The sequence below is a fragment of the Podarcis raffonei genome, chromosome 5 (assembly GCF_027172205.1).
Source record: "Podarcis raffonei isolate rPodRaf1 chromosome 5, rPodRaf1.pri, whole genome shotgun sequence".
Taxonomy (NCBI): domain Eukaryota; kingdom Metazoa; phylum Chordata; class Lepidosauria; order Squamata; family Lacertidae; genus Podarcis; species Podarcis raffonei.
Genome location: NC_070606.1, coordinates 67,912,516 through 67,965,548, shown reverse-complemented (window position 1 = coordinate 67,965,548; position 53,033 = coordinate 67,912,516). Strand labels below are relative to the sequence as shown.

The window sequence follows — 53,033 nt, the reverse complement described above, 5'->3', positions numbered from 1 at the left end:
TGTCTTACTAGTGAGCAGGATTTTCTGCTCAACACAGTAGTTGCTTCTACTAAATACTAGGGACACTGCCTTCTGAATAGTTTATAGCCTTTAATTAAAACTCATTAGATACTAAATCTATTTCAGCTGTTTGTGTTCATGTGGATACTTTCAAGATATTCTCGATAGCTCTTCTACATACTCAGTCATCTCCTGGTTTTCAGTTGCATTATTAGCCATATTTCAACAATCCTTAGCTGCAGGTAATCTCAGAAAACCACTTTCATCATTTGATTAAAATGAGCTTTCACAGAGCAAATACGGGGTAGAATTTTCGTTTGCAGAGGCAGCTCATTCATAATCAGAATGATCAAGAAATGAGAAAGCAATGGCCATGCACAGGTTAACTTGGCTCTAGTGTTGGAATTGCTTCTCTCTTTTGTAGACCTACTATTTTCTTAACAATTAAGTTCAATTGGCCTTTCCCATAATTATGCTGAAACCAATTCCCGTTATGCTGGTTCTTCTACTTTATTCATTTTCCTCTTCTAACATACTGATTTTAACTTTTCAACTGCTGTCTCTTTTGGAACAATGAGTACACGGATCCCGTTCGCATCCCGAGATACCACTGTATATCCTTTTTATTAGCATTTTTCCTCCACTCCACATTTCCAATTTATTTGCTTTGTGGCTAAAAGGAGGCAAGTTAATACTTTGAAATTAGACCACTCCCATTTGACAACACCTTTGAAAACTCAAACTGAGCTCTTCACAATACCTTTGCCACATAGTACTCATAGAAATGTTAAGCTCTTGCAGTTGTTCTGATGCTGTCCTCTTATTGATACAATGAATCAAGTCATTATTGTTATCTAATTAAGCTTATGTGGGCTGAATAGTCCCAAATCTGGAAGTTTGTCTGCAAAATAGTATGACCTTAACAACTCCACTGCTTAGTATTCCCCCCCCCGGGTGGCGCTGTGGGTTAAACCACAGAGCCTAGGATTTGCTGATCAGAAGGCTGGCAGTTCGAATCCCCGTGGCAGGGTGAGCTCCCATTGCTCGGTCCCTGCTCCTGCCCACCTAGCAGTTTGAAAGCACGTCAAAGTCAAGTAGATAAATAGGTACCGTTCCGGCAGGAAGGTAAATGGCGTTTCTGTGCGCTGCTCTGGTTCGCCAGAAGCAGCTTAGTCATGCTGGCAACATGACCCAGAAGCTGTACGCCGGCTCCCTTGGCCAATAAAGCGAGATGAGCGCCACAACCCGTTGGTCACAACTGGACCTAATGATCAGGGGTCGCTTTACCTTTTTACCCGCCCCCCCAGGGTCATTCCAGGGCCCAAGTGATCAAAATCTCTAGAATTCAGCTGCTGAAATAGAAGGGCCCTCCTTCAATGTCTTCCAAGATCCCAGATGGCTGCTGAGACTTTCCTAGCCCTGAGAATGGAAGAGGCTATTTCTCAATCCAACAGAAAATTACCCTCTCATAGGTCAACCCTGACACTATCTCAGCAACAATAGCTAATGTATACAGAAATAAGGTGCTGGCATATGCATTCCATAAACCTTTGGCCATCCCTTATCATATACCCACACCTCATACGGCATTGCATCCAACCCTAAATCTGTTTTATGGTTCAAGGCTGTGAAGTATTCCGTGGCCGCAGGCTCATTCACTCCTACCCATTGTTCAAATAATTGCAAATGTTAAAGCTCATTTTTACAGGACAAGGGATAAATACAAGCAAGCTCTATTCATACTAACCGGAGGCTAGAAAAGTATTCAAATGTTGTAAAAAATGCAACTCAAGTTTAACTGTAAACTTAACATTGAGAACATTGCAATTTTGAATGAACGTGCAAATATAAAATAGCACCCATTCTTCAAATTTAACAGCATTTTCTATTATAATGAATCTTAATAAAAGTCTTTGGATTCCCAACAATAAAGACAAACACACAGGCTGCCATTGTTACTTATCACAATTACCCCTGCAACCAGTCAAAATGTTGCAGGTTTTGCATAGCAGGGACACGAGATCTAGAATCAGGAGCTTTAATAGGCATCCATGTTTAATGACTGAGTAACAAAAAAGTTAATGCCTGTATGCTATTGCTGCTTAAAATTGTAGTATGTACTTACCTCAGAGTAAAACACAGTGAATTTTGCTTCTAATACAGAATGGCATTGCACATGAACTGGAAGCTACTTCACGCTATGATCCGGTTTCTTAAGACACAAATACTATTCTTTGGTACGACTCCAAACCTTTGTAAAGGACTCTTGACTGCCTGAAAAGATGGGTTTATATTCCCTTTCTCAATGTATTGCTTGCAATTTGTCTTTATTTTAAAATTTACATGGACAGATTACATCATTTTTCTACCTAATCTTTAAGGATACTTTCATGAGGTATTCTTTCCAGTTGGTTCTGGAAATGTCCTATATAAGGGTGAACATGACACCATTATCAGGTTCTATTAAACCATAGAATAGGAAACAGAAACTTTTTAAAAAAGAAATAATGGAAGATATACATACATTCATTCATGTTTCTTTATTTAACACAAAGCTCAATGTGTACAATGATATCCCCATGTGATTTTCATTATAAAGACATGTCTGCTAAGATTTAGGATCCTGTAATGTATTAGTATGATTCTTTTCAATATAAATTTTTCAGGTTTTCAAGATTGTTGCAAAAGGAATGCAAGGGCGAAGGGAGAATAGATCTTCAAATCTAGGAGGCAGTACATAGCATTTCTGACAGAAACTTTATTTTATACTTTTCTCAGAATATATTTATAACTATTCTAAGAAAGATTTTAAAGCTATTTTAAATGATTAAACCAAACTGCTAGAACGCTTAAATGTTTATTTGAAACAGAACAAGTGAACTGAAGTATGAAAATATTTTCAAATAATCATCTGACATTACTTTTTTTCTCTAATACTCTTCCCCTTCTTCAGCCTCAGCTTCCACAGAATCAACACCCACTTCTTCATAATCTTTCTCAAGAGCAGCTAGATCTTCACGAGCTTCAGAAAATTCTCCTTCCTCCATACCTTCTCCAACATACCAATGCACAAAGGCTCGCTTAGCATACATCAGGTCAAATTTATGGTCAAGACGAGCCCAAGCTTCTGCAATGGCAGTTGTATTACTTAACATACACACAGCACGTTGCACCTTGGCCAGATCCCCTCCTGGCACAACAGTAGGAGGCTGGTAGTTAATGCCCACCTAGAAGAAAAATGAAAGTTTAATTATGTTTCCCTACAGCACAATGCTCCACCACCCACATTCAAGGGAATCATTGCAGGGCCTATGAGTTTTGCTTCTTCCTTACTTCCCATTACAGCAGGCAAGGACATTACAGAAAGAAAATTAGAGATGAACTGAATATTAAGCAACTTGAACAAGACAATCAGGTAGGTGAGAATATAAAAATTGTATGTATCTATTCTCCACTATGTCCTGAGGTTCTGCTTCTACACCATAGGAAGGGAAGGATAAGTGGGTTTGGGGGCAATCATGAGGATCCCACTGTGAGCAGACTGTACTTCTGACCTGGGGGTTGTGTGTATCAATAAAACGATAAAACTACACAGGATTAACATTCAGAATGCAGTCATCATTAAGTTATATTTCAGCCAAGAAAGCCCTCCGGGTATAGGGCAGTATATAAATTCAAATAATAATAGTCATAATATTGTTAAATATATGGTTAACTTATTAATATCTTAGGATCACATTTTTTGGCATACACAAAGATCACAAAATCTACCAGGAAAGGGCAAACTATTTAAAAGTCTCTCTATCTAGTTAAGTCGTCCCCCCCCCCAATGCTAAACAAATACTTTAAAAATGATAGGCAAACCCTACTTCTTAAAACCTACATTATTCAAATTCTGAAAATCAGTAAAAGCAATGACGGGCGCTGTTCCATCTGGTCCCCTATTTGAGGGAATAGAGAAAACTGGACCTCCTTCCTTGCCCAAATGTCTTTGTTCCGCAGAGGAAAAATCTGCAGCCCATTTCTATATGAGCTGTCTGGTTAAGGGGTGATTTCTGTTACATACTTTTTTATTTTACTTTTAATAGGTTAGTTGATGTGGTGTAGCAAACAGTTGTTCTTTAAGGAGACTTGTACTCAAATCCCAAACTATGCTATGAAGCTTATTTTCAGGGTAGCCACAATCTCTCTGCCTACACTACTTTATAAGGTTGTGAGAATAAAATGCGATGCCACTATATACAGTGGTACCTCGGGTTAAGAACTTAATTCGTTCTGGAGGTCTGTTCTTAACCTGAAAATGTTCTTAACCTGAGGTACCATTTTAGCTAATGGGGCCTCCCGCTGCTGCTGCCACACAATTTCGGTTCTCATCCTGAAGCAAAGTTCTTAACCCGAGGTACTATTTCTGGGTTAGTGGAGTCTGTAACCTGAAGCGTCTGTAACCCAAGGTACCACTGTATAGTGCTCTGAGCACTCTGGGTAAAAGGGAAAATAAAAATAGAAACATTAATAATAGTCCTTAGCTACAAGATTTTTAAAGGAAAAATCTCACCCTTTGATATTCTACTTTGAGAGCTTAATGATGATAGGAAATGCTAACTGCCACAAATTAGTAAAAAAGTGGTATGGCCATGAACTTTCCAAATTACTGGATATCTTGTGCCTCTTAGTGACAAATAAGAAATGTAATTTTCATGAGTTTAATATTGTTGGGATATCTAAAATGCACTTGCATTTCATACGTAGTGTTTTTTAAGTGCACTGAATACTGCATACTCTCCCATTTGGATTACAAAGCACGGCACATGGGCCTGCCTCTAAAAAGTATCTGGAAATCTTTGGAACTCAATAAAACTGTGACAAGGATCTGCTCTGAAAGAATGAAAGTGGCCTCATGAATGAACAAATGTACCCTGTCATTTTAGACTGAGGCCTGCATCTTCAAGAAACTTTTAAAACCGTATTTGATTAGTGCAGCATTTTCTATGAACTAATTTGACTAATTTCACTTTCAAAATTACAACTGCACTGTTAAAATGGCAAATGTGAAAACAACTACCTATTAGTTGTTAATTTACAACAGATTAAAAATGAACTTATGGACAGCTTGTGCACCATGAAAACCACCTATAAAGAAATGGCTGAAAGGTTTGTAAATTCACTTAAAATGCTTTAAAATACCTTGAATCCAGTTGGACACCAATCCACAAACTGAATGGTACGCTTTGTCTTGATAGTTGCAATAGCTGCATTGACATCTTTTGGGACAACATCACCTCTGTATAACATGCAGCAGGCCATATATTTGCCATGGCGAGGGTCACACTTTACCATCTGGTTGGCTGGCTCAAAACATGCATTAGTAATTTCAGCGACAGACAACTGCTCATGGTATGCCTTTTCAGCTGAGATGACAGGTGCGTATGTTGCCAAAGGAAAATGGATTCGTGGGTATGGGACAAGATTTGTCTGAAATTCTGTCAGATCTACATTCAGAGCACCATCAAAACGGAGTGAAGCCGTGATAGATGAAACAATTTGGCCAATGAGACGATTTAGGTTGGTGTAAGTGGGACGCTCAATGTCAAGATTGCGTCGACATATATCATAAATAGCTTCATTATCTACCATGAAGGCACAGTCAGAATGCTCCAATGTTGTGTGTGTAGTAAGGATAGAATTATAAGGCTCTACTACAGCAGTAGATACCTGTGGAGCTGGGTAAATAGCAAACTCCAATTTGGACTTTTTGCCATAATCAACTGACAGTCTTTCCATGAGTAAAGATGCAAATCCAGAGCCAGTGCCTCCTCCGAAACTATGAAAAATAAGGAAACCCTGAAGACCTGTGCACAAATCAGCCTAGAAGAAAAAGACAGCAAGCAAAATATTAGTATTCCAAGTGTGTACTTAATGTACCAAGGGCTGTGTGTTAGTGGTGATGAACAGGGCTGATGAAGACATTCCTAGAAATCATTTGTTTTCACTGTGTGCATTTAAAATATTTGGCTAATTAAAAATTTCCTTCCATTTTTCTTAAAAAGTCTTAAAATCTAATGATCCTAGACTTATTTAATGTTGTCTGATTATTTCATGAAATATGCTGTTTTGATGTTTGATAAAGCTAAGCAGTAGTTCAGTATTGCATTCTACACTAGTAAGTTCTATTTAGTGTAGATCTAATAAGTCAACTTAAATTAATCAAGCCCATTAATTTCAGTGGTTCTACAAATATGTTTAATGTTGGATACAATGCACTGAATTTAATAAGTAGTAAAATGAAATCTTTAGTACATTTTACTTGAAATCAAAGATTTCTAGAAAAATATTAAAAAATGGTATGTGTGAACAAAAGAGAATTTATTTATCTATTTCAGATAACATAAATAGTTGCCTTGGATAAAATTAGCTTGTTACTGGTGTATGCCCCCCCCATCTAAGACACAAAAATGACTTCTAATTACCGTATTTTTCGCTCTATAACACGCACCCGACCATAACACGCACATAGTTTTTAGAGGAGGAAAACAAGAAAAAAATATTCTAAATGCAACAGTGGATGTATGATTTTTGTGGTTCATGCTGTGGCCACAGACATGTGATCTGATGGTGAGTTTGGGGTAGCCCAATGCAAAAATCCTGAGGATCCATGTGGATCCGTGCTTTGTAACCACGTTTTAAGTGGGGAGGGAAGGAAAAGCACTCAAGGGACAAGGAACACGTGTGGGGTGGGTGGAAAAGGATGCTGTTAATAATGCAGAAGAGGGGTATAAGAGGAGAAGGCTCTTATAAGACGAGTGGGGAGGAGAGAGGGACAGAGAGCCTGCTTGCGAAAAACTTTGCTGTTATTTAGCGAGTGGGGAGGAGAGAGGGACAGAGAGCCTGCTTGCGATAAAGGAGCCAACCGGACAGGAGCCGCTTACACTCGTGTAAGCGGCTCCTCTCCTCTCCTGCTTTTCTCCTTTAAAGCAAGCAGGCTCTCTGTCCCTCTCTCCTCTCCACTCAGTGGCTCTTCTCCCGCTTTGCTGTTTCAAAGCGAGCCACGGCAGAGGGAAGGGGAAGCATGGATCCTCTGCTCACGACTGCAGCAGATTCCCCTGCCATCCGTAGGCATTCGCTCCATAACACACACAGACATTTCCCCTTACTTTCTAGGAGGAAAAAAGTGAGTGTTATGGTGCAAAAAATACGGTATTTATGTGGTCAGTTACAGTGCATGGCTTTGGGAATATTTTTTAATGTGCAATAAAGAAACAATTTTCCTGTCTTTGTTAAGTCTACTAAATCTATTTCAATCACCTTTAAACTCTATTCTGACACAATAAAATCATACCTTTAAGATTAAGGACCTAAACCAGAACATGGGAAGTCTGTACATACCAAAATCCTGTGAACATAGAAGATCCCTATGCAATACTCATGTGTTGATATTTTACTGCTCTCTGTACAAGTGTATGTGTTACAAAAACCTACTCACTTACAGTAGTTCTATAGCTGTCTGTGCAGATGTCAAATTAATTCAAGATTGATGGGTCTTTACTTGTAAGTTAAGTTTGTATAAAGATGGGAGGTGGTAAGGAGGGTGTGATTAGCAATTTGGTTGTGTGTGTCCTTTGGATTTATGGCCTGTTAATGATACTTTCAATTTAAATGTACTCTCCTATTTTCATAATAGAATATTTTTTTCTGACTAGTTTGAAAGGTAGCGAAATAGGTTGGTGTCTGTTCTTAGTTTTCTACTAAAACTTACCAGTTTGCGAATGCGATCCAGCACTAAATCAACAATCTCTTTTCCTATGGTATAGTGGCCTCGGGCATAATTGTTGGCAGCATCTTCTTTTCCAGTAATAAGTTGCTCAGGATGAAATAACTGCCTATAAGTGCCTGTACGCACTTCATCTACAAAAAATTATAAAGAATCTTGTAAACCATTCCTATTTCACCTTTGCCTGATGCATTTAGCCTTAAAACATTATGCATGAAATGGTAAAAACAGATAGCTTGCCACAAAACTATTCTGTAAAATTTGTATTGCTAAAGTTAATATTAATCTATAATAACTCTAATATACTGCTCAAAACTGCAATAAAGTCTACTTAACACTAGCAATTTTATACATTGGAAAGAAGCAATATACCTACCAACCACAGTTGGCTCAAGGTCCACAAAGACAGCTCTAGGCACATGCTTGCCAGCTCCAGTTTCGCTAAAAAAAGTGTTGAAAGAATCATCACCACCTCCTATGGTCTTGTCACTTGGCATCTGACCATCAGGTTGGATTCCATGTTCCAGACAATACAGCTCCCAGCAAGCATTACCAATCTGAACACCAGCCTGTCCAACATGGATAGATATACACTCACGCTGTTTAAAAAAAACACAGAACAAAGACACATAGAAGAGTGAAAATTAGTTTGCTCTTTTGTAAATGACTTGAGAATTAAAAAAAAAAAAAATGTACCATCACAGACACCAAATACTATTTTTTTAAAGTGGCTCTCTTTTCAAACACACCACTATCTCAGCCTAGATAATCTATTTAATGGAATATCCGAGGCCTGTTTAACTAACACTTTCAAAGAGGATGTATTTCTCTTACCTCCCATATGATCCAATTAAGTTTTACTTATGCACTCATTACCTGTCATCTTTCACAGCATTTTGCCATAATCTGGCCACTACGCACTTCCCAAACGGTTTATAATTACAGTGCATTCCCTCCCGACCACTATCTCCTTTCGCCCTTCTCCACGATTTCATGCCAGAATACCCAGTTTTACATTTCAACACCGACTTATCCCACTGTGGGCCTGATTCAAAGGAAAGCGATCGCTTTCACGCCTCCTCCATGCCACCCTTTAATAGCAAAACCACAATATTCCACCGCTACCCACCATGGCAAATCTGAGGCGAAGCGACGGTCAGCCCTCGCGCTCTCGGCCCTGAGGAAAGACCGCCAACGGCGCGAAGCCAACCGACTCTCTCGGCAAGATTCGCGCCTTTCGGGGTCACGCGGCCGCTCTCCATTGGCTGCCGAAACCGCCGCTCATTCCCTCGTGCTCGCGCGCCACGAGTCGGCCGGCCTTCGCCGCGAACGACGCGGGAGACCTCGGGTTTCCGTCTCCCCGCTCGCCATAGGGCCCTGCTTACCACCCTCTTACCCCGAGCTCACGGCCCCCGTCAGAACACCCTCAGCCGAAGGGGTTCAACACCCGCCATGCCGTCCCTCCTAAAGCCCCACCACAGAAACCCCCGCTCCCTACCATGGCGCCTCGCGGAGATGACCAGTTTCACGGACACCGGTGGAGCGTTCTGCGCCCTATCCCGTCTGAGACTAACGTCAATTGTTCAGCCGTTGGGGGCAACGGCCTCTCTCGCGCCCCTTTCGGTCGCCCTACTGATGCCTTATTGGCGGAGGCTGCTCCGCTTTTGCACGCTGATTGGTTAAACGGGGCCTTCTCCAACTCGGGGTGGTTGTGGCCTGATATGATGGGGGTGGTTGTGGGGCGGAGGGGAGCGTGACACTTTAGGCGGAAAACATTTTCGCTTCTGGGGGCAGGGGTGGGGAGCTAAATGGATCGTCGGAACCCCATGTCAACAAAAGCACCCTTCTACAATATGGGGGGGGGATGCACTTTTGTCACTCACTGTCAAGTGTGAAAACTGCATGCTTTTCACACATAATTGAAATGTGTGAAGTAGCCCATGATTGTGGATTGCGAAGCGCATTGAAAACAGACGTCTACCCTCTCCAAACTTTGAATTAACCAACTGCCCTTTATAACTTTATCTTCTTTGAAGGCTGCAGCCTTATATGCACTTTAGGTCCAGTTGCAGACGACTCTAGGGTTGCGCGCTCATCTCGCCCTATAGGCCAAGGGAGCCTGCATTTGTCCGCAGACAGCTTCCGGATCATGTGGCCAGCATGACTAAGCCGCTTCTGGTGAACCAGAGCAGCGCACGGAAACGTCGTTTACCTTCCCGCCAGAGTGGTACCTATTTATCTACTTGCACTTTGACGTGCTTTCGAACTGCTAGGTGGGCAGGAGCAGGGACAGAGCAACAGGAGTCCACCCCATCACGGGGATTCGAAGCGCTGACCTTCCGATCTGCAAGCCCTAGGCTCTGTGGTTTAGACCACAACGTCACCCGCGTCCCTATATGCACTTACTAGGGAGTAAATTCAACTGAACAAAGCATGTACATATGATTACAGTATATTGCTTTTCACAAAAATATGGCTCAAAGCAACTGAGAAACTCAGAAATGAACCACTTAGAAAACAGCAAAAAACAAGTATACAGAAAAACCAACAAAAGACTAGGTCTATCAGGCCTCTTCTTCTTGAGTTGCTCTCCTGGGAGCAACCATTTTATCAATCCGCCTCTAGGAGGGATAGAAAGCTAAGTTCACTCCCCACTACAAAACGACCACTATCCCAAAAACATAATGTACCGCAGTACAATTGTGTTGTAAAATATCACCACTCTCATTTAAAATTAATACAGAAGCTTCCAAAATGCACAATGAAATGTATATGTTTTAGCTAATGAGCAACATTATTCAGAAAGAAAACCACCCAACAGTGCCATCGTGTGGGAAATCTATCTGTCATTTGAAATCCTGTGTTTCTTAACTGTCTTAAACAGTTTCTGTACTTGCCACAAGGAGGAAGCAGAACCCACATTTAGAAAAGCTGCATATCATTTAAAGAATGGTTTAAGAAAGTAAAGGTAAATAAGTTTTCAGCATTTGTAATGAGGGTTACAAAAAGAGTAGAAGGGCTGTATTTTAATATTCTCTTCAAATCTTCAAAAATCTTCAAAAATCACTGAATTGCAAGAATGCCTTTATGTGCTAGCTGTTACGTTCTGCTTAACACAGATTAATCGAATTGGAGGCAGTTTTCAAATCAAACTGGATTTTATTCTAAGTAAAATATTATTATGAGTGGGTGGTCACTGACCAGATTCAGACACTCTGGAAGAAGACTGATTTTCTAGATCCATTTCTATCATGGTTTCGGCCTGGCTTTGGCACAGAAACTGCCTTGGTTGCCTTATGCAGTTTGCCTAGATGCAATAAAGTTTAATACGAACAGTCAATTCAACAAGTATATGTTGGTTGAATACTGCAAATCAGTTGCATAACCAGCCCTTGGCTTAGGCTATTACCAGAAAATTTGCAGTGGGCAGAATTCCAGTGTCAGGGAAAGGGAAGGGAGTATTTGGTAAAAGAGCTAAACCCTAAATACAAGCAGCAAATAATAATTTAAATTATGGCTGTTATTTCATAACTTTAATAAAGTTTTGTTTTAATACTTTAAGTGCCAACTGTTTGCCATTTATTCCATAGTGTTTGCACTCATTGGTTAGAGCATTTTAAGCCAGAAAAAAGCTTCTTAATTGTTTACCAATAGGAGCATACAATGCTGCTGTCTATCAGGCCTGATTATTCCTTTAGTCCAGTATTGTCCGCTCACCTGCTACCTAATCCACTGGAAAGGTGAAGGATTGAACCTGGCACCGTCTGCATATAAAGCATATGCTCTACCGCTGAGCTATGCTCCCTCTCAATAACAATTGGGTAGCATAATTGGCTTAATGCTTTTTTATATCCCTGGAAGTTCAAACACTAGGGTCATTCCTTTTTAAATAGCAGATGAACATTCAATAAAGGAGTTTAAAACAGGTCTGCAAAACCTGTGATCCACCAAGTGAACTCCTTGCCTCCCACTTCATCTGCTATGTTTGGGAGGCAAACAAGAGATTAATAGACCTTATTTTTTTTCTGCCTGTCTGGGATTGCAAAGAAGAAGAAAAAAGGTAAGCAGCCAATAGGCCCCCACAACACATAGATGGTGGGCTGCAGTAGGGTTGCCATATCACAAACTGAGTGCAGATTTGTTATATAATATCCATAGGTCCTTGCATCATAGGCAAATATATTTCTGTTATCCCAGGTTTTTTAATCTGTTTGGGTGATATTCAATAATGGTGAAAACTTATGTAAATGGGACTTACTCTTCCTTTCCCCCCTTCTATAACTGCAACCTAAATCTTCTGTGGAGAGCTGAGGGATCCTTCAGAGCAGAGATTGAGCTTGTGGCCATATTGATATGTTGTATTCTAGCCTTTTATTTTTGTGACTCATGGTGGAAGAAAGCAGGCAAAAATATTTTTCATCTCACAGGGTTCATTGCCAGGGGCAGAGTTGCTTTACTAGCTCGCTGCTGCCTGAAATGCAGCCGGCTGTCAGCCAACGTTGCTTTCGTTCAGATGCTGGAAGTCTTTATTAATAAATATCTTCCCACCAACATCTAACAACATCATTCAGAAAACAGGATGAGCTGAAGCAGGGATGGGGAACTTCTGGCTAGCAGACTGATTGTAACCCAGGTGCTGAGATTTCCCCAAGGTTACATCCCCTGTCCCAGGACGTGCCTTTATGTGCTTTTGCTTGTGTTCAGGTCATGCTGAGAGGTACCTGTAAGTGAGGGGCACATGGGGCTCATCAGCCTGGGAAGGAAAACTCTGAACCTAAACCTCCAACTGCCTTGTGGGATATCTTTGGGAGAAGAAAAGACTAAGGAGTAAACCCTGCACAAATCTGGAGTGGAGTCCTTAAGATGGTTGGATGGTGTGTTGTTCCTTCTGGTACTCCTGCAGCCTAGCTGGTGCCATACATATGGCTCTGCTTTCCTTTGGACTACATCAGCGAGGCCGAGAGTCGGGTCTTATCCTCTGGGTAGCCCAGGACCTCCATACACACTGCCCAGGTTTGTTCCCTGGGGAGGTCATTTGGTGCTGTTAATGCAGCGGTTTGACTTCACCCCTGGAAGCACGCTATTGCCAGCAAAAACATTTCAATGATTGCTGCATTTTACAACATACCTTTTCCCTTACATATTTAAATGGAGACATTTGATTTTATGACAATTTCCCCTATTATCATTAGCATTCATCTTTAAGCTTAGATTAAATGTGCGGGGAAAGGCGGGGAAGATGACTGATTTTACTCCTAGTTCTTGTGCCACACTGTCCTATATTCTGTAACCGCACAGCTCTGTAAGGGTGCTGCAGAGAAGAATCACTGTTCTAAATTGCAATTAGACTGGATATTTCTCATTCTTCCTTCCACTCTTTGCAAAATAATACAACACCACACAAACTTTTCTGCTGGTATATATTTGGGGAGGGGGGCACACTGTACACTGAGAGCCAGTGTGGTGTAGTGGTTAAGAGTGGTAGATTCGTAATCTGGGGAACCGGGTTCGTGTCTCCGCTCCTCCACATGCAGCTGCTGGGTGACCTTGGGCTAGTCACACTTCTCTGAAGTCTCTCAGCCCCACTCACCTCACAGAGTGTTTGTTGTGGGGTAGGAAGGGAAAGGGAAATGTTAGCCGCTTTGAGACTCCTTCGGGTAGTGATAAAGCGGGATATCAAATCCAAACTCCTCTTCCTCCTCCTCCTCCTCCTCCTCCTCCTCCTCTTCTTTTTTTGGAATATTAAATACATTGGAAAGACAGACAGAAATGAAATTTTGATGAACGCACACTACAGTAATTTACATTGCTTCAGAGAAGAGGCCAGCTGCCAAACTTTCTGCACTTACTTTGAAAATAGTTCTAGACAAGGGCCTGTTTAAATAAGACAATGTAATGACTGATGTGCTGAGGCATGATTGATATACATTGAAAAGACGTGTCAGACTTCTAACATTTAAAAAGTGCCTTATCTTAAAAATGTAGAAAAGCAAACGGAACAAGCTGGGAAACTAGCAGTCAAAATAGATCGTTGAAACCATGTTATAAATAGCAAATATAAAAATAAGTAGGATTTATCTGTCATTTCAAATAATTTTGCTGTTACTTGTTAAGTGACTGTTGGAGCACTTTAGGACTGAGTTTTAAGTCATAAATCATGATGAGGCCCTGCCTGTGATTTCAGAAGTAGCAATATTGTATGGTGGCAATAAGGAAGTTGTATACCTGGCTGACAACACACACGTTTGCCTTCCCAGGTGTATCATCTGTGTTTTTTCTGCCATCATTACTTACAGACTTTCAGTGATCATTTCCCATTATATACTGGAAACAACATTCATATCAATAGCCCATTTGCTATTAGCCCCAGTGGCTGCAGGCTAAAGCAAGACTGGATACTGTACAGTGCAGCAGCAGCAGCACACTTACACCACTATGTGGCAGAATTGTGCATATTTAGACAATGGCCCAGTTTGCATGCCACCTTCAACCACAGTTAGTTTAAAGAATGAACAGTATGCTGGCGCATACTGTTCAGAAGTTTGTGCTTCACTCTTTCCCCACACCTGCCTGTTGCCTTCTGAGGGAGAAGCAAGCCAGATAGGTTACATGCAGGTATGGGCTCATGGTTTGTGTCCCACAAACAAACCATGATCAGTAAGCCAAAACCAAACCTTAGGTTCCACTTGTGGTTTGCTTGGAGAGAAACAAACCAGTAGTCTGGTTTTACACTGTGTCCTTTCTGGTGCAGAAGCAGCAGGACTGGGGGTAGAGTGAAGCGCAGACATGAGCAGTGTGCAGCAGTGAGTGCATTGTTTGCTCGCATTAAACAATCATTTGTCTTACTTGTAGCTTAATGCATAAACTAGGCAGAAAGTTAATTTCCTAGACAGAAATGATAATGAGGTAAGAGGGGCATATTAGACAAGGGGAAAGGCAAAGGGAAAGAAAAGAAAGATTGACGCTAGTGACATATACTGTATGACCATCTCAAAAGAAAGTTTGGAAAATGTCTGTCGTGATTAGGGAACTAGGATTAGCAACATTACAGGTGCCCAGACAAAGAAAGAGGATGTGGGTACAATCTGCTTTACCAGTGGGGAAGAAGTGAGAATAAAGATTGAGAAAGCTGAGGACAATACACCGGCTTTCTGTTTTCCTGGATCACTGGCAAAAAGATTTCCGAGTACTTTATTGGTGAAAATATTCAGAATTCTGTCCTCATGAAGGAACTAACAGACAGATCTCCTTCATTCTCTTGGCTACAGGCAAATTCATCACACCTTGTCAGGAGGGTTAAATATTGTGTTATGGTGTAATGTGCTTTTTGGCAGCTCACATTGAGCAGGGGACATATTACTGTGTTTTCTACCAGCTGTGCCCTCTGAATACTGGCAGGCCGACAGATAAAGTCCTAAGATGGCAAAAACATGATAACAATTACTGTCTGAATACAAAAGCTTCCAGCCTTTACAGTATAATAGCAGGATAATCCAATGCTCAAGGAGCTGGCGCAAAGCATGCTGGCCCAATTGAGGCTGCCGTATAGTCCATCAGAAGCCAAGAGGAGGTGAAAGTACCAAGCTGAGCAGGTATTTACAAGGCAAATACACAAAATACAGAATGTTGGTGTATCCAACCTTGCTGCCAGCTGTTGATGTACACAGAGAAGTATTTCTAAATCACTCTGTTCTGCTTTGGTCAGACCTCACCTGGAATACCGTTTCCAGTTCTGGGCACCACATTTTAAGGGGGATATCGACAAGCTGGAACACGTGTAGAGGAGGGCGACCAAGGTGATAAAGGATCTGGAAGCCAAGCCTTATGAGGAATGGTTGAGGGAGCTGGGTATGTTTAGCCTGGAAAAGAGGAGACTGAGAGGAGATATGATCTAAATATCTAAAGGGTTGTCACATGGAAGATGCAGCAAGCTTGTTTCTGCTGCTCCGGAGGGTAGGGCTCAAAACAATGGATTCAAATTACAAGGAGATTCCCACTAGACATTAGGAAGAACTTTCTGATGGTAATATCTGTTTGTCAGTGGAACAGACTACCTCCGAGGATGGTTGATTCGCCTTCATTGGAGGTTTTTAAACAGAGGTTGAATGGCCATCTTTAGCTGAGATTCTGGCCTTGCGGTGTGTATGTGTGAACCTCGGGGTCTCTTCCAACTCTACAATTCTAATATTCCAGAAGGAGAGGGGCTGCCTGCCGTGACACACTGAGTCCCCCAAACTGCCAGTCTGGTGGCAAATTCTGCATAAATTGCACAAACTGCAGCAGGGCCATGCAGCACCAGGGAGCCTGCAAGGAGAGAAGGAGTGGGTGGGGTGGTAGAGCATCAGTATGGTGCCCACATGGAGCCAGAGAGCTTGACCCTTCCTAACAATGACCCCGGATGAGGCCAACGAGGAGCTAGTGGGCACCCCTTGGCAGAAAACACCCATTTGGCGTGCTCCATGAGAACTCCAGAGGAGGAAGAGCAGCGTGGAATGGGCAGGCAGCTCCTGCGGTTGCAGCTTTGCATTTAAGTCAAGCACCACAGGGTTGTGAGCCCCTAGTGCCTTATGGCAGTTAAATCTAGAGAAATAAATGTGTCTAAGAACCCTCATTGTGAGTAAACAAATATGCCAAACTGCATTTTAACTGGTATCTAATCTGCAAGCAAATCAGTCTTAAATATCCATCGTTGGAAAACAACCCTTTCACCACATTGCTTAGCATTTTTAGAATAACCATTGGACCAGGATCTTCAGTGTCATACAAACCTGTGCACATCAACCAGTTTGTGCTCAAATGGATGACTAAGAACAAATCATAGAAAGGAGGTTCTAATAATTATATAGAATCTTTTTTAGTACATGTTCTTTTAAAATCTATTCCCTGAATAGAATGGAATGCAAATGAGATAAGGGTTCCCATAGCGTCGTTGAGTTCATTATTTGACCTCCCCACAAGCCGTGCCATTTTCATGATTCACTGCTGAGGAAAACCCGAGTTGAAAAACAACTGGCATGCAAACCGTAAACTTCTTCACCACATATTTTATTTCCTCTTTTTAGAGGGAAGCAAGCAGACCAGAGTTCCTGTTTGTGTTTCTTTTTAAATGTCACCCTTTTGGAGTTGTGGTGAATTCAAGGTGGTGTTGTAGTGGTGGCAAAATATAAAGTACACTTTTTCACCACCACTACTAGGTACTTAGTTGTGGGAAGAAGGGGAAGATATGCAAATGCTGTCAGAGAGATGCATATCTTTGGTGTTGTAGCTGTGCTCTGTGGAAAATTACATAGTAGAGCAACTTTAATGTTTTTCCTGGTTGCAGTCAGAATTATTCAGAAACTATACTAGTTAGCAAGCTACCAATCTCCTTCTTCCCTTACCCTGAGTAAATGAAAAAGTAAAAAGAACCACTGGTTTCCTCTTTTCCAAATTTCTGGTCGCACAACTACTCAGTAAACAGTGCCCCCAAAGTGCAAAACAAAAAACCATTGCAAAACAAAACAAAAAACTTTACACCAAGCAGTTAGCTGCTGACAGTGATGCTCTACTTCTCAGAAAAACGTGTGTTTTTTTAAAAAATAAATAAGTGATTTACAACAGCAGAAGCAAATATATTTATTGCTAGGTTTATGTTTATTGTTTGTAATAACATTTAAACTAAAACATGAAAGAGAAAGGCTACAGTACACGAGAAATCCCTAGCTGTAGTTATGCATTGATAATGCTTAGATAACGTGCCCTTTTTGGTTGCAAGCAAATAGCTGTATGGGAGATAGACAGGTACAGTGATACCTTGGGTTACAAACGCTTTGGGTTACAAACACTTTGGGTTACAAACTCCGCTAACCCGAAAGTAGTACCTCGGGTTGAGAACTTTGCCCCAGGATGAGAACGGAAATTGCGCGGTGGTGGTGTGGCAGCAGCAGGAGGCCCCATTAGCGAAAGCGCGCCCCAGGTTAAGAACGGTTTCGGGTTAAGAACAGACCTCCGGAGCGAATTAAGTTCATAACCTGAGGTACCACTGTAACTAACAAATAAACATTAAAATGGGTTGTAGGACCTATAGTCCTCTGGATGCTATTGGACTCCAACTTCCATCATCCCCAGCTAGCGTGGCTTATAGTCTGGGGTGATCGGAGTTGTATTCCAACAACATTCAGTGAGCCATCGGTTTTCCATCCCCTTATTAACGTGATATTTTTCTCTTGAGAGCAAAGTGTTGAAGAGAACAAAGAGTTAAATGTGTGGGTACAACTGAAACCAAGTGATGCTAAAAATAAAAGTGGAATTTCCCACAAACACTGAATGACAACTAAACGAGGAGGTATGTGGCAACTTAAAAACTGACAAATATACCGTACTGTGGCATGGACATTTATGAACTGAAGTGCAGTTCACACACACACACACACACACACACACACACACACACGACTATTTCAAACCCTCCAACATTTTTCCAGTGAAAATAGGGACGTCCTAGTTCATAATAATAATAATAATTTTATTATTTATACTCCATCCATCTGACTGGGTTGCCCCAGCCACTCTGGGCGTCTTCCAACATATATAAAAACATTAAACATTTAAAAAGTTCCCCATACAGGGCTGCCTTCAGATGTCTTCTAAAGATTGTATAGTTACTTATCTCTTTGGTTCGGCGGTCACATAATTCCATACCTTCCAACATTTCTCTGATGAAAGTAGGACCATCGTAAGGAAAAGCAGGACATTCTGGAATCAAATCAGAAACCAGGATGGCTTCTGTAAATCCAGGCCTGTCCCTGGAAAATCTGAGACACTGCTATTTTCATTCCTAACTGAACCACTGTGGTCAACCTCCTCAGTTGCAATCCCCTGTAAATGTTCCCCAGTGCCATAATTCAACTTGAAAATGGCTTCCTATTAACTCCAGGAGGGGCTTTTTCAGCCTAAAACCTTCATAGAGGGAATGGGGGTGGGCCGGTTGTATGCTGGTTGAGGAGGCTCCATAGGCCACTTCCAGCCTACAGACTGCTGGTTCTTCATCCCACTATGTAAACTAGGGTTATTTGCTACAACCTTTGGCGAAAGTACGGTCTTACTATACTAATTAATCTCTACATAGTTAGATGGACAGCCTCTGCCCTGTGGGAGGAAGTGGAGACTGAGGGACACAGGCAAACACAGCATCAGCGCATTCTCCATTTGGACTTCTCCCTCGCCTGTTCTATCATTTTTTTTCAGCCCTTATAAACTGTAAACCACCTTGGGTGCCTTGGCAAAAAGACAGTATACAAATGCAACGAATAAGAAAAAAAAATCTTAGCTAGTGTTCAGACACCTGTTGAAAAGGTGGCTCATTTTTTAGATGCGGACGGCTTGGGGTAGGGCTTCAAGGTAGCCATTTCTTAAAGCGGCACTGCAGTCTAGTCTCAGAATGTTAATGTTTGCAACATTTTTTTTTTTTAAAAAAAGATATTTATTAAGGTTTCCAATTTTTATACAAACAAAAAGAAAAAAGCAAAAAAGTTTAAAAACACGTACATTTCACAATACTTAGTTTTCAATGACTATTTCCCTGACCTCCTCATACCTCCCCTTCTTGTATTCCAGTTCAAATTATTTACTCAGCAAATCCTTATCTCAAAACATTACAGCTAGAAACCCCTTAATTTCTATCCAACATCATTCAACACTCTTTAATTTTACAATATTTCTGTAAATAGTCCTTAAATTTCTTCCAATCTTCTTCCGCCGACTTCTCCCTGGTCACGGATTCTGCCGGTCATTTCTGCCAATCCCATGCAGTCAATCATCTTCATCTGCCATTCTTCCAGAGTGGGTAAATCTTGCATCTTCCAATGCTTTGCAATAAGTATTCTTGCTGCTGTTGTAGCATACATAAAGAAAGTTCTATCCTTTTTTGACACCAACTGGCCGACCATGCCCAAGAGAAAGGCCTCTGGTTTCTTCAAGAAGGTATATTTAAATACCTTTTTCAGTTCATTATATATCATCTCCCAGAAAGCCTTAATCTTAGGGCACGTCCACCAAAGGTGAAAAAATGTACCTTCAGTTTCCTTGCATTTCCAACATTTATTGTTGGGCAAATGATAGATTTTTGCAAGCTTGACTGGGGTCATGTACCACCTGTATATCATTTTCATAATATTCTCTCTTAAGGCATTACATGCCGTAAACTTCATACCTGTGGTCCATAACTGTTCACAGTCAGCAAACATAATATTATGGCCAACATCTTCTGCCCATTTAATCATAGCAGATTTGACCGTCTCATCCTGAGTGTTCCATTTCAACAGCAAATTATACATTTTTGACAAAGTCTTAGTTTTGGGTTCTAACAGTTCTGTTTCCAATTTAGATTTTTCCACCTGGAAGCCAACTTTCTTATCCAAATTGTAAGCCTCCATTATCTGATAATAATGAAGCCAGTCTCGCACTTTATCTTTTAATTTCTCAAAACTCTGCAATTTCAGTCTGTCCCCTGCTTGCTCCAAAATTTCCCAATATTTTGGCCATTTGGCCTCCATATTAAGTTTTTTCTGAGCCTTAGCCTCCATCGGTGACAACCACCTTGGGGTTTTATTTTCAAGTAAGTCTTTGTATCTTATCCAGACATTAAACAATGCTTTCCTGACAATATGGTTTTTGAATGCCTTATGTGCTTTAACCTTGTTGTACCACAAATATGCATGCCACCCAAACACATTATTAAAACCTTCTAAATCCAAAATGTCTGTGTTCTCAAGAAGCAGCCACTCTTTCAACCAGCAGAACGCTGCTGATTCATAGTAAAGTTTAAAGTCTGGCAGGGCAAATCCACCCCTTTCTTTTGCATCAGTTAATATCTTAAATTTTATTCTGGGCTTCTTGCCCTGCCAGACAAATTTAGAAATGTCTTTCTGCCACTTCTTGAAACAGTCCATCTTGTCCACAATTTGCAATGTTTGAAACAAAAACAACATTCTAGGCAATACATTCATCTTTATAGCTGCAATTCGACCCAACAAGGAAAGCTTCAAATTTGACCAAATTTCTAAGTCTTTTTTCACTTCCATCCAACATTTTTCATAGTTATCTTTAAACAAATTCCCATTTTTAACTGTCATATTAATCCCCAAGTATTTCACTTTCTTAACCACAGTCAAACCTGTTTCATTCTGAAACTTCTCTCTTTCAGTCAATGTTAAATTTTTCTCTAAAACCTTAGTTTTTAACTTGTTCAATTTGAATCCTGAAACCTGACCAAATTCTTGAATTAATTCTAAAACTCTTTTAGATTCTGGCTCCTGTAACGTCAAAACTAGGTCATCTGCAAATGCTCTCAATTTATACTGTTTAGCTCCGACCTGTATACCTTTAACCATCCGGTCCCTTCTAATCATGTTCAGCAAGACCTCAATGTTTGCAACATATTAAAGGGGCTTGGAAATGCATCAACGGAGACAGGCGAAAGCTCTGCGTACGGGCTGCTATAGGAGCCTGTCAATTGTTGTTCTGAGGGATGAAATCACTGCTTATTGAGTCCGTAATCAAGCTAAAATAAACATCTGCTATCCTTCACTTAGGGACGCGGGTGGCGCTGTGGTCTAAACCACTGAGCCTAGGGCTTGCCGATTGGAAGGTCGGCGAGATGAGCACTGCAACCCCAGAGTCGTTCGTGACTGGACTTAACTGTCAGGGGTCCTTTACCTTTTTTATCCTTACCTTTTATTGCTTTGGTCATGGCATTCGGATAGAGTAAAAGAACAGTTGCTGCTGGTAATGCAAGGGACAAGAGGTCCAGTTCTGAAAGAGGGTGGTAGTTCCTTTCAGAAGAGCTAGTAAAATAATATAGGGCAGATACAAAGTCTTCCCCCATGAGACAAGTTGCTTAGAATGAAGGCCACAGTCTTGACACCTGAATTTTATAAGGTTTTTTGGAACCAGGTTGGCAGTGGGGAGGTTAGCTGATAGTGCCAAACCAGGAGCCTGCTGATTGAGTCAGCCAGCTTGCATTGCAAGCAAGCTGGCACCCTTTGTCTCCAAGTGCCTTGTGTTTGCTTGAGATAGCTCATGACCCACTAGCCTACTTACAAACACACTGGCCATTAAGATGGACCGAGTTTCTATGCAGGGATAATGGCATATCTGAGGGACTTCTGGGGAGATGGACGGTGTGTTCTGTGTATAGAGACATTACACCCCACGCATGAATTCCCTGCTGGTGGAGGTAACACAACTTTATCAGTACAGTGGTACCTCGGGTTACAAACGCTTCAGGTTACAGACTCCACTAACCCAGAAATAGTACCTCAGGTTAAGAACTTTGCTTCAGGATGAGGACAGAAATCACGCGGTGGCAGCACGGCAGCAGCAGGAGGCCCCATTACCTAAAGTGGTACCTTAGGTTAAGAACAGTTTTGGGTTAAGAACAGACCTCTGGAACGAATTAAGTTCTTAACTAGAAGTACCACTGTATTTTTTTTTAATTCCATAATTTATTTAAAAGATTCATCCTTACTTGGTTTAAGTAAGTCCAGATATTTTTCTGTTACTTAAATGGTGGTTTGTAAAAAGACCAATGTGTTGTCATCAGTGTTAAGATGCCCACTTTCTTGTCAGTCTGAATGCTTTACTCCCTGCTGTAGAAAGTTGGCTTAGGAAGCAGCACTCTCTTTCATGGCAGTTCTATATTTCCCAGTCATCTCCTTTGGTAATGGCACTTTACCAGGGCAGGCAATATGGCCTCCAATTTAACACGTACATTGCCGCAAGTGGTACTTTTTGGGGCCAAATGTTGTGGGATGCCGTAGCTTCATTTTCTCTTGTGCTTCTCCCTGCAGTGTCTCCTCGCTTTTACCAAGAACTTTCTTAACATGTTCTGCGATCTCTTTGTTGGTCTTCTCTTCCACATCAAACAGGACTTGCTCTCCAGTATCTAAATAGAATTTTAAGCATGGCGGTGGTTTCATGTTCTTAAACATCACAATCTGAAGCCAAGGGTTTTTGTACTGAATCTGAGGTATGTTGAAAAATACAAATTTTCTGGCTCCTTTGCTGAGAGGCCCCCTCGTGTTGTAGTTCACCGTCATCACCTTCATGGCGTCCTTGAAGATGATGTCGCCCTGGCTCAGGTACTGCAGCGTCCTGCAGATGGGGAACCGGCTCTCCATCGGCATGGCGGCGGCAGCCAGCAGCCCCGCGCGCACCATGTAGCCAAGGGCAGCGGCACAAGTCTGCGGCGCAACTTCCTTGCTCTGACCCACCTGGGTGGGAGCGAGGTACCACTGTATTGAGAAGTAATTGAGAAGAGCTGCATTGAAGCAGTAATAATGGCACATTATTTGTTGGAGCACTTTGGGGGACAGAAAAAACAGCATTTTGAGTGGTAGTGCACTTGTCACCATTACGTATATCTGGGCATGCAGTCTTTAGGTCTTGATCTTCAGTGCCTTGTTTCTGTTGTGTTAGATATTTGGTTTTTAGTTTCATGGAAGCTTCCTGGAATTCCTTGTTCACAAAGTAATAGCAAATGGCATCCAAACAGCAGTTGGTGTTGGCAATAATTCCTGCAAGGTTTGTAAAGTTGTCAATTTTTTCTATGTGAGTGCAGCTGGCTTCAGTGAAGTCAGCTATGGACCGAATTAAGTATGCAAGATGAATAGGTAAGAAGCATATGACAAATATGCTCATATTTGCAAAAATGATATTGATTGCTTTCTGGATGCGCTTTTCTTCATATGGGTTTGTTTTCTTCTTCTTCACGAGTTTCTTTGTGATTTGAATGGAACAGAAACTAAAAATAGTTAATGGTATAAAAAATCCCCAAATGACAGATGCAAAGGCATACATTGATGGTTCTCTGGAAATCCTTCTAAAGCAAGTGCCTGATGAAGCTCGTTTCTCAAATTTTTTAGTTACATATCCAATGCTGATCATCAAGGCCCAGAGAAACCCAGAGATAACAGCTGACTTCAGAGGGGACCGTATATGCCTTGCTTTGAGGGGATATTTTATGGCAATGTATCGATCAACTGCTGTGATGGTGATAAGGAAGATGCTCATATACCTGTTAATGAAGTATGCAGACTCAAAGGCCAAACACAGTGTAGTCACATTGATTGTCTTATAAGCCATCTTGAAAGGCAAAGTAAAAAGCAACAAAAAATCTGCAATGGCTAAGTTGGTCATGTATACTCTCGTTTCAGTCCACTTGCTCAGAGTGCAACAGAATATCTTCAAGGCCAAGGCATTCAGGACGACTCCAAAGCAGAAAATGGGGATATAAATAAGTGCTTGAGTGAGAAATATCTCTTGACTGCTAGTGGTGTTGCAGTTCAATTCCTGACTCACTTCTTGGGTCATTTCCATACCGGTGCTGTAAAAGAAACATGCTATAGTTATTATATACCTTTAGTGGCCAGGCAAAAACGTTCCTCTTCCACAGGGCCTTTGGCTGTTTAACATCCTGTGCACTTTGGGATGTGTTAGTGGGAGCGGGTGTGGGGAGTGGGGTTATTGGGTTGTTATCATTTTTATTGTGTGTTTTGTGTTTTTATCTTGTACAGTGGTACCTTGGGTTACATACGCTTCAGGTTACATACGCTTCAGGTTACAGACTCCGCTAACCCAGAAATATTACCTCGGGTTAAGTACTTTGCTTCAGGATAAGAACAGAAATCGTGCAGTAGCGGTACAGTGGCAATGGGAGGCCCCATTAGCTAAAGTGGTGCTTGAGGTTAAGAACAGTTTCAGGTTAAGAACAGACCTCCAGAACGAATTAAGTACTTAACCCGAGGTACCACTGTATTTTAACGCTGTGATCCACCCTGGGATCTACAGATGAAAGGAAGTGTGCAAATTTTATAAATAACATTAACAATAATATTCATGTAATGACAGCATTCAAGCTGTTAATAATAATCTTTCATATTTCTACAGAATTTTGCATTCCAAATATTTTGCTTATTTAAATATGTACGCTTATTTAAATATGTAAGCAGCACTGTCATATAAATTATGACAGCAGCCTCATAAAAGCATATCAGTTTTATTTATCCTCATATAGCAGTAGATACCCATGTAGTCCTGATCAATTATAAATATAACTGGAGATCTCTTCCCCCCCCCCCCCCGGCATGATTATAACTAGCAGGAGTGCCAGTTTGGCTCCGCAACCATAGGTGCCCGGGACTGTGGGTGCCATACAGCGTGCATGGCCCTGGCACTGAAATTTGTGAGTGCCCGGCCCCTTTACAGTGGTGCCTCGCAAAACGAAATTAATTCGTTCCGCAAGTTTTTTCTTCTTGCGAGCACAGTTTCCCATAGGAATGCATTGAAAATCAATCAATGCGTTCCTATGGAAACCGCCTTCAGACCAGGTCCGGGGACAGTCTGTCCCCCGACCTCTTTTGAAGGCTGGGGGGGGGGGGGACAAGGGCTTTTCTTCCCACCGCCAGCCTTCAGAAGGCTGTTCTGAAGGCTGGCGGTGGGAAGAAAAGCCCTTCTCCCCACCTCCCACCCCGCAAGCTCCGGGGACAGGAGGGCTTTCCTCCCAACTGCCAGCATTTTAAAAGCCCCCAGGACAGCGGAGATTTTAAAATGCTGGCGGGCGGCAGCGAAGCCTTCGCTGCCTCCCGCCAGCATTTTCAGATTGCCCGGGACAGCGAAGAAGTCTCTGCTGTCCCGGGGAGATTTTAAAATTTTCAGATCGCCCGGGACAGCGGAGAAGTCTCCGCTGTCCCGGGGGCTTTTAAAATGCTGGCGGGCGGCAGCGAAGCAAGCCCATAGGGAAATTCGTTTTGCGAAGCACCTCCAAAACGGAAAACTCTTTCGTCTTGCGAGTTTTTCGTTTTGCGAGGCGTTCGTCTTGCGAGGCACCACTGTATAGGGAATTTTGTGAGTGCTCTGGCACCAAGGGCCCCAGGGAGTTGGCACCTATGATAACCAGCCTGAACCAGAAGTGTCTGCAATCATACTTGGAGCTAACTACATGGTGTTAGTGCCAACACAGTTTACAGTTATAGTCATTTGCCATTATAATGTAGTCAAGGAGTCCTGTATGACAATCTCTTGAAACTCAACTAGATTTGGTGTCACAAAGGACTTTCTATCCGCTGAGGCTGATGTGCTGACTGTAGACAGAGGGAGACTAGTCACAATGATCCATGCCCTGGTAACTTCAAACTTCGGCTACTCTGCAGACAGTTTGGAAACTACAGCTAGTCCATAACACTGCAGCCAACCATTGCTTGCCAGTTTTGAAACCAATGAATGAGCATCTATTAGAATATTCTGTTCTATTCCCACTATGCAAAGTGATTGTCCTTATCTAGCAATTAAATTAGAATAACAAGATAGCATATAAATTATGTACATAACAAATAATATGTAAGGTTGACCTTGCAGAGTCTTATTTAAGGACTTCACCATCTCACAAATGGAGAAAATTGTCCCATCATGAGATTAAAAAGAGGAAGATAAACAAGCCACCCACATTTTTGATTTTCACACTATTTGCTTCCCAACTGCATATTTTTAACAGCTGCTAGATTAGAAAGAAAAGCCTGAGTTTACAGACAGTAGTGGATTCTAGCCTGCTGAAAAGCCTGAGGACAACCTTTTGGGCAGGCTGCAATCCACTGCTGTGTAAACTCAGTCTTTGCTTCTAAACTGGCAGCTGTTAAAAAAATAGGCAGATGTGAACCCTGGAAGCAAAGACTTTGCAAATCTGTGTGGTGATCAGCTGCAGCAGAGAGAACTATCAGATTAAACGCACAAAGACAATGTCTCCACACAGCAGAACTTACCACTCAACAGTTCCAAGTAGTCCACTTGAACAAGTCTGGGATCTTTTGGTTGAGCTTGGAGTATCCTTGCCGTAGGTTTGTTTTCTTTTCAACTCAGTGTTATAAGTCTGGCTACTCAGCCTCTTCTTTTGAAAATCTTGTTCTCACAGCCTGTTTTTCCTGTGAACCAGCTGTTTCGCTCTTGAAAAGTTGTCTTGAAATCATATCTTGAAAAGTTTAGTATTTTAATTTTGAAGTTAGTTTTCTCAGAATTCGTAGGCACAGTGGGAAAATTTTTAAGACCATATCTTTGTCAGTTAGATCTTTATCTATTTACATGTATATAGGCTTTTCTGCAAACACAATTTTTTCCATGACTAATAAGTCATCTGCTGTTTTTCTGTTGTTAAATAATGCTTAGTCAAGGAAATGCATTCGAAGTCGTGTGGTCTGTTGCAAAATACAGCGCAGTATCTCACTAAGAACATAAGAACAGTCTGCTGGATCAAGCCAATAGCCCAGGGGTCAGCAAACTTTTTCAGCAGGGGGCCGGTCCCCTGTCCCTCAGACCTTGTGGGGGGCCGGACCATATTTTTTGGGGGGAAATCAACTAATTCCTATGCCCCACAAATAACCCAGTGGTGCATTTTAAATAAAAGGACACATTCTACTCATGTAAAAACACACTGATTCCCAGACCGTCTGCAGGCCGGATCCAGTCCCCGGGCCTTAGTTTACCTACCCATGAGCAATAGCCCATCTAGTCCAAACTGTCTTAATATTGTTTTTAATGCTGCAAAGCTGCACTGGGACCTTAGGGTGAAGGGCATATAAGAAGTAAGTAAGAAAATAAATAAAAAATATTCTCCTTGCTTCCTGGCTTCCCTGCATTCCCTCCAGTTCATCCTCCTTGCTTTTTGACTTCCCTGCTTTCCCTCTCCTCCTGCCCGACCCCCCAATTTTCCTTCTCCATTTAGTGCCCCTTGCTTCACCATGACATTTTTCCTTCCCATTTCATGCCATATTCATTTCCCTTCCTTTCCCTTCCACTAACCCAGAGAGTCCCGGTCAAAGGAGCCAACTCCTAGGGGCCAAGGGGACTTTGGACCTCCCCCCAATAAAATATTTTTTGGGGTGTTTCTCTAAAAATTGATGGGCACTGCCATTCAAATGGTGTGTGCGCACCATGTCATGAGATTGATTATGCGGGAGGGGACCACTCCAATATTTTATTGAAGTTGGCATCCATGGCTCTGAGCAAGTTCCATTCTACCTATGTGTGCAGTTTTCTCCTGATGGGCAGTGTTATGTACTGAAGTTCTCACCCTGGGCCCGCAGGGGGATACTGTAGATAGTTCAGGTCCACATATGCAAATAAGGGATCGAAAGTGACGTTCAGTGATTGGATAGTTATAGAAAATGGTTACTGTTGTGTTCTAGTGGAGCTCTATATAAGCAGGCTGGCTGAACCCTTCAGTTCAGTTCTGTTCTGGCCTGTGAATAAACAAGAGCTGTTTGAAGAATCGCTGTGTCGTCTGATATGCTTACCCACAACTTAACAGCTTTGCAGGAGAACAGCTTCAGTCTGCAGCCAGTAAGCTATGGCGCAAATGCAAGAGAGACGTCAGTCTGCAGAATCGAAAGAGGAGGCATGTTTTTTGGGAGGTGGGGGGAGAGGGAAGGGAGAAAGAGGAATGCTCTTCCACTACCATCATAAGGAGGGTGCAAAGCAGGTCTGAGCCCCAGCAGAGAGGCTTGATATTCCCTATCCATGCTCTGACCCAGCACCCTTAATAAACTACAGTTCCCAGTGGTGCACACTATTTTTTTGGTTCACCTCAGGCAGCAGAGTGTCTTGGGCAGCCCTGGATATGACAGAGCTGGTGGATGGATGGGAGGGAGGAGATGAATTTCACCTGAGTGGCCATATAAATGTAGCACCAGCACAAGTAATCTGACAGCTTTGGATGGGATTGGCAGGTGAGCAGGCAGCTGATTCATTATTTCTGTCTTAACTACCATAGATGAAATGGCGACAGCGAGCCATCACAAAACTGGACAAAACTGGTCGTCTGAATCTTTGTGGCATTGATAAAATGCACCTTATTGTAGGTTAGCTAACGTATGTGTTATGTACTGAAGTTCTCACCCTGGGCCAGCAGGGGGATACTGTAGATAGTTATGCAAATGAAGGATCGAAAGTGACGTTCAGTGATTGGATAGTTTTAGAAAATGGCAACAGTTACATTGTTCTGGAGCTTTATATAAGCAGGCTGACTGAGCTCCTCAGTTAGTTCTGTTCCAGCTTACAAATAAAGAGCTGCTTTGGAAGAATCGCTGTGTCGTCTGATATGTTCCCCCACAACTTAACAGTATGTATTTTATAAAGCGACTAATAAATATAAATAGTAACTAGGAGCATGAGATTCTTAATCCCACGGTTGTGGGCTTGAGACCCACACTGGGCAAAAGATTCCCGCATTGCATGAGGTGTTAGATTAATGATCCTCATGATCCCTTTCAGCTCTATAATTCTATGATGCTATGAACTAGCTAATCATGGGAGGCATTCAATGTACAGTGGCACCTCGAGTTACAGACGCTTCAGGTTACAGACTCCGCCAACCCAGAAATAGTACCTCGGGTTAAGAACTTTGCTTCAGGATGAGAACAGAAATCGTGTAGTGGCAGCGGGAGGCCCCTTTAGCTAAAGTGGTACCTCAGGTTAAAAACAATTTCAGATTAAGAACGGACCTTCAGAACAAATTAAGTTCTTAACTGAGGTACCACTGTAGCTTTGAGATTGCATAAATAGTGGAACAATCCTCCCAGAGGCAATGGTGTGTGTGTGTGTGTGTGTGTGTGTGTGTGTGTACGCATGAGGAGGACAGGGTGGGAAGTCCCATTGTGCCAGCAGAAGAAGAGGAGTTTGGATTTGATATCCCGCCTTTCACTCCCTTTCAGGAGTCTCAAAGCGGCTAACATTCTCCTTTCCCTTCCTCCCCCACAACAAACACTCTGTGAGGTGAGTGGGGCTGAGAGACTTCGGAGAAGTGTGACTGGCCCAAGGTCACCCAGCAGCTGCATGTGGAGGAGCAGAGACGCGAACCCGGTTCCCCAGATTACGAGACTACCGCTCTTAACCACTACACCACACTGGCTCTCAGAAGGCCTTGTGTGGCTAGTGGGACCTGCTAGTTGAATCCAGACCCATGTACTGTATTTTAAAAAGAACTTGTTCACACATTTTTGCATGGATGACAACAGCCTATGATGTCTCAACCACACAAAAGGAATGGTAAACTGTAAGGGTTGCTTCCTGTTCCAGACATCTCTCTTCAAGGCCTTTTTTATATATAAATAATAATAATAGAAAAGTTCTTCCAGATTCTCTTTTCCCCTTACCCAATCTTGAAATAAGGCTTGGCTGCTAGTGATCCAAGGTCAGTCACCTGTGTGATTACTCCTTTTTCTGTAGCCACTAACACCAACAGGCTCACGGATAGTTCAGTCAGAAGAGCATGAGATTCTTAATGTGAGGGTCGTGGGTTCGAGACCCACGTTGGCCGAATTTTTCCTGCATTGCAGGGGGCTGGACTAAATGACCCCCTTGGTCCCAACTCTACAATTCTATTATTCTTTGTGGTGAACTAGCAATAACGAAGCTGGAGGAAGAGTAGAGAAGTAAATAAAGCCGACAATAAATCCTTGAAAGAAAACATTTTTTCCAGCATTCAAAAGGTATCTTCAATTTAATACTGGCCAGGAATCAGGATCCCAAAGTGGAAGTTAGCAAGCTGCAGGCTTCTAGTGCTTAACAGCTTTCTTCTCTGAAGTGTGGTTGGCTGACTTCCTGCTAACTACAATTCCTTGGAACTGAGTCTCTGTTGTAGCTTAGCTTTAATTGCATTTCCTGTTGCACCAAAGAAGAAGTCTAAGCTTGGCATAATAAACTCAAGCGTATGATGTAACCCCATGTATTTCTATACTTAATCATTTAATTAATTTCATTAAAAATGTATACTGCTCAATTGTAAAAAACAACAAACTTCAGTTTTATGTATTACAGTGGTACCTCGGGTTAAGTACTTAATTCGTTCCGGAGGTCCTTACTTAACCTGAAACTGTTCTTAACCTGAAGCACCACTTTAGCTAATGGGGCCTCCTGCTGCCACCGCGCTGCCAGAGCACGATTTCTGTTCTCATCCTGAAGCAAAGTTCTTAACCTGAAGCACTATTTCTGGGTTAGCGGAGTCTGTAACCTGAAGCGTATGTAACCTGAAGCGTATGTAACCTGAGGTACCACTGTATATGTCGTTTATTACATGTGCTGTTCTTGCTACTTTTGCTTGCTTGCTGAAATCTGTTTGTTCATTTTTTTGGCTGTTGTTGTTTAGTCGTTTAGTCGTGTCCGACTCTTCGTGACCCCATGGACCAGAGCACGCCAGGCACTCCTGTCTTCCACTGCCTCCCGCAGTTTGGTCAGACTCATGTTTGTGGCATGACAAACTCATGTTTCCCCTTCATGGATCACTGCCTTGCCGTGGCGAAGGGGCTTGAAGAACTCAGAGAAGCTATGAACTACGCCGAGCAGGGCACACAAGATGAACAGGTCATAGTGGAGAGTTTTGACCAAACGTGATCCACCTGGAGGAGGAACCGGCAAGCCACTCCAGTATCCTTGCCAAGAAAACTCCATGGACAAAGATTTTTTTGGCTACTGCCTTTATTTTGGTTGATCAATATATCTTGATTTGATTGTAAAGTGGTTGGTGTTGTTAGACCCCTGTTCACTTGATATATATAGCCCAACAGAATCATTAGCTAACAACACAAACCTATCCGTCTTTATTAAGAAGTGAGTCTCATTGTGTTCATTAGCACTTATTCTCAGATAAGTGCATAAAATTCAACTTTCAGGGTGTTTTCGCACATTAAAGCATATTTAAATTGCTCTTGTATTTACTTGTGTGTACAGTGCAGATATTTATTATTGCATTTTGGTACTGTCCTTCCAAGGAGCTCCGTGTCATGTTACATGGTCTTCCCCTTGCCTTCATTTATCCCTGAGGTAGGCCACACCAGCAAGCAAAAGTGACCAGCAAGCCGTTGAATATGCACATCCCATTTATCATTCTTTTCTGTCTTCAGAGGCGGTAAACAGGATAGAAGAGAGTCAAAGTGTATAATAAATTGTTTATTTAATACGTTTTAACACATGTTCGTGATCAGTTGTTTCAAGGCACATACACCCAAAGTGGTTGTTTTGTTTTAAATGTAAGGCTTTCGAAAACACCATCTTACAAAACAGCAATAAAACCAGCCGCAGTAAAATAAAAAACAATTGAAGCTCAAAAACCAACAGTAAACTCAGTCAGGAGGACGAAATGCCTGATTCTTGAAGGAAAATGCACCCCTTTGCCATCCTTTGAAACAAACAAACAAAAAGGGATGGTGGCAAATGGCTGACAGTTTCTACAACCACCTGGGTCTAGGGAGGGGATCTAATAACCTCTTTCAATGGGACCAGAACCACCTCGTCTCTTAATGAACTATTTATGGAGACACATCACTTTGTTATTTGCTTGTTGTCCTTAATATAGTTAGGCCTGATTAGCTGGATGCAATTGGAAACGTGGTTTCACTTGGTGCCCTTCACTTTCCCCCCATGGCAATCTGTGGCTGAAGCAGCGTGCTTGCAATGAAACTGCAACGCTGACAAGACGTGTCGGAGATCTCCCATCTTTTAAACTAAGGCTTTGTTTCCGACGGCACATTTCTCAGAGCCCCCCCCCCCCCCATTGATGACTATGACTCAGCTGAATCCAGTAAAAAAATCCATCACAGCAAATACTTCATTGTTCACATGACCCCGATTAAGTATTGAAATATATTTCAAGGAAAAGTAAACATCTCTAAGAGAAGAGGTGTAGAATGGGGAATACAGATAGGGACAGAGCGACCTGTTTTCATTCACAATAAGGTGCTCATCTTCTTTGGATATGGGTTCCACAGAGAAATGTCATACAAGCCGCCTGCCGTCTCTTTGCAGAAGTACAAAAATATTTTTTTATCGGGGGGTTGGAACCCCCAAAGGGTGTTTTTAAAAACAAAAACAAGCAACTCGGTAAAGACTGAGCACCGTATTTTTCCATGTATAAGACCTCCCTATTTTTGGGGACTCCAAATTAAAAAAATGGGGGGAGATTGCCCATAGTTGTTGAGCTTTTTTGGGGAGGGGCAGAGTTGTTGAGCATTTTTTTTGGGGGGGAGGGATTGCCAAAAATCGCTCACCTGCCTAACTGATGTCGACACTCACACACATTGCAAAAGCCACCGATTGTCTGTCCCACCAATAACACACACAATAGCCGCTGATAATATCCGGCTCACGAAAGGAACCAATCCCACGTCCCCCCTATGCACTATCCGTGTATAAGACGACCCCCTAATTTTAATTTCTTAATAAAAAAACCTTGTCTTAAACACAAAGGTACAGTATGTTCAGTGGGTAGACGACATTGATTGACTGCTGGAGGGGAAAATGAAATGCCGGGGGGGCAGGAGCGCCAGTTCCTGGGGGTTGAGCCCTTTTGGCCCCCCCTATATTTTTGGAGTAGGAGCTGGGTCCCCCAATGTTCAAAAAGCTTGGAGCTGATTGCAGGACAGCTCCAGTGGCTGGCTCCTTCCCCTCCTACTCCAGTCATTGAAGCCCCCCTTGCAAGTTGGTGCCTCTGCTGGGGGGACAAGAAGGAGGAGGAATGGAATGATGAGGAGTGGCTGGAAACCTGAACAGGAGCACTTGCCAACTGCAACATTTTGTTGCAGCAGGTACCAGTTGGTCCTACATATTACTAATGAACTCCTTTTCTAAGTTATGCAGCCAGAATGGCATCGTCCACACACAAGAGGGTGGTATTGCTATCAAGAGGCTTGGGGGGACCCTAAGGGTTGCAGAAGTACACCTACTAACCCCCCCTACTTTAGGAAAAAAAATTCCTCAGGTGGAAGAAACCCCCTAAACAGCCCAATCAGGCCTGTGTTCATGCTTCCTGGTCACAGAATGCGGACTGACTGCTGGAAGGTGGGAGGGGAGATGGAAACCAGGGGAGAGGGAAGGAACTAGATGCAGTATGCTGAAAAGGGCATGGCTGGCTAGCAAGAACCCTGAATAAGAGCATTTGAGCTGCAGCTCAGTAGTAGAACATCTGCTTTCCATGCAAAGGTCCCAGGTAGAATCCCTGGCAGGTAGGACTGGGAGAAACCCTCTGTCTGAACCCTGAGAGAGCCATTGCTAGTCGGTGTAGACAATATGGAGCTGGGTGGAGCAATGGTCTGACTCGGTGCAGTGCAGCTTCCTGTGTTCACTGCATATGGAAGGTTCTACTTCTGTTTCTGAGAATAGCTATCAAGGTGCAACCCAACTTGGCAGCATGATAGCACCCTTAAACCACATAGCTCAGTCTGCCAGGCTTGTGGTTATCCTGCAGCCTGGCTGCCAGGAACTGTGCTTCAAGACTTAACATTAGCAGGAAAATAACCATGTATATTATGCAAATAATATGTGCATTTCTAAATAACCTTCTAGAATAAGCACATCACTATTTGTATGTTAAAACACACACACACACACACACACACACACACACACACACACAAAAGGGTTTTTTTCTGGGGGTACACATACCACTAAACATTTTGTGAATCTTTTTACTTTTGTCCATTTACTGTGTTTATTTGTCCCGATTAAATGGTGATTTTCTTGAGTCAAAATGAGTGTGTGTGTGTGTGTGTAATGAATTGACCCTTTAACTGACAGACAATTCCTTTTTGTGTATAAAAAAGAAATGTATTTATGTGTTACATTTATATCTCACCTTGACCCCAAAGAGCTCAATTTTGCAATCAAACTTTTGCCTTTCCCAATTTTATCTGCACAATGTCCCTGTTAGGTAGGTTAGACTGAGGCCTCATTTGCACTATACATTTAAAGCAGTATCATAATGCCAGTTTAAACAGCCATGGTTTCCCCCCAAAGTATCCTGGTTAGTGTAGCTTGTTAAGGGTGTTGAGAATTATTAAAAGGCAAAGGTAAAGGATCCCTGACAGTTAAGTCCAGTCGCGAATGACTCTGGGGTTGCGGCGCTCATCTCGCTTTACTGGCCGAGGGAGCTGACGTTTGTGCGCAGACAGTTTTTCCGGGTCATGTGGCCAGAATGACTAAGCTGCTTCTGGCGAAACCAGAGCAGTGCACAGAAATGTCGTTTAGCTGCCTGCCTGAGTGGTACCTATTTATCTACTTTGACATGCTTTCGAACTGCTAGGTTGGCAGGAGCTGGGACCTGGCAACAGGAGCTCACCCCGTCACGGGGATTCAAACCACCGACCTTCCAATCGGCAAGCCCCAGGCTCAGTGGTTTAGACCACAGCGCCACTTGAGAGACCCCTATTCCCCTCACACAGTTACAATTCTCAGAGTGGTTTAACAATACCTCTTCCCAGGGAATTTTGGGAATTGTAGTTCCATGGGGGGAATAGGGGTCTCCTTTAACAAACTACACTTCCAAGGATTCTTTGGGCAAAGTCATATATATTTATAGGGGTATGATGCTGCTTTAAATGTATAGAGCAGGTGGGGGCCTGAGAGACAGTGAGTGGCTGAAAGTTAGCTTCACAGTAGAGTGGGGATTTGAACTCTGGTCTCCTAGTTCAAGTCCAACACTCTAACCACTGCGCAATGCTTCTATATAAAAACTATATTGCACATCATGCAAAAACCAGCATTTATTTTTTTAAAAGGTAAAGCTCTTAATATAGTATATGCACTCTGCAACCAAATGTATATCAATCATAAAACAAACTTACAATGCATAATACAAATTGATCATTGTAAGCTGTATCAAACTACAAGCACTAATTCAGCTGAGGAAGGCCTGAGTATAAAGACAGGATTTCAACATGAAAAATATCATCTTAGATACAGGGATATGTATCTTTCCGCAAGAAGTATGGATCCAGAACATAATCTGCCGTTTCAGCAAGAGATGTTAAACCAGCACACTGATCTCCATCGGCGAAAATTCAAGGGAGCAGCATCGGTTTAAAACGTATCCACTAAAATTAACGTGATATCCAATTTGTTTACTGGTCTTGAATAGTTTGTGGGGCTTCGTTCGACATAGCGTTCGAAAGGCGATGTTTCGATTGATTGGACATAGTCCTCCAAAGGTGAGACTAGATGCATCTTAAAATGATGTTGTGATTTCAGCTGTTTAAACTTTGCAGTTGTGAATTTTCGGGTGTTTTGCTTTGCAGCTGTGAATCTTGAGTTAAGTTGGACCTGGACTGCATTGCGTTGAAGGGAGGCAAGAGTGCTGCAGCTTCCTGGAATTCCTTAGCAACCATGTAATAGCACACGGCATCCAGGCAGCAATTTAGCTTGGTCATTAACGCAGTTGCGTGTATGGTATTGGCGATGGCTTGCCACACCTCGCAGTCAGCAACTTCAAATGCTTTTGCTAAGTAGCTAAAGAGTAAACTCAAGTGGAAAGGCAGGAAGCATATAATGAAGGTGGCCAGGTTGATTGAGACCACCCAGATGGCTTTCTGGGTTAACTTTTCTTCATGAGGACCAGCATTATGTTTCTTCCTGAGGCATCGGATGACTTGTATGGAACAAAACAACAATATAACCAGTGGTATGAAAAAGAAAACGATTAATCTGACCAGGGTAAGAGCTGTGTTCTCCTTAGAAAGTTTATGAAAACAAAACTCTCCTTTCAACGAGAGACTGAATGGGATTGTATAAAGCAAGCAACAGAGCCAAACCAATAAGCAGAAAAGAGCTGCCTTCCGCGGAGACCTGATTACTTTGGCTTTCAGGGGATGTTTGATTGCAAGGTACCGATCAACCGCTATTAGCATGATAATGCCGATGCTCATTGGCATGTTCATGCTACTGATTCCGAATATGACACAGCAAAAGTCATCCACAGGCCAGTTCTTATAGTGAAAGTACATGATGAATGGTAGGATAAGGACCAGCGTGTAGTCTGCCAGGGCTAAATTGATCATGTAAACTCTGGTCTCTGTCCATTTGCCCAGTTTGAAGCAGAAAACCCACAAGGCAACTGTATTAAATATGACTCCGAAAAAGGTGAGTAGGCTGTAAAGAATAATTTCAAAAGTAACTATGCCCTGCTCAATCCTGCCACTGCAGTTCGCCATTATGACAGTTTTCTGTAAAGAGATATTTTAAAAATAAGTAGCAAAAATGGAATGCAGAGATAATTAAAGCTTGATTATTTGTTCTAACAACAGCACCTGGATTATTTAGATCCATTCCTATTATTATTATTAGTCAAATTTGTATACCACTGTATACCTGTAGATCTCAGGGCGGGTCACGATCTGTGTCTGGGCCTGGCAATTGAACTAAGGCGTTTTGGGGTGAGGTGCCATGGTCCCAAAATTCCACCTGTAGCTGACTAAATAATACTTGTGGGATGTGTGAACTGTTTTGTGTTTTGATTTGTCTTTTTACTGAAAGGGGCTGCCCCTTTTAGCAGAGGATTGACTGCTTGACTCATTCCGCCTTCATACCATTTCTCTGCTTTCCAAGTAAATTTTCTTCTCACAGAGAAAAAATACAGTGACTTTGCATATCCCCCCCCCCCCCCCCCGTGGGCGAGAAAAAGCAGCTGGTGAGAGTGAGTTTGAATGTGGCAATGACATTCAGCCTCTGGGCAGTCCCGTCCTCCAGTTTCCACCAGTCTTGCTCTGATGTTGCCTGACTTTGTCTCTGTCACATCCGCACCATACATTTAAAGTGCTATGATACCACTTTTTACAGGCGTGGCTTCCCCCGAATAATAATGGGAGATGTAGTTTGTAAGGGGTATTGAGAGTTGTTAGGACAGTGTTTTTCCAGCTCGGCTCTCCAGCTGTTGTTGGACTACAACTGCTGTCATCCCTAGCTAGCAGGACCAGTGGTCAGGAATGATGGGAGTTGTAGTCCAACAACAGTGAAGAAACACTGTGTTAGGAGAACCTTATTCCCCTCACACACCTACAATTCCCTGGATGGTTTCCAGTTTTCCAAGGGAACTCTAATTGTAGAGGAATAGCAGTATCCTAACATCTCTCAGCACCCTTAGCAAACCACAGTATTAGAGTGTTATTATAGTGCTTTAAATGTATGTCGTGGGTGCTGGTATGCGTGTGTTTTTGTGTGTTTATAAGAGTAGAGAGATACAATCAAACCTCGGATCCCGACCGCCTCCATTTTGGAACATTTCGGCTCCTGAATGTCGAAAACCCGGAAGTAAATGTTCCACTTTTTGAACACTTTTCGGAAACTGAACGTCCAATGCAGCTTCCGTTTGAGTGCAGGAAGCTCCTGCAACCAATCAGAAGCCGCACCTCAGTTTTCGAAAATTTCGGAAGCTGAACAGGCTTCCAGAATAGATTATGTTCGATGACTGAGGTTTGATTGTAGTTTATGCATGTCATATGTATTGTCTAGTTTGACCCTCAAGTATGGGAAGTTCCTAAAACAGGACATGTTAGTATTAATGAAAGTTGCACAGTACATAGATGTATACACTACAATGCAAGTAGGAGTAAAACAAGAACTAAGCAAAATAGGTTATGAAAAATATATGGTCTGATCTGATTCAGAAGCCTGTTATTAAACTGCTTATGAAGGGGAAACTTTCCAGCACCCCTAATATCTTATGCCCAATCATTCTGCTATAAATGGCTGGGGCAACCCAGGACTCAGCTACATTACTCGTGTTACAATGCTATAACTGCGTCATAAACATGTGACACCAGATGGCACTGTAGAGCTAAAAACATTGTCTATGCAATTTTACATAGAGTTTTTTTTCCTTTCGTTAATTTATAACTTATTTATAGTGTTTTTCCTGTGTGTAGATTCAGCCCATAGACAGATGGGCAAGTGCAATTAATAACATTATTATTATTATTATTATTATGAAGTGAGAAATGTAGTTTATATTTTTGCGCAGCCTTCAGTGGAGCAAAATGTAAAAGAAGAACGCATGTTTACCTACCTTATCTGATTGCAGTTGCCCACAAGGAAATGTTCAGTCTAACATAACCTTGATTATCTGGATGCCATAGGAAACATTTAATCTGATAGGTGCAGCACTTGTTCTCTCTGATGCTTCCAACTTTTCAGAATGCTAGTTCAGCAGGAGCTCTGCAGGCAAATGTCATAGCATTAGTACTATCTGAGGTAAAATTTTGCAGAGTTCCTGGAGAGAGGAAACCCAGCTCTTTATAACAAAGCGATAAGCTTCAGAAACTTAAACATACCTTGCCAGGTTCTCCTCTGATTTCTTGTGCTCTTTTCAGGTCACATTACTCCCTTGTGATAGTTTTGTTGTTGTATCTACCCCTCCATTTCCCTCCCTCAGTATTTAATCTACAGTGGTACCTCTGGTTGAAAACGGAATCCATTCCGGAGCCCCGTTCACAACCTGAAAGGAACGCATCTGCGCATGCACGGGTCATGATTCGCCACTTCTGCGCATGCGCATGACGTCATTTTGCATGTCTGTGCATGTGCAAGTGGCGAAACCCGGAAGTAACCCTTTCTGGTAATTCCGGGCCACCGCAGAAACCCAGAAGTAACCCTTTCTGGTAATTCCGGGTCACTGCAGGACGCAACCTGAAAAGATGTAACCTGAAGCAAACGTAATAAGAGGTATGACTGTATATTGAATCATCACATTGATCAATGTAATTTCTCGCCATATTTTCCACAGAAAGAAGAATCTAAATGGTTCTGTGGGTGCTAACATTCTGGCCTCAAGCATTAGGACTTTGCTAGAGTTGAACCACTGCCACACATGGAGCTTAAAATGGATCAGTTCAACCAGACTGCGATGTGAATGAAGTGGCAGATCTTCGGGTCTCAAATTTCAGCGGCACGCTTTGTGACACCGAAATTTGGTGCTCCTCTGCCACTCACACTCCATTCTAAATCATAATTGTCGCACCTCCAAGGCTCTGTACCCAGTGTGATTGAACCGGTCACCATTCCCAAAATCTGCCTCTGGGTGATTGCAGTCCTGCATTGGTCAGAATGCTGACACGTGTCACAGATACATCTCTCCTTCCTTGGAGGTTTTTAAACAGAGGTTGGATGGCCAACTGTCATGGATGATTTAGCTGCGATTTCTGCATTGCAAGGGGTTAGGCTAGATGATGATGATGATGATGATGATGATGATGATGATGATAATAATAATAATAATAATAATAATAATAATAATAATATAATATTATTTATACCCCGCCCATTTGGCTGAGTTTCCCCAGCCACTCTGGGCAGCTTCCAATCGAGTGTTAAAAACAATACAGCATTACCCTTGGGGTCCCTTCCATCTTTTCTATGATTCTGCTTTCTTGCCCTCGTTTACAACAACCAGACACATCATGTAAATAATAGGAAGTTTCAAAGTCAATTTAAGTGTTCTTAATCCAAATTGCTGGATTGACTGTTGGACTATAGTGAGTGCCTCATTTTGAATAGTGAGTACTGTGATGACCAGGGTTTAGGATTTATTTTAAATCAGGTTTAAGGTGCTGGTTTTAACCTTTAAAGCCCTATACGGCCTAGGACCCTCGTACCTATGGGACCGCCTCTCCTGGTATGTCCCACAGAGAAATTTACGGTCTGCAAATAAAAACATCCTAAAGATCCCAGGCCACAGAGAGGTTAGGCTGGCCTCAACTAGAGCCAGGGCTTTCTCGGCCGCGGCTCCAATCTGGTGGAACGCTCTGTCACAAGAGACTAGGGCCCTGCGGGACCTGACATCTTTCCGCAGGGCCTGCAAGACAGAGCTGTTCCACCAGGCCTTTGGTCAGGGCGCAGCCTGACCCCCTCCTCTGGCAATGTGCACAGAATTTTGCTTGATGGTTGCCATTAATTTGATTTTAATTAATTTTATAATGAATGTTTTTAGAATGTTGGACTATTTTGATTGTTGTTAGCCGCCCTGAGCCCAGCTTTGGCTGGGGAGGGCGGGATATAAATAAAATTTATTATTATTATTATTATTATTAAATACCAAGAAAACACACAAAAGACCAGGGTCTCTCATCAGGTGGCAGGTAATGGGGAAAGTCTCTGTCCGAGATTCTAAAGAGCCACTGTCACTAAACTAGACAGCACTTGGCTACATGGTGAAAAAGCCTGACTATACAGCATAGAGATAGAAAAAGGCTAGACTCATTCTGTCACAGCCCTTATTGGTTGGTACTTCCAGTGTAAGATTTAACTAGCTTCCCACTCTAAATTTCAGTGGGAAGTATATAGGATCTTCAGCATAGAAAGAGCAAGAGGTAGGGCAGGGGTAGCCAACATTATAATTATATTTATTTATACCCCACCTTTTCCCCTGATGGGACTAAAACCAGTTTACAGATTAAAAAAAAGAACTGCTAAAAACACAATAATTAAAACACAATGAAGCATTGATAGAATTAAAACTATACTATATATAAAACTATAAAATCTATTGAAAGTCTGGGAGCAGCCACCAAGAAGATGCCCTCCTGATGTTGCTTGACTACAAATCCCATCATCCCTGACCACTGGCCATGGTCGCTGATGCTGATGGACACTGGAGTCCAACGATATCAGGAGGGCATCACATTGCATATCTCTGGCACAGGGTGAAGAAGATATTTATGTATCAGAAAAACACTAAATGCACCTGATGTTTATAGTCCAGGAAAGTTTATGCGATAATAAATGTGTTAGCCTTTCAGGTGCCCCAAGACTACTTGTTTTAATCTTAGTGTGTAAATGACAAGTTGGATTTACATAGGAAGCTGCCTTAAACCAGGTCAGTCCACCTATCCCAATATTGTCTGTTCTGACTGGCAGCAGCTCCAAGGAACTCAGACAGAAACGTCTTTCTCATCACCTCCTACCCGAATTGAAGATGCCATGGCTTGACCCTGGCACTATTTACATGCAAGGCCTGAGCTACCCTGTTGAGCTTTGTCAGCACTGGAAGCATAATCTCAAAATACATGAAATTATGCGAGTTACTATACCAGGAAGCTACTCCACAGAAAATATTTCTGCAGAAATATGGATAAAACTAATTAAGTTCCTGCTATTTCAGTATAGTCCTATAGAACTCAATTAATTATAACATACACTAACCTTGTATACAAGTTGGAAACACCTTGTTCGATAGTTGAATGTAGAGCTTGCATCAGGAAAGCACAAAACACCATTGTCAGTGCCTTTTAAAAACTAGCTGTCTTATTTGCATAGCCTCTTCGTGTCTATGATGTAAAACCGTTTTCTCACCGCCGAAGTCTCTGAGTGGTTGGATATGTGGTATTAAAGCATACAAAGTCTTACGTGATAACAGGCTGGTTTGTGGTTTTCTTAGAAGCAATGGTTATGACTCTAGTAGAGTTTCTCTTCTCTAAGTCAGGACGGAAATGTTTTTTCATTTCACTCTTGCGTCAGGCATCAAACATTCTTTCTGTCATTTACTTTCTGCTGCATCCCTGTTGCGCGTTACTGGAGAGTAAGACCCATTGAAAAGTAATGAAATTTACTGCTGAGCTAACATGTGTAACGCAACACACTTAGATGGTATTTGTTAACTTACCTGTTTGTTTGAGGACACCGTTAAATGCACCTAGAAAGCACACTACACCGGGCAAATGAGAACCGTCAAATCAGAATAAAATTTTGTACAGATCAGTGTTTTGTTCTGTTTGTGCTAGATGCAGTGTTTTTTTCTGGGGGGATGGGTACGCATACCCCTAAACATTCTGTGAATCTACGTTTGGCCTCATTGAGGGGCAGTATTTCAATATGGAGTAGGGAAATGAAATTACCCCTAAACATTTTTTAAAGAAAAAAAGCACCAGCTAGATCTGTTATATGCCTGTTGTCTTTGTCCATGGAGTTTTCTTGGCAAGGATACTGGAGTGGCTTGCCGGTTCCTCCTCCAGGTGGATCACGTTTGGTCAAAACTCTCCACTATGACCTGTTCGTCTTGTGTGCCCTGCTCGGCGTAGTTCATAGCTTCTCTGAGTTCTTCAAGCCCCTTCGCCACGGCAAGGCAGTGATCCATGAAGGGGGTAGTGTGGTTGCTGACCTTGAGCCAGACATCCTGGAAAGTGAAGTCAAATGGGCCTTAGAAAGCACTGCAAATAACAAGGCCAGTGGAAGTGATGGTATTCCAGCTGAACTATTTAAAATGTTAAAAGATGATGCTGTTAAGGTGCTACACTCAATATGCCAGCAAATTTGGAAAACTCAGCAGTGGCCAGAAGATTGGAGAAGATCAGTCTACATCCCAATCCCAAAGAAGGGCAGTGCCAAAGAATGCTCCAACTACCGCACAATTGCACTCATTTCACACGCTAGCAAGGTTATGCTTAAAATTCTACAAGGAAGGCTCAAGCAGTATGTGGATCGAGAACTCCCAGAAGTGCAAGCTGGATTTAGAAGAGGCAGAGGAACCAGAGACCAAATTGCAAACATGCGCTGGATTATGGAGAAAGCTAGAGAGTTCCAGAAAGACATCTACTTCTGCTTCATTGACTATGCAAAAGCCTTTGACTGTGTCGACCACAGCAAACTATGGCAAGTTCTTAAAGAAATGGGAGTGCCTGATCACCTCATCTGTCTCCTGAGAAATCTCTATGTGGGACAAGAAGCTACAGTTAGAACTGGATATGGAACAACTGATTGGTTCAAAATTGGGAAAGGCGTACGACAAGGCTGTATTTTGTCTCCCTGCTTATTTAATTTATACGCAGAATACTGTTAGGATATTTCCGTTCCACCTTAAAAGGGAGCAGGATGTTTGTATAACAGCCTGCGTAAGTTCCTGTCTCACAGGATGTTTATGTTGTAAGTTCGTTTCGTTTTTGGCTGTTTTGCCTGAGCAGTCGGAGCAGACGGTCATGTCTCCTTTGTTCTGACCAACGCCTAATAAAATGTAAATATGCATGTTCTGCTCTCATGCTTGTGCAACTTCTTGCTGTGTGAATTCTGCTGTCAGAGTGTGCACTAAGCCTGAGGCTTAGTGTCGCTGAATTGCTGATATTGCCTGACTACGGGAGGTCGATGGATCGTCCGGCACCGAGCTTGGGGGCTCAGATGGATTCTATCTCCCTGGCAGTATCCCAACAACAGGTTTCGGGCCCAGATTCACAGCACTTGCAGGAGAGTAAGACTGCGACAGACTGCTGAGGTATGTGTGGGAAAAGCGAAAGCAGAGGTTTTTCTGTTGCCGCGGCAGCCTCTTTGATGTCCGGCTGGCCTAATTGGCCTGGGAGCCGAGCCAAGCAGGCTTCGTGATTTATGGGTGCCAAGATAAGGAGTCTCTGAAGTGAAGAAGACTCACGGCTGACGTTAAGAGCTGGAATGGAGTTTTTCCAAGCCTCTGAAGCTGCTGAGTACCCAAAATTAAATCGGGACAATTATGAGACCTGGGCAAAATGGTGTGAGAGTTTGCTGCATCAGTTTGGAGTCTGGCATACTGTCTGTGAAGCCCCTCCAGTTCCTCTGACAGGGAGATGGGAGGCTCAGAATTCGAGAGCCATAGACGTAATAGTCTTGTCCGTCTCTCTGGAGGAAATTGCTACGCTAGCTGGCAACACGACTGCACGTCAGATGTGGAATGCTTTGAAGATAGCCCATCTGCCAGTCATCCCAGCCCAGAGTTTGACTGCGTCGGAGGTCCTGGCTGTTTCCCAGAATGCGAGTGAATGCAGAGATGCCGAGGGCACCGGTTGCAAGCTGCAGGGGGAGCTGACTGTGATGTCATCCCAGGCAGCATTCCAGCCTCCAGAGGGAGCCAAGGAGTCGGCAGCTGAGAGCTCTGTTTCTCATGAGAACCAAGGTCAGAGCCTTTGCAGAGGCCGGAAGACCAGATGTAAACAGAGCAAGATGCTTGCAGGTGGCCAGGAGCGGGGGGGCAAGTTGCAAAAGCCCACGCCAGTGGAAAACAAGGCTATGTTTGCTGGCACAGCTCCACCAAAGGCTAAAGGCACGTCTGATGGCCAGGAGCAGGGGGGCAAGTTGCAAAAGCCCTCGCCAGTGGAAAACACGGCTATGTTTGCTGGCACAGCTTCACCAAAGGCTAAAGGCAAGCTGCAAAAGCCCACGCTGGTGGAAAACAAGGTTTTGTTTGCCAGCAAATCTGCTTCAAAGGGTAAGGCCAGGTTTGTAATTGACTCAGGTTGCACGCGCCATCTCAGCAAAGACCGCCATCTGTTTATCTCCTTCACACCTCAAGATGGAGAGGTCCAGCTGGCTGATGGAAGGACTTTGCAAGCTACAGGAGTTGGGACTGTGAAGCTTGAAAGTCTGCATACTACCATTAGTAATGTACTTTTTGTTCCAGGAGCTGCGGACAATTTGATTAGTGTACCACAGCTGACTGGGCGTGGTTTTGAAATTTCCTTCAAGAGGACTGTCTGTGTCATCAGAAAAGGCAAAGAGGACATGTGGCATGCAAAGTTGGTGGATGGTTTGTTCAGTCTAACTTATGATGATGTTGCTGTGTCTAATGCTGATACTTGTTGTGTTGCACAAACTAACAAGGTTCTTCATGCAGGATGCATTCACGATGCACATCGCAGATTTTGTCACCTCTCTTGGCAAGCGCTAGCCAAGATGCCTGAGTTGGTTGAAGGTTTGGACATCAAACCTTGCAAATTTCACATGAAATGTGTATCTTGTGCAGAGAACAAGGTGAAGGTTGCTCCAAAAGGCAAGGAGTCTAGCAGGCAGGCTTCCAAACCCTACCAGCTAGTTCACGCAGACCTGGTAGGTCCTCTAGCGCCCTCTTTGGGAGGAGCAAGGTACTTCATGGTTCTAATTGATTCTTTTTCCAGGTACATTCATGTGTTTATGCTCGAGCAGAAATCGCAAGCATTTCCTAAGTTCAAGGCATTCTGTGCTTGGTTGGAGAATGCTCACGGTAAACGTATTGGCTGTCTGTTTACTGATCGGGGCGGGGAGTTCACTTCTCAGCAGTTTGAAGCTTTCCTGACTGAGAAGGGAATCCAGCATGACTTGTCAACGCCTAGATCGCCATGGATGAATGGGCTTGCGGAGAGAGCAAATCAAACGTTGCTGCAAGGAATAAAAACCTTGTTGCATGATGCCAACCTCCCTGAGAAGTTTTGGGGGGAGGCTCTCTCGAATTTGGTTTACACTTTTAATCGCAGACTGTCATCACCTATTGGCTGCACTCCCTATGAGAAAATGTTTGGTAAGAAACCTAACACCAAGCACTTGAGAATCTTTGGTTCTGACATGTGGGTACACACCCCACAAAGCAACAAGCTTGGGAAGCGTGGGGCACATGGTTTGTTCATGGGGTACGAAAAAGGTGCATACAGAGTATGGATGACTAACTCTAAATCCATAAAGTTCACAAGGAGTGTTGAGTACAATCCTAAGTGGGGGGAAAATGTGGGAATTTTCCAGAGTTACCCAGAGGAGGATGAAGGTGATGTGAAGAAAGCAGATCATGCTGAGAAAGCTGAGGAAACTGAGGATGAGGATGATGATGATGATGATCAGAGTTCGGATTCCAGTTCAGTGGGCGGCGCTGCTGCTGCTGTCAGTGACAGTGATGACACAGCAGACTACAAGAGCGCAAAGGCCTCAGTCAGACCATCTGATGAGTCTGACAATGAACTGGAAGAACCACTGTTCACCATTGGTCACTATTCTCCTAAGAAGGAGGAGATGAGTCCAGAAGACTTGCGTCTGGTTCGCAGGTCTGAAAGGGCGACCAAAGGCAAACCTCCAAAGAGATTTGCTGATGAGTTTGCTAAGATGGCAACTGCTGTTCTTAGTAGCTCAGAGAAGGTGTGGGAACCTTCAAGCTTCAAAGAGGTTCAGGAGTTAACCTCTAAAGATGCTGAGCCTTGGCTTAATGCCATGAAGGCTGAAGTTGATTCCTTAAACAGGAACCAGACTTGGGAACTGGTACCGGTAGTCCCAGGGATGAGACTGGTTGGCAGCAAATGGGTCTTCAAGGCCAAGACAGACCAGAATGGCAAGGTTGTCAGACACAAAGCCAGATTGGTTGCCAGAGGTTTTTCACAGGTACCAGGGCAGGATTACCACGAGACCTACTCACCCACGGTCAAATATGAGAGCATTCGGCTGATGCTCAAGATCGCTGCGGAGGAGAAACTGCATGTTTCCCATCATGACATTAATACAGCTTTTTTGTACGGGATTTTGGGGGAGGAGCTGTACATGCTTCCACCTGACGGGATGCAGATACAGAAGGGAATGGTCTGTAAACTGAGGAAATCCTTATATGGTCTCAAGCAGAGTGCCAGGTGTTGGAACACAAAACTCACTGAAACGTTGCTTTCTCTAGGTTTTCACCAGGGCAAAGCTGATCCATGTGTGTTTGTCAAGGAGGAGGGGCAAAACAAACTGTATTGTTTATGTTTTGTTGATGATCTTCTGATGTTTTGGAAGAATCAGGCTTTTTACCAAAGCACCCTAGCTCAGCTGAAGGAGCACTTTGACATGAAGGATCTTGGTGAGGTATCCAACTATCTTTCTCTGCAGGTGGAGAGAGACCAAGCAGGTAATTTTCTGGTACACCAAACACAGAAAATTGCTGATGTATTAACCAGGTTGAATTTGGTTGATGCAAACCCAGCAGACACACCGATGGTGACAGGTTACCAGGTAGACAGTACTGCTGAAGCGTTTTCTGACACAACGCTGTACAGATGCATTCTAGGCAAGTTGAATTTCATTGCTAGATGTTCAAGACCTGACATTGCTGTAAGCACTAACCTGCTGAGCAGACATGCTAACAATCCTACTGTTCAGGATTGGAAAGCTCTGAAGCGCATAGCCCGGTATTTGAAAGGGACTATGCACTACAGGCTGAGGTTCACCAGTCAGAAGACTGGAGGTCTTGAAATCTTTGCAGATGCAAGTTTTGGAAGTGACACCACGGATGGTACAAGCACTTCTGGAGTATGCTACATGTACAACCACTGCCTGTTTGACTGGTTGTGCAAAAAGCAGACAACAGTTAGCCTAAGTTCCTGTGAAGCAGAACTCAATGCTCTGTCATTTTCACTCATGGATTGTGAATGGTTGATGCAACTGTTTAAGGACATTGGGGTTTCTGTGAAATGTCCTATACAAGTGTATCAAGACAATAGATCTTGTTTGGCTTTGCTGAACTCGGAGAGTTGCAAGCAAAGGACCAAGTACTTGCAGATTAAGCTACATCGTGCAAGGGAGTGTATTCAGAAAGGACTCATTCAGGTGTCCTACATGCCAGGAAATGAAATTCCTGCTGATCTGTTGTCTAAGGTTGTTAACAGAGAACAACTGAAGGTTTACGCACAAAGGTTGCAATTGGGTTGAACCACAGGTACTACAGGTTACACGGAAAGGGGGAGGATGTTAGGATATTTCCGTTCCACCTTAAAAGGGAGCAGGATGTTTGTATAACAGCCTGCGTAAGTTCCTGTCTCACAGGATGTTTATGTTGTAAGTTCGTTTCGTTTTTGGCTGTTTTGCCTGAGCAGTCGGAGCAGACGGTCATGTCTCCTTTGTTCTGACCAACGCCTAATAAAATGTAAATATGCATGTTCTGCTCTCATGCTTGTGCAACTTCTTGCTGTGTGAATTCTGCTGTCAGAGTGTGCACTAAGCCTGAGGCTTAGTGTCGCTGAATTGCTGATATTGCCTGACTACGGGAGGTCGATGGATCGTCCGGCACCGAGCTTGGGGGCTCAGATGGATTCTATCTCCCTGGCAGTATCCCAACATCATGCGAAAGGCTGAGCTGGATGAATCCCAAGCTGGAATTAAGATTGCCGGAAGAAATATCAACAACCTCAGATATGCAGATGACACAACCTTGATGGCAGAAAGTGAGGAGGAATTAAAGAACCTTTTAATGAGGGTGAAAGAGGAGAGCGCAAAATATGGTCTGAGGCTCAACATCAAAAAAACGAAGATCATGGCCACTGGTCCCATCACCTCCTGGCAAATAGAAGGGGAAGAAATGGAGGCAGTGAGAGATTTTACTTTCTTGGGCTCCATGATCACTGCAGATGGTGACAGCAGCCACGAAATTAAAAGACGCCTGCTTCTTGGGAGAAGGGCAATGACAGGCCTAGACAGCATCTTGAGAAGTAGAGACGTCACCTTGCCAACAAAGGTCCGTATAGTTAAAGCTATGGTTTTCCAAGTAGTGATGTATGGAAGTGAGAGCTGGACCATAAAGAAGGCTGATCGCCGAAGAATTGATGCTTTTGAATTATGGTGCTGGAGAAGACTCTTGAGAGTCCCATGGACCGCAAGAAGATCAAACGCATCCATTCTTAAGGAAATCAGCCCTGAGTGCTCACTGGAAGGACAGATCGTGAAGCTGAGGCTCCAGTACTTTGGCCACCTCATGAGAAGAGAAGACTCCCTGGAGAAGACACTGATGCTGGGAAAGATGGAGGGCACAAGGAGAAGGGGGCGACAGAGGATGAGATGGTTGGATAGTGTTCTCGAAGCCACAAACATGAGTCTGACCAAACTGCGGAAGGTAGTGGAGGACAGAGGTGCCTGGCGTGCTCTGGTCCATGGGGTCACGAAGAGTCGGACACGACTAAACGACTAAACAACAACAGATCTGTTATGATTCTATATGAAGATAAGAATGATCATATACCCATAGTTCTGGAAGGCTTCCATGAACTCATGAACAGAGGTAGTTTTAGAGTCGCATGATCAGTTTGTATCCCTTCAGCTGAGGTAACAGAGTTAGGTGTCCACTAGCTGTTGAACTTCTACTCCCATCATTCCTGAACACTGGGCATGCTAGCCGGGCTGCTGAAAGGTGAAATCGAGGGCACCATGTGAAATCGAGGGCACCAGCTTGTAGGGCAGCGGCTGAAGAAGGAACAAAAAGGGTTTTCTTGTGTGAGTTTCTTGTGGCTTATTAGCTGCTTTCTCTGTGCAAAGGTCAGAGGGGGCAGGGCTTCTGTTGAGGTAGGGGATTAGCTGTGGGAGGAGCTTGTCAGAGCTTGTAGGGCAGCGGCGCGCGCCTAGCGGCGCGCGCAGTTTGATCCATCTTTTAGATTTAGGGGAGCTAGTCTCAAACGTTTGTTGGGGGAGATATAGGTTTATTTGGGGGGATTTATTTGTCCTGTCTTCACGCTTTTTATGATGGAGGACCGCTGTAGTCACCCCCAACGACACCTTCTCAAGATGGAGGGTGAGGGAACAGCTGCAGTCGCCTGTGGTTCCTGCGCAATGTTTGCCATCTTGCCAAAGGTTGCAGGCAGCTTTACCTGCAGCAATTGCATGTTGATTGCCCTCTTAAAAGACAAAGTCCAGCAACTGGAGGAACGTGTAGCTACGCTCCAAAGAATTAGAGAGCTGGAGCTCTTCTTGGAAGCAACAGAGCACACCGTCTCCACCAAGGAGGAGACAGGGGACTCCCCTGAGAAGGAGGCTAGTTCACCAACACAGGAGCCAGATATATGGAGAAACGTGACTCAAAGAAGTAGGAGGCCCAGGGTTCGCTCTGATTGTTTAGAAATACGCAATCGCTTTGAGGTCCTTTCCCCTAGCATGGAAGACGAAGAGCAGACTCCATTTGAGGATCTCTCCCTCATTACAGTCGATCAGGTATATGAAGACGAGCAGCAAAGGCAGTCTTCAGGGAATGTGCAGGCGACCTTGGAACGGACAGCTCACAGAAGAACCCCGACCAGACCTAAGAGGAGGCGTGTAGTGGTGATAGGGGATTCCCTACTGAGGGGAACAGAAGCAGTGATCTGTGGGCCTGACAAGATGTCTCGGGAAGTGTGCTGTCTCCCCGGGGCTAAGATCCAAGATGTAACTGAACGACTGCAAGGAATCATAAAACCCACTGACAAATACCCCTTCCTCTTGGTTCATGTGGGAACCAATGACACTGCAAGCAATAGCCTCCAGAAGATCAAAAGAGATTACGAGGCTCTGGGCAGGAAATTGAAGCAATTAAATGCACAAATTGTCATCTCATCTGTCCTCCCAGTTGAACGACGTGGCCCAGGGAGAGAGGGAAAAATAGTGGAAGTGAACAACTGGCTTCGCAAATGGTGTAAACAGGAACGGTTTGGATTCTTAGATCACGGAATGCAGTTTCTTGAAGATGGACTTCTGGCAAGCGATGGGCTGCACCTCACAACGGTTGGTAGGAATGTTTTTGCAAAAAATCTCAGAAACCTCATCAGGAGGGCTTTAAACTGACTAATGTGGGGGAGGGAGACAGTGCTCCTGAAGGTAGGAGTCTATCAATTGATGAAGATGATCATCCAAATGTCATAGACCGAATGGAGCAAACAGCACGCAGACCTAGTGGTGGGAGGAAAAAATCCTTAAATAAGAGACACGGGGGAATGATTAATGGACTTCAATGTCTGTACACTAATGCGCAAAGTATGGGAAATAAACAAGATGAGCTTGAGCTCTTGGTACAGCAAACTAAATATGACATAATAGGCATCACTGAAACCTGGTGGGATAAGTCCCACGATTGGAATGTAATAATGGAGGGATACAATCTATTTCAGAGAAACAGACCAGACAAGAAAGGAGGAGGAGTGGCGTTATATGTCAGGGATGTGTATACCTGTGAAGAGATCCAAGATTTAGAACCTCAAAGCCAAAGTGAGAGCATTTGGGTCAAAATTAAGGGAGAGAAGAATAACAGTGACCTCACTGTGGGAGTTTACTATAGATCCCCAAGCCAAACGGAGGACATAGATGATGCCTTCCTGGAACAGATGGCCAAGCATGCAAAAGGAAGGGAGATAGTAGTAATGGGGGACTTCAATTACCCGGATATTTGTTGGATGTCAAACTCAGCCAAGAGCATAAGGTCAAACAGATTCCTCACTGGCCTTGCAGACAACTTCATTGTCCAGAAAGTGGGAGAAGCTACAAGAGGAACAGCCATTTTAGATCTGGTCCTAACCAATGTTGATGACCTGGTTAGTGGGGTAGAAGTGGAAGGATCATTAGGCGCGAGTGATCATGCTCTTCTGAAGTTTACTATACAGCGGAAAGGAGCAGCCAAGCATACTAGGACTCAATTTCTCGACTTTAAGAAAGCCGACTTCATAAAACTTAGGGAAGTGCTGGGTGAGATCCCATGGGCAGTAATACTAAAAGGAAAGGGAGTTCATGATGGCTGGGAGTTTGTTAAGAGGGAGATAGTAAAAGCACAACTTCAGGCAATACCAATGAGACGGAAACATGGAAGGTGCCTAAAGAAGCCAGGGTGGCTATCTAAAGAACTTTTAACTGAGTTAAGATTAAAAAAGGATGTGTACAAAAAATGGAAAAGGGGGGAAACCACCAAAGAGGAATTCAAACAAATAGCCAGCACGTGTAGACACAAAGTCAGAAAAGCTAAAGCACAGAATGAACTCAGGCTTGCTAGAGAGGTTAAAAGCAACAAAAAAGGCTTTTATGGGTATGTTCGTAGCAAAAGGAAGAACAAAGAAACAGTGGGGTCACTCAGAGGAGAAGATGGTGAAATGCAAACAGGGGACACAGAAAGGGCTGAACTCCTCAATGCCTTCTTTGCCTCAGTCTTCTCCGATAAAGAAAACAATGCCCGACCTGAAGAATTTGGAGCAAATGATTCAGCAGAGGAAACACAGCCCAGAATAACTAAGGAGATAGTACAAGAATACTTGGCTAGTCTAGATGTATTCAAGTCTCCAGGGCCAGATGAACTGCATCCAAGAGTATTAAAAGAACTGGCAGATGTGATTTCAGAACCACTGGCAGTCATCTTTGAGAATTCCTGGAGAACAGGCGAAGTCCCGGCAGACTGGAGGAGGGCAAATGTTGTCCCTATTTTCAAAAAGGGGAAAAGAGAGGACCCAAATAATTACCGCCCAGTCAGTCTGACATCAATACCAGGGAAGATTCTGGAGCAGATCATTAAGCAAACAGTCTGTGAGCACCTGGAAAGGAATGCTGTGATCACCAATAGTCAGCATGGATTTCTGAAAAATAAGTCATGTCAGACTAACCTGATCTCGTTTTTTGACAGAATTACAAGCCTGGTAGATGAAGGGAACGCAGTGGATGTAGCCTACCTTGATTTCAGCAAGGCATTTGACAAGGTGCCCCATGATATTCTTGTAAAGAAGCTGGTAAAATGCGGTCTTGACTATGCTACCACTCAGTGGATTTGTAACTGGCTGACTGACCGAACCCAAAGGGTGCTCATCAATGGTTCCTCTTCATCCTGGAGAAGAGTGACTAGTGGGGTGCCACAGGGTTCTGTCTTGGGCCCGGTCTTATTCAACATCTTTATCAACGACTTGGATGATGGACTCAAGGGCATCCTGATCAAATTTGCAGATGACACCAAACTGGGAGGGGTGGCTAACACCCCAGAGGACAGGAACACACT

At 43.1% G+C, this 53,033-nt stretch overlaps 3 protein-coding genes across 3 annotated transcripts; all 3 read right to left on the bottom strand.

Moving 5' to 3' along the window:
• Positions 1-2,525: 2,525 nt before the first annotated feature.
• LOC128414541 (tubulin alpha-3 chain) lies at positions 2,526-9,396 on the bottom strand. Its single transcript, XM_053389960.1, has 5 exons — positions 9,267-9,396; positions 8,145-8,367; positions 7,754-7,902; positions 5,185-5,865; positions 2,526-3,227 (listed from the first exon to the last, which is right to left on the bottom strand). Exons 1-5 carry the CDS (start codon positions 9,267-9,269, stop codon positions 2,931-2,933), a joined length of 1,353 nt encoding a protein of 450 aa, XP_053245935.1. The 5' UTR covers positions 9,270-9,396; the 3' UTR covers positions 2,526-2,930.
• Positions 9,397-22,231: 12,835 nt separating this feature from the next.
• LOC128414540 (28S ribosomal protein S25, mitochondrial-like) lies at positions 22,232-22,932 on the bottom strand. The gene has a single exon (XM_053389959.1). The coding sequence runs from the start codon at positions 22,930-22,932 to the stop codon at positions 22,507-22,509; it is 426 nt and encodes a 141-aa protein (XP_053245934.1). The 3' UTR covers positions 22,232-22,506.
• A 12,740-nt stretch (positions 22,933-35,672) lies between these two features.
• LOC128413442 (G-protein coupled receptor 35-like) lies at positions 35,673-36,768 on the bottom strand. Its single transcript, XM_053387455.1, has one exon. The coding sequence runs from the start codon at positions 36,766-36,768 to the stop codon at positions 35,806-35,808; it is 963 nt and encodes a 320-aa protein (XP_053243430.1). The 3' UTR covers positions 35,673-35,805.
• Between the last annotated feature and the right edge of the window lie 16,265 nt (positions 36,769-53,033).

Coding starts and splice junctions, on each gene's coding strand:
- LOC128413442 (XM_053387455.1), bottom strand. CDS start 36,768: ATGGCGAACTGCAGTGGCAGGATTGAGCAGGGCATAGTTACTTTTGAA.
- LOC128414541 (XM_053389960.1), bottom strand. Junction 7,903..8,144: donor CCTTGAGCCAACTGTGGTTG/GTAGGTATATTG, acceptor AATTTTTTGTAG/ATGAAGTGCGTACAGGCACT. Junction 5,866..7,753: donor TGGATCGCATTCGCAAACTG/GTAAGTTTTAGT, acceptor TTTTTCTTCTAG/GCTGATTTGTGCACAGGTCT.
- LOC128414540 (XM_053389959.1), bottom strand. CDS start 22,932: ATGCCGATGGAGAGCCGGTTCCCCATCTGCAGGACGCTGCAGTACCTG.